General features: G+C 38.0%; 4 protein-coding genes across 4 annotated transcripts; 3 read left to right on the top strand and 1 right to left on the bottom strand.

The window, feature by feature from the left end:
* The first annotated feature begins 3,021 nt into the window (after positions 1–3,021).
* dmac2 (distal membrane arm assembly component 2) lies at positions 3,022–7,084 on the top strand. Its single transcript, XM_073818464.1, has 6 exons — positions 3,022–3,113; positions 3,932–4,125; positions 4,376–4,456; positions 5,468–5,607; positions 6,426–6,588; positions 6,714–7,084. The coding sequence occupies exons 1-6, from the start codon at positions 3,096–3,098 to the stop codon at positions 6,910–6,912; spliced, it is 795 nt and encodes a 264-aa protein (XP_073674565.1). The 5' UTR covers positions 3,022–3,095; the 3' UTR covers positions 6,913–7,084.
* Positions 7,085–8,000: 916 nt separating this feature from the next.
* On the top strand, positions 8,001–19,441 carry sirt2 (sirtuin 2 (silent mating type information regulation 2, homolog) 2 (S. cerevisiae)). The gene is made up of 16 exons (XM_073817533.1): positions 8,001–8,137; positions 8,292–8,338; positions 8,943–8,994; positions 9,080–9,190; positions 9,840–9,881; positions 11,644–11,750; positions 11,836–11,892; positions 12,271–12,339; positions 12,425–12,554; positions 12,659–12,718; positions 13,045–13,100; positions 13,185–13,261; positions 15,419–15,470; positions 16,391–16,458; positions 16,789–16,855; positions 16,965–19,441. Exons 1-16 carry the CDS (start codon positions 8,128–8,130, stop codon positions 17,097–17,099), a joined length of 1,140 nt encoding a protein of 379 aa, XP_073673634.1. The 5' UTR covers positions 8,001–8,127; the 3' UTR covers positions 17,100–19,441.
* Positions 19,442–21,170: 1,729 nt separating this feature from the next.
* rinl (Ras and Rab interactor-like) lies at positions 21,171–35,778 on the top strand. The gene is made up of 12 exons (XM_073817379.1): positions 21,171–21,297; positions 21,395–21,554; positions 26,577–26,685; positions 26,864–26,898; positions 27,220–27,335; positions 27,910–27,998; positions 28,110–28,210; positions 28,552–28,774; positions 29,859–30,470; positions 31,265–31,582; positions 31,807–31,938; positions 34,999–35,778. Exons 1-12 carry the CDS (start codon positions 21,251–21,253, stop codon positions 35,436–35,438), a joined length of 2,382 nt encoding a protein of 793 aa, XP_073673480.1. The 5' UTR covers positions 21,171–21,250; the 3' UTR covers positions 35,439–35,778.
* Positions 35,779–40,256: 4,478 nt separating this feature from the next.
* meis3 (myeloid ecotropic viral integration site 3) lies at positions 40,257–51,596 on the bottom strand. The gene is made up of 13 exons (XM_073817745.1): positions 51,322–51,596; positions 50,877–50,972; positions 48,862–49,001; positions 48,127–48,301; positions 46,928–46,978; positions 46,789–46,839; positions 46,290–46,439; positions 46,091–46,199; positions 45,741–45,886; positions 43,000–43,076; positions 42,721–42,779; positions 42,517–42,603; positions 40,257–42,422 (listed from the first exon to the last, which is right to left on the bottom strand). The coding sequence occupies exons 2-13, from the start codon at positions 50,886–50,888 to the stop codon at positions 42,232–42,234; spliced, it is 1,248 nt and encodes a 415-aa protein (XP_073673846.1). The 5' UTR covers positions 50,889–50,972; positions 51,322–51,596; the 3' UTR covers positions 40,257–42,231.
* Between the last annotated feature and the right edge of the window lie 12,165 nt (positions 51,597–63,761).

Raw genomic sequence — 63,761 nt, 5'->3', positions numbered from 1 at the left:
CTAGTTTACATCTATGTTTTCAGTTTGTACTGCAAGTATACTAAAAGTAAACTTATAGGCATACTGATAATTTACTGATTAAATACTCTTTTGTGCATTTTTAGTACACTTTGAAGTATAGTCTCAGTAAACTACTAGTTTAGTCGTTTTATACTGCAAGTATACTCGTAGGTTTTCTTTAAGTGAACTTTACATCATACTTTAAGTATACTACTATGTCCCTATTTAGGTATTCATTTGTATATATTTTGTTATATGAATATCTGAACATACAAAACATCAAAAGACAAAACAGGGTATCCGCTTGTAAACAAAAATTCTAGCTTCATGCATTCTTTTTTATAAACACTTGAATGTGGCGGGTAAGTTTATTAATTAATAAATAAATAAACAACATTTTGAACAAAAAGACTATTCGTGATCATCAAAACATAGATGGAGTTGATCAACACCGCAAAGCTTGACAGTCATTATTACCTCTTCATGGGTTGATATTTTAATTCCGTAACATTACATGGTTTCACATATCTATGGTGTTAATGCTGTTTTATGTCTGACGATTGTGTTAGATTTTACGGTGCCCGCCAGGGGACACCTTCGGTTCACTTATGTTTGTCGTGGCCACGACATATAAACTCGTGGGAACATGATATTATGTTGTGGCCACGAGATATTAATTCGTGGGAACGTCATATTAACTCGTGGGAACGTGATATTATGTCGTGGCCACAACATAATATCATGTTCCCACGAGTTTATATGTCCTGGCCACGACAAACATAAGTGAACCGAAGGTGTCCCCTGGCGGGCACCGTAAGATTTCATGTGGAAGCATCTGTTCTTTCAGTTTCTTCTTCACTTGTGTTTTGGAAATTCTGTACAGAAGATGTGCAATAGCGCCCCTAGCATATAACAATGAAAACAGGGATTCTCAGAGCACAAGTATAGCTCAAATATATTTAGACTTTTTCTAAGTATAAGTCAAGTATACTTAAATGTCATTTTGAGTATATTTCTGAGAAATATATAAAGCACATTTCTGAGAAGTACATTATGGCCCGGTTTCACAGACAGGGCTTAGACTAAGCCAGGATTAGGCCATAGTTCAATTAGGACATTTAAGTCATTTTTATAAACATGCTTAGAAAAAAAAAACATTACTGGTGTGCATCTTGAGACAAAACGAAGGCACTGATATATTTTAAGATGAATCAGTGCAATTTTGTTGAAACAGCTCAGACTTACATTTTAGTCTAGGACTAGGCTTAAGCCTTGTCTGTGAAACCGGGGGAAAAAGTATACTTTCCTATTTTAAAGTTTAAAAGACGCATACTAATAGCACACTTGAATAAACCTCTTTTTCGTAAGGTTTTTCTCTTTCTATTTTGTTGTAGATCATTAAACTATTATGCTGCCTCAGAAGACTGTCTAAAATCATGCCTAAGCTTTAAGATGCAGCCACTCAGTTCAGTTCATGGAGTTCTCTTCTAACAAGCTGATTATCTGAATCAGGTGTGTTAGATAAGAGAGACATATGAAATATGTAGAGCAGTGGGGTTCCAGGAGCAGAACTGAGAACCACTGATATAGGGCAAGTCATCATAATCTAAAACCGCTGTTTAAACCTGCTGCTCATCTTCCACAAAATATTTAAAAAAAAAATCAACCCACTAAAACGTTAATTTTAAAGTAAAACCACCTGCACTTCACATTTTGGCAACTTTGAAATTAATTAAAGTTCTCAACAATTTAAGCAATTCTAAACCAAAACTTTTAATAAACTAGAAAAATTAGGAGGTAATATGTAACTGTAACTTACAATTTTAGGGACTAATTCTCACTATTAACTAGCATATTGGCTGTTTATTAGTACTTCCAAAGCACATTTAGATCTCTTAAATGTAGCACAACAGATCAAGGAAGCACAGTATGGGGGTAACCACAAGGGCCAGGCAGACAGATAGGGCTGAACCAACATGCAGGGAAACCTCAGGACAAGGCAGAGGACTGAACGTAACAGAACAAAACACAACTACACAGGACAAGGACAAAGAACGATTAGAGAATCAAATCAAGTGGCTGATGCACAAAACATTTTGCAATGACAAAGTAACAAAACGTTCAAACAAAACTGGGATTCATAAGGGTCACCTGAAAACACTGGGGCTGGTGAGGGTCACAGGTAAGCATTGGGGCAGTTGAGAGTCTGGTGAGGGTCACTGGAAGTTATTGGGGCTGGTGAGAGTCATAGGAAAACGTTGAGGCTGGTGTTTCCTCAAAGAACATTGGAGCCGGTGAGGGTCATTGGAAAGCACTGGGGCTGCTGAGAGTCCTGTACCCCAAATCTATAAAAACTGTGATAACTTCTCCAGCCAGGTATTGGTGAGAGAAACAGAGTTTGTCGACTCTGAATAAGTTCAAGATATTGCTTAGCAAAGTGAAAGCGCTCTAAACACCAGACGTTGGCGACATCTGCTGGTCAAAATTATGCAAATACAAAGTGAGCTTGACCGGACCTTAGAAGGGCAACAACCCTCTTTTGTGCGAGGAGAGACAGGAGCACTGCCAGAGCCTTCAAAAATGCCCTCTACCAGGCTCCTGGTGTGCATGTACTTACACACCTTTTACAAAACAATTACTTTTTTTTTTTTTTTTTTAATCTATGTAACAGGTATTAGGGCTTAGCTAAACACGCCAATAATAGACCGTTAACTACTATTTTCCCTTCCATTAATTTGATCCGACATCATTTGTAAAGATCGCCCGCTAACGCGTTAAATAAACGCTTTGAACACGTATACAGTATCTTTATATATGACACCGATCTATCTAATATAGATCAATGGCTCCGGTTGGAAACAAACTATACACAAATGTTTCGAAAGCGCCAATTACCGGCTGTATCCAAAATCACCCTCTTCTACGCTTATATTGTACACTGTTTAAGAGGACAACCATTTATAGTGGTGTCAGAAATCATAGTTTTATCGAGGGCACTTATATGATTTCATAATGCGCCCCAAAAAAACGACTGTACAACCGCTTAGAGCTCTTAGGTTTGTCCTTTTCCAGCTCCCATAGAAGAAAAAACAAACATGGCAGCCTCCTTGTTGGTGAGTTCAACTGTCCTGCTTTCATAAATATAGCTTATTATGATTAAATTGCAGCTGTCGTTTTTCCTTCACAGTGAACGCAACAGTTTTACATCACAATTGGCACTTGTGTAAAAAGTAGCAACATGAACCATGTTTTTAGATATGTGTCAGGGTAATATCAAGGTGTTTTAGACCTGATACCGTGGTATATTCTGTGGAGTATCATGAAAATACGCCGGTGGTGCGCAATTCATTGAATTCATATTGTTAATCGAATTTGATCTGATATAGAAAATAGGATACGGAACTAAATGAATAAAAATTAAGTGGATTTCAAAGTAATAATTGTGGCAGGTCTCATATTTAGAACGATTAATTTGTTATTATTAAAAAGCCACATATTATCAAACAAAATGTTATTTTCAGAAATATGGTGTTATATGCATTGTTTGAAATGTCACCCATAGAAATGAATTCAATTTATATTCCAACTCATGAACTGAAAGGGAGCTAATTGTTCGAAAACTCTTGTCATGCCATGAAACATGAAAATGGCAGTCGTTCCTTCCTGGACAAATAATGTGAACACATGGGAAATTGGTAATATTTTTATGAAGGTGTTTAACCACTATTTGCTTTAATACAGCAGCCTTAAAATAGTTTCATACAACTTTCTGTAATAGTCTCCAGTTAAATCAAAGATGTTGGATGAGCGAATCGACCTCTCACTCTTTTCTACAGCCTATTCTACACTGTTATACAACCTAGAGAGAATAGACAATGAAAAGATGAATAAAAGATTATCACATAATTTTTTGTATTTTCTCTTTCAAAAGTCCCAAGCCATGAAAAGATGTTCAGCACACACCTGTGCTGCTGCTGCTGTCAGGAGGGCTTTGAGTTCAGGTGCTGCCACTCCATCTGTCTTCAGCAGGTTCCTATTAAAACTCAGTCATTACTTCTATGATGTGGAGAGCATTTTGAATTGGAACGACTTGGTGAGGTCACAAAGAGTCATTCAAAAAAACAAGTAAGTGTCAGTGCATGTGTTCTCAGATGTGTTGATTTGTTTTGTCATATTGCTGTATGGGTATTACACTGTAAAAAAAAAAAAAAAAAGACTATAAGTGGCTCTGCTTACTAACAACTAATATATTAAGATTGCCTGTGACAAGAAACTTTTTGTGTCTGGATGGTGTGGTGTCCTGTCCTGTTAATGTCATTTTTATTTGTTTATTTTTACTGAAATGTTGAGGTCTTTTGTTTTTTCATTTATATAGGTATTATGATTATGCACAGAAGAATTTTGGGAATAATATAGCAGGAGCCTATTATATTCTGACTCTCAGAGGGAGCTTCAGGTAAGGGTCAATGATCTGAGCCCATTTTTTATGTCTTATTCATTTGTTTGTTTATATTTGTTGATTTATTTAAAAAAATCTAAATGAAATGTATACATTCATTAAAATAAAACACCTTTTAAGGCTGAACCTGTTTTAAATGATGAATTAAAATGAATTGAGGTCAGAAATGTCAGTGATAAACTATATCTATATATATATATATATATATATATATATATATATATATATATATATATATATATATATATATATACAAATCCTAATGTTTAAGAATATAATGATATTCTGGATTGTGTTTTTCTAGTTCTAACGAAGAGGTGTCCCAATACTTTTGTCCATATAGTGTATGTACAAGTGACTGGTGTAGTTTTTGGCTCAAGGTCTGCATTTAAAGTCACACCAGAGGTGTTCAGCTAAGATAAGGACTTTGCTTTCCGCAGACCAGTCAAGTTCTTCCGCACTGACTGAATCAATCATTTCTTTTTTTAACCTTGCCCTTTACACAAATGCATTTTTATGTTAGAATTGAAGAGGGTTCTGTCAAACCAAAATCCCCTAGAATATCATTATATTAAGATTTGTACTCATGGAAATGACTAAATTAGTCAAACCTGTTCATTAGAAGGGGGTGTCCCAATACTTTTGGCAATATAGTGTATATAATGTCCTGACGTCATAATAAGGGAAAAAAATTGTACAAAAGAAAACCTAAAGTACTTTGGCTTAATGTTTTATTATTATATCTTGGGGGGGGGGGGGCTTAATTGATTATTAATATTTGAAAAATGTTTGTTTGCCAAATCATCTGGTGCAACCAACATTGATAAAAAACAAAGCAGAAAATAATATCATAGAGAGGACCCTTGCAAACTGTGTTTTTCAAGTCAACAAGTCCCTAAAATAGTGATGGTATTAAAACCATACAAAACTAACATGAATATATTGCCAAAAGGGTGCAAGTGGACATTGTTAAAATGTCTTCATTGTGTAATGCTTGTGTCTTTATAGATTTGCTGGCCAGTCTGAATGGTTTCGTCCAGACTCTAGTGGAAAATTCAGCTATGACTTCATGAGCACACCTGACTCACAAATTGAGGAAATGGATCTGAGTGGCACCCTTATAAACCATTATGGACTTGAAAATCTTGGTAATTAACTTGTTTTATATAAATATACACATGCTTCTCCAGGTGTCTAAGCCTTTGACCGGTCAAGTATGTCCTTATTTGTATTTTCCACCAAGACAAATTAGGTTCTCATTTCCATCTCGGCTGTCAACTCGTTTTGTAAATTCCAAACCAAACCCATACAAAGTTGTTTTTCTGTGGCCATTCTATGGATTCCTGTTCTAAAATTCTGAGATACACTGCAAAAAAATGCTTTTCTTACTTTCCAGCCAAAATATCTAAAAAAAAATTCTTAGACCAGGAAGGATTTTCTAGACAAGTAAAAATGATTGTCTTGTTTTTAGAAAAACAAGCCAAATAATCTGTCAATGGGGTAAGAAAAATAATCTTGTTTTCTGTTTAAAATAAGATTTTTTTTTCTTACCCCATTGGCAAATTATTTAACTTGTTCTAAGCAAAAACTCACTTAATTTTGACTTGTTTTTTCTGAAAACAAGACAATAATTTTTACTCATCTAGAAAATCCTTCTTGATTTAAGAATTTTTAGATATTTTTGGCTGGAAACAACACAAAAAATCTAAGTAAGAAAAGCATTTTTTGCAGTGTATGAGTGATGTATACACCTTATTCTACCACCCAATAAGCCATCCCTCCTGGCCTATTGCTTATGGGAGCGCAAGATGACAGTGGCTATTTCTGGTACATTTTGGCTTAATTTTTTTGGTCTATATGTAGAACATGTAAGGGCTGTTATTCCTGTTATTCAATTATAACAGGAAACAAAACATATAATTAATAAGTGATCTCATGTTGCTTACACAAAACTCTCTCTTATCAGTGAAACAGAGTAAACTTCAGACACTCTGTCTGCGAGGATGTCCTGAAGTAGATGACTGGTTCCTTGCATGTCTTCATAACTTTGGAGAAAGTCTGGTGGAGTTAGACCTGTCCCACTGCTCTCGTATCACTGTGGGAGGCCTTGCTGCATTACAGAACCTCAGGTAAGTTTAAACAGTCTACACTTGTGTCTTATGCTTATATGCATGTGTGCATTATCTAGGCTAGCTCAACATTTTTTGAAAAACTCATATTCTCTGTTACTTGTTTTTTCATCTTAAATCCTCAGAAAGCTACAGCGGCTAGACATTTCCGGACTGCCACGGCTGCAGAATCCAGGCCTGGTACGAATTCTATTGGAGGAAATGCTGCCGCACTGCCAGGTCATTGGAGTTGAATACGAGCAGGGCATGATCCAGCCAGACAGCCAAGAGCAAACAGAAGACCATCATGAAGCTTCCACAAACATTGGACATAGACATCTATAAACTATGGTGCTGCTGACAGTGGATATTCACTAGTATTGTTCATTACAATGCCCAGTCATGTTGTTTTAAGTGATGTACATGTATAGTCTGTTTTTCTTTTACTATGTAAAATACGTGTATTTGATCAAATGCATTGTATTTTGAGACAGACACAATAAATATTCAAGTTTAATATGCAAGTTGAGAACTTACATAAATATGATTTATTAAATAAAAACGAAACTATTTAAAAAAAAAAATGGGTGACAGGTGCCAAATCTGATTAGTCAGAGTAAATCCTGTAATCCTTTTTATGGAGGTGTGAGGATATTAGTTCTAAGTGTTAGAAAGACTGAGGCACATACGGGAAAGGTGGATGAAGAAATCTGACTTAGTACGGTAATGTTTTTATTTTGTTAAAGTAAACAATTTCATTTTAATCTGAAAAGAAAAATAACGGTTTCTGACACTGTTGCATGAACATTGTCTTGAAAGACATGTTTGGTACAAAAAGTGTTTCTACCCGGAAGATTTGATACACAAAGTGCAGAGAAATATTCCGTAGAAATAATAAGGAATTGTGTGTAATGGCAATTTTCAGGAAAATCCGAAATGGGTGGGCATTAGAGGCCCGGAAGATGTCTCTTGTTGGTCAGGTACGATACTCTTCCTGGGTTTTTTTTTTTTTACATATAGTTCAATTCTTATCAAAAGGCTGTGTCATTAACAGTGTTTAACTGTGTCATTCAAGTGTAAATAATGTAAGACCGCCACTTAAGCAGCACAGATGACATTATCTGCCATGCTTGTTACTTTTCTCATCGCTGCAAGGAAGGACCAATCACAGTTGTTTGTAATAGCTGGAAACATGTTTTTTAAAGAACAATTTTATAGACAATGCAACAGCGGATTTTTATTTGTATGTCAGGTAGTAGTCCTTTACATGGATACATTTAAATGAATATACGATTAAGAGTATACATTTCTCCTGTAAAATAAAAATCGTCCTGAGATTTGAATGCGACTCAACGGAGTATTCGACTCTCTGAGCCTATATTGCGCCCTCTTTAGGAACAAACTGTATGTCCAATATGAACGTTTACCACATATCAACATTAGCCTCCCAATGAAATTATAGCGACGCGAACAAACAATTGTCCCTTTAATAAACAACAGTTCTGTCATCTCTTAACTTTATGTGTTTTGGAACTTTTAGTACTGCTTTAAAGCGGATAGATGTCTGAAGGTAATATTATGATTTTGCCTTTGTTTATATGGGTGTTATCAGAAACATTTAGCCTTTAGCACAAGAGAAAGCTAATTCTGTATTGGAAGTTTTTCCACTGTTTATGTGACAGATATTAGCACACAGCATTGTGACGTGTTATTGTGTCCTGTAGAGGTTTCTAAAAGGGCAGAAGAGGAGGCTGACACACCAGATCTCGAGGTAAATAAAGATACATTTGTGAGTTAACTTTACGAGATGCACATACATATATAGATATAAACATTACACGTAAGATATGTGCATAACATCAGACACACATGACACGTCAAACAACACGTTCATTAGACTTATCATGGACAGGTACCGTAGTAATACCATGTATTTTGGCGCTTGTACAAAGCTAATACTGTACCATGTTGTTTTGGGTTTTTTTTTTTTTTTGGACTTGGACCTTGGACCATGGAAGTGGCATATGGTACTCTATGTATTTATCAAAATACCATGCCAATACCATTTGACTTAAAAAAAATGGTGATTAAATTTTAAAATAACAATAGAAAAGTGCATATTAATACAATTATTTAATAAAAGTGCTTTAACCTGTGCCAATAATTTTGAAAAGGCCAAATTTCAGCCAATATATTAGCTTTTTCTAAAGTTTTTCCCCCTCAACTGCATTTTTATTTTATTTCCACAAAACATACATATAGGAAACAAATATGTGAACATGAGATAAGACAATGTAAATGTAAATGTAGTAAACCTCCACCATGTTCAGCACAGTAAGCAATAAAAGTATTATTTTTGTTACGCTTTTCTACAGGGTCAGTCTGACGACAGCAGTGACGAGGGCAACGCTTCAGGAGACACTGAGAGTATGTGTCAAATAGTCGGTCTTAAGGTACATTTACAGAAATCATATGATCCTAGCTAAAGCTAGATATGTTTTTTTTTTCCCAGTGGATTTCCTACGCAGTCTCTTCTCACGAACTCTTGGCCTGAGTCCTGGAGAGAAAGTCTTGGATGAGCTGACCCTGGATGGGGTCGCCCGCTATATCTTGAGTGGCAAATGTGAGTGAACTTCTCAGATGTTCTGATCAGAACTTTTTCCAAGCACATTTTACCAATTCTAAACCACATTAGTCCTAATAACCACTATTACTTTTGTATTTAATCATTTATAATTGATAAATAATTTTCGATGAAGACTGGAAGTGAAAAACGCTTTATATTCAGGTATGCATAATTAAAACCAAAAAAGAGACTAACCTCAAACTAAATAGTCAAAAAATATTAAATGCCCATGAAAAGGATGCAATACTAGAATTAGTAAAGTTAAGGCATGATCATTGGGCACCGAAGTGCTCAATGGGTCAGCATGGTCAGACAAAAAAATACAAGACTCTTGAAGAACCAGCATCACACCCTCTTGTACCACTATTTGAAGAATTTATCTTCCAGAATCTGGCAGTAAGTTTTGGGAGTTCATTTTTAGTCATTTTTAATCTCCTATCCTGAAAGCCTGTCTTGCAGAGATGGACTAAAAATAAAGCATCAGAACTTACTGCCAGATTCTGGAACATAAATCCTTGATAAATAACTTTTTTTTTTAATCAGTAAAATGTGTTTGGAAAAAAATATATGATCATAATATAATAACTTGCACAATAATTAACAATAATTATGCATGCACTGTAGATGTATTTGTCTGTCTCTACAGGCAAGAGCATTATCTGTATGGTTGGAGCTGGAATATCTACATGTAAGTAAATCGCTTACAATAAAATGCAGTTTCCTTAAATTAAGCACGTTATTTTTTGAAAACATACATTCACAGAGCAGTATACAGTATCTCACAAAAGTGAGTACACCCCTCACATTTCAGCAACCATTTTAGTATATTTTCTAAAGGGACAATACTATAGAAATGAAACTTGGATATATTTCAGAGTAGTCAATGTGAAGCTTGTATAGCAGTATAGATTTTTTTCCCCTGAAAATTACTCAACATACAGCCATTATTGTCAAAATAGCTGGCAACAAAAGTGAGTACACCCTAAGTGAACTTTGTTATTTGGCACTGCCTTAATCACCCTGGGCATGGAATTGACCAGAGCTGCTTAGGTTGTTGCTGGGATCCTCTTCCACTCCTCACCGAGCTGCTGGACGTTAGACACATGGTGCTTCTCCACCTTCCGCTTGAGGATGCCCCACAGGTGCTTAATAGGGTTCAGTTCTGGAGACATACTTGGCCACCCCATCACCTTCACCTTCAGCTTCCTCAGCAAGGCAGTTGTCATCTTTGTGTTGTTTTTTGGGATCATTATCATATTGGAAAACTGCTTTTCGGCCTAGTTTCCGGAGGGAAGGCATCATGTTTTGCTTTAGAATGTACAGTACATAATGGAATCCATGTTTCCCTCAATGAACTGTAGCTCCCCAGTACCAGCAGCACTCATGCAGCCCCAGACCATGATGCTACCACCCCCATGCTTGACTGTAGGCAAGACACAATTTTTTTTGGTACTCCTCACCAGGGCATCGCTACACATGCTGGACACCATCTGAGCCAAACAAGTTTATCTTATAGTCTCATCAGACCACAGGACATGGTTCCAGTAATTCATGCTCTTGGACTGGTTGTCTTCAGCAAATTGTTTGCGGGCTTTCTTGTGAGCCAGCTTCAGTTGAGGCTTCCTTCTGGGATGCAAACTGACATGTTGCTGTGTGCGGAGTATGGTCTGAGCACTGACAAGCTTACCTTCTACTTCTGCAACCTTTAAAGCAATGCTGGCAGCACTCATGCATCTGTTTTTTGAAGCCAGGTTCTGCACCTAATGCACAAAATGCAACTTTGTTGATCGATTGCAAGGCCTGTTCTAAATGGAACCCATCTTGGAAAACCTCTGTATGACCCTGACCACTGTAGTGTAACTCGGTTTCAGGGTGTTACTGAACCTCTAATAGCCTTGGCCATCTTTGTGGAGAGCAACAATTCTAATTCTCTAATCCTCAGGGAGTTTGTTGCCATGAAATGCCATGTTGAACATCCAGTGGTCAGTATGAGAGAATTGTACTTAAGCACCTAATTTTAACTGTTCTAATACAAGATACACAACTTTGTATGGTCCTGTCAAGCAGACAAAAACGTAAACATGATGAATAGGATGTGTGGCTTTGCATGGTTAAACAACATACTGCTGTTATCACTTAGGATGTACTCTCTTTTGTTTCCAGCTATTTTGACAATAATGGCTGTATATAATGGCTGTATGTATATTTTCAGGAGACACTAAATCTATACTGCTATACAAGCTGCACATTGACTAATATATAAGTTTCATTTCTATAGTCCCTTGAAAAGATATACTAAAATGGTTGCTAAAATGTGAGTGGTGTACTCACTTTTGTGAGATACTGTATATATGTGGTCCTGACTATTATTATTTTTATTGTTATATGGCTTTAATTTGTAATTATTGTTTCATATGTTCAAATTAACCTGTAGTCTTTTCCTCATTTAGCTGCTGGAATCCCAGATTTCCGCTCTCCTGGCACTGGTCTATATGCCAATTTGCAGAAGTACAATCTGCCTTACCCAGAGGCTATCTTTCAGATTGACTATTTCAAGGTCTGTTCAATCTGTAGAAAAGCTACAGTCTCAATATTTGTCATCTAAGAGGACAAAAGCCAAATTTGTCTTTCTTTCTTTCCAGAAACATCCAGAGCCCTTTTTTGCTCTAGCTAGAGAACTCTACCCAGGACAGTTTAAGGTAATTTATGAATCTTTTCTGACATACATGGATTACCAATGAAATTTTGTTAGAAATTAAGTCAAACCTGAACCTTTTTCATATCTTCTTTTGTCATGAATTGTTTAATTCCTGCAAATGAAAAAATCTGTTGATCCTAGCCCAAAATTGCAACATCAGAAATCAACATCTAATGTGTAATTAATTTGCAAAGTATTACGAAAAATGCATATTTAATGAAATGCTGGCAAACCTTGTTATTTCACATTACATTGTTACTTATTTCACAGATATTACATGCTCTTCTTTGTTGTGTCATGATTTTGATAAGGCACCGCATACAAATAATGACACATGTAATACTGTGTTTGTCTGTTACACGCTCTTTGCTTTCTTCAGCCCACAGTGTGTCACTATTTCATGAAGATGCTGAAGGACAAAGGTCTACTGGCGCGTTGTTACTCTCAGGTAGTAGAGTGTTTTTTATGCTATTATTGAAAAAGTAATAATTGTATATGTATTATATAATACATAATTGTTGTTATTTTTTAAGAATATCGATACTTTAGAGAGAGTTGCAGGTCTGGAAGGAGAGGACCTGATTGAAGCTCATGGTACATTTCACACCTCTCACTGTGTGAGCTTCCTCTGTCGTAAGGAATACTCCATGGACTGGATGAAAAGTACAGTATTGAACGCTGAAATTTCTTTGTGGTTTCTGTTTTTAGTTTTAAACGAGATGTGGGAATATAGTTAACTTCTCACATTTCATGTTTTCTACTCACAGCTAAAATTTTCTCTGAAGATATTCCAAAGTGTGATTCCTGTGGGAGCCTGGTAAAACCTGGTAAGAGAAATTATTTCTATGAATAAGAATAATATATCATAATAATATATATTCAAATTTGAATTAGTAATTTGAATAATTTTTGGCTTCAAGATCTAGTTCACCCAAAAAATGATGTCATTTCAGAGCTGTATGATTTTCTTTCTTCCATGAAACACAAAGCAGAACCTCAGATTCTAAAATATACAATAAAAAAAAGTCAATACAGGCTATATGTGATCATTCCTAGTCTTCTAAAACCACATAAGCTGAGTCCAAAATGCATTGCTTTCATTGGTGACTAGCCTCTACTTCTATTATGGGATGTATTTCTTCTCCTTTTTTAGATATTGTGTTTTTTGGGGAGAATCTGCCTGCCCGATTCTTTGCTTCCATGAAAATGGTGAGGATTCAGCTTATCTGTTAAGGTCAAAGTTCCTTTCCATTCTGTCCACATTCTCACATATCATCCTACCCTTTACCACAGGACTTTCCTCGATGTGACCTTCTTATCATAATGGGCACATCCCTGCAGGTTCAACCATTTGCGTCACTAGTCAACAGGTAAGATTTTTACTCATACCTTTAGACATTCTTTGGGCCCCGCTAATTTTTTAGATTATTTCACATTTTCTGTGCTGATTCTAGAAGAAATGCTATAAAATCGATGTAAAAAAAAAATTACCTTTTACTTTTTTTACTCATTGAGCTATATATAACATACAGTCGTGAAAAAGTTAGGACACCCTATTGAATTCCATGCTTTTCCCTATCAGGACATTATAAAAAAAATCTGGTCCTTGGCTGGTCTTAAAACCTCAGATGAACAACAACACATGACAAATTGCACTGTTAACTTACTGTTAACATTGGATATAAGAGGGTAAATAACAGTCAAGCACTGCTAATCAAATACCTTTGATTAACTGATCATCAGCAAGTCTGAGTGCCTCTATAAAAGCATAAACATTTGGCAGTTTGCTGGTCTGGAGCCTTCAGGTGTGTGTTAACACAATGGCAAAGAGTTAAGACATCAGCAATCATCTTAGAGAAGCAATTGTTGCTTCTATCAATCTGAGAAGAGTAATACAGCCATTTCCAAACAATTTGAAGTTTATTCACGAGTGGAAGCCATTTAAAACAGACACCTCTCCTTCCAGGAGTGGACATCCCAGAATATTCACCCCAAGATCAGACCGTGTAATGCTCAGAGAAATGGCAGACAACCCAAGAACTACACCTCAGACTCTACAGGCCTCAGATAACATATTAAATGATAAAGTTCATGACCATTAGAAAAATATGGAAGAAAAATGGCATGTTTGGAAGGCTTGGCAGAAGAAAGCCTCTTCTATCTAAAAAAAACAAACAAAAAAACATGGCAGCACAGTTTAGGTCAGGAAAGTCACGTCTGAAAGAACCGTAAATCTTCTAGAACAATGTCCTTTGAACAGACGAGACGGAAGTGGCAATGTTTGGCCATAATGCACAGTGCCAAGTTTGGTAAAACCTAAAGAGCATATCAGCACAAACACTGCATACCAAAAGACAAGCATACTTTAGGAGGGCTGATATTTTTGGGCTTGTTTTGTAGCCACAGGACCTGGGCACTTCACATTGAGTCGACCATGAACTCCTCTGTATAAAGTATTCCAGAGTCAAATGTGAGGGCATCTGTCTGACAGCTAAAGTTGGGCCAAAATTGGGTCATACAACAGGACAATGATCTTAAGCACATCAGCAAATCTACAACAGAATGGCTGAAAAGAAAAGAATCAAGGTGCTGCAATAGCCCAGTCAAAGTCCAGAGCTCATCCTGACTCAAATGCTGTGGTGAGAGCTGTGCATAAGCAAACGCCCACACACCTCAATAAACTGGAGCAACGTTGAAAAGAAAAGTGGTCCAAAATTTCTCCAGAACAATGTAAGAGACTGATAAAGTAAAAGTGGATGTACAGGCAATTGACTCATAGGGTGTCCTAACTTTGTCACACATGGCCTTTTCCTCTTGGCTGTATTTTTCTTAAATAAATAATGAAACTGTGTGATGTGATATGTCATGTCATGTGATGATGTTTATCTGAGGATTTATTTTCCAAATTTTAAGACCTGCCAAGGACCAAATCATTTTTTATTATGTCCTGATACAGAAAACCATGGAATTCAATTGGGTTTCCTAACTTTTTCACATGACTGTATATCGCAATGAATATGCATTTGTTATAAATGGCCTAAAAATGTTTTTTAATTAGAGGAACCGTCATTTTGATCAAATGTACACCGATGCCAAGTAGATTCTATATGACTGCATCATGTGTATAACTCATGTAAAATAAAAATGCAGCTAAAATCATGTTCTACACACTTTTTTTTTACTAAAGAGACAATAATATTGTCTCTTTGAAACGTAAATGAATTGTTGACTCAGTGTTGTGAAATGATTTCCACAAATGAATCAAACTTCACAACCCCCTTATTGGCAGTCAAAATATATGCTATTAAAGCAGCATGATGGCACAAGGACTGGTCTACTGGCAATATATGTAGCAGCCCAGCTGAATTACTGTGCATTAAATAAAAATGAAAATGATGTTGGTTCATTTTATTTTTCCAGCAAATAGTATTGAATGAAGGACACAAAATATGTTTGCATGTGATTATGAGGCATCTGTAATGTCAAGTTATTTTATATCACTGACTCATCCATTTTCTCATCTGCAGAGTTTCAAATAGCTGTCCTAGACTGCTAATCAATATGGAGAAAACCGGACAGGTCTGTAATTGAATAAATGTACACTGCCATTCAAATGGAAATGGAAATTTGGGAAGTATTTTTTTTCTCATGCTTTCTTATGTTAAGTTTCTTATGCACATCAAGGCTGCATTTATTTAATCCACAAAGTCCACTAAAAACTGTCATATTGTGAAATATTGTTTAAATGTGAAATAACAGTTTTGTAATGTAACTTATTCCTGTGATGCAAAGCTGAATTTTCAGCATAATTACTTCAGTCTTCAGTGTCACATGATCTTTCAGAAACCATTTATTTTTTAATCATTTATTATCAGTGTTGAAAACAGTTGTGCTGCTTAATATTTTGTTGGAACCTGTGATACTTTTTTTAGGATTCTTTAATAAATAATAAGTTAAAATAAATATTTTGTAACACTATAATTAAAAAATGTGTGGTCAGTAAATTTTTATTCTTTCATTTTTTTTATAAAGAAAGTGTTAAATTTATAAAAAGTGATAGCAAAGACTTATATTGTTAGAAAAGAATTCTATTGAATAAATGCTGTTCTTTTAAAATGTTTAATTCATCAGAGAATCCTGAAAAAAGAATCACAGGTTCCAAAAAAAATATTAAGCAGCACAACTGTTTCCAATATTGGTTAAAAAGAAAGTAATAAATCGGCATATTAGAATGATTTCTAAAGGATCATGTGACGCTTTAAGACTGGAGGTAACAGCTGATGAAAATTCACCTTTGCATCACAGGAATAAATTACAGTAAAATACAGTTTTGGTTTTTTTTTTTTTTTGTCAGGTAAATGCAGCTTTGATGAGCATAAAAGAATTCTTTAAGAATTTTACTGATCCCAAACCTTTGAACAGCAGTGTATAATTATTATAAACAGTAATAAAACAAATACATTTTAGTTACAATTTTGCATTTTTTCTTTCTCAAACAGACAGAATTTGGCATGGGGCTATTAGGTTTTGGAGGAGGGATGGATTTTGATTCAGACAAAGCCTACAGGTGAGACCTCTTAGTATTGTCATGTTAAACAGTTTGGTTTTTTGAGGCCTATTCACAGGCATTGTAAATCTCTGAAAAAGAACACCTAAACTATTCAAACTGATCCTGACATGATACTGATTTTAAGTAGATGGCACAAATCACTCGAAATTGTGCCATTTGTGTCCCAATGACTTACTATTTACTGTATATAACAGTTAACACAGAATAAATTGTTCAATAATTTATGACAAATTTCTGTCAATAATTTTCAGTCTATATAATGTACCATAAGTGAATAACATGTTCAAAATTAAAAAGACAGTATTGATTTTTATTAATTGTTCACAGAGATGTGGCTCACCTGAGCACCTGTGATGACGGCTGCATGGCTCTCGCCGAGCTGCTGGGCTGGAAAGTAAATACAGGCATATTCACACACAGATCTGAGATTTCATTTAAATCTGTAATATTTTTCCTTTTTTGAACTATGTTTGTTGCGTGAATTGTCACCACTCTTGTTTCAGGCAGAGCTGGAAGAAATGGTGAAGCGTGAACATGCTTTAATTGACAACAAAGATGCCAAAAAGAAAGACAAGGAATCCAGTCAGAGCTCCAGAGACACTGGGGCAGAGGCTGGAAAGAGTGACAAGATAGAATGACCAGTCAGACCATGAAGAAGGTTTCCATGGCAGCCCTAATAGATCTATGTAATTCACTCCACTTCTCAAAGCCAAGTCTGGCCTTCTCGAGTCTATTGTCGATCATGTCTTTCTGTTTCTCTGAGCTGCTGTGTCTCTCATATGCCTGTAATAGCAGTATAGAAATAGAAATAGTACAGACACAGAGCTCAAACAGGAACAGTGAGACAGACAGACAGTAAACACTCTCGCAGAAACACGGTGTTATGCTTTGGCCATGAGACGGCTTTGATTAAAAATTGTTTGTAAAACAATTATGAAAAACGTTGCTATAAAATGTCATGTTTTAAAGCTGATAAGCTACGCTTTATCACATAAGATCTCATTTTATCCTGAATAAAACAAAAGAGAACTCAAATTTTCATTACTGTAATGCACCTCATTTTCATAATTGTGATTTTCTTTAAATTATTAATTTAAATTTCAGTTTGTACAAGTACTTTCTTAAGTGTAAGTCCTTTGTTCTTACACTACAGTAATGAAAATTGCACTTTTTGCATTATGATAATAAAAAATTACAAGATAGGTCTGCTTAATCCCAGGTTTCATGAGATTACCCATAATACTAATGATGGTATATACTCTTCTATATGAACTTGTCAGTAAGATTCTGTTCTTTGTGCAATCATTTGTAGATTTAAGTACAGTATCTCACAAAAGTAAGTACACCCCTCACATTTCAGCAACCTTTTTTTTTATATCTTCTCAAGGGATAATACTATTCCATTCAGAACAGGTCTGCAACGAAGGTCGATAAACAAAGTTGAGTACTTGTTCTGTGCATCAGGTGCAGACCCTGGCTTCAAAAAACAGATCCATGAGTGCTGTCAGCTTTGCTTTAAATGTTGAAGAAGTAGAAGGACAGCTTGTCAATGCTCAGACCATATGCTGCACACTGCAACTAGTCGGTTTGCATGGGTGTCGTCCCAGAAGGAAGCCTCATCTGAAGCTGGCTCACAAGAAAGCCCAAAAACAGTTTTCTGAAGACAACTTGTCCAAGAGCATGAATTACTGGAACCATGTCCTGTGGTCTGATGAGACTTGATAAGATAAACTTGTTTGGCTCAGATGGTGTCCAGCATGTGTGGCGATGCCCTGGTGAGGAGTACCAAGAAAATTGTGTCTTGCCTACAGTCAAGCATGGGGGTGGTAGCATCATGGTCTGGGGCTGCATGAGTGCTGCTGGTACTGGAGAGCTACAGTTCATTGAGGGAAACATGGATTTCATTATGTACTGTACATTCTGATGCAGAACATGATGCCTTCCCTCCAGAAACTAGGCCGAACGGCAGTTTTCCAATATGATAATGATCCCAAACACACCACAAAGATGAAGGTGAAGGTGATGGGGTGGCCAAGTATATCTCCAGACCTGAACCCTATTGAGCACTTGTGGGGCATCCTCAAGCATAAGTTGGAGAAGCACCATGTGTCTAATGTCCAGCAGCTCCGTGAAGAGTGGAAGAGGATCCCGGCAACAACCTGAGCAGCTCTGATCAACACCATGCCCAGGATGATTAAAGCAGTGCCAGATAACAATCATGCTAGCACAACATATTGACACTTTGGACAAATTCACTTAGGGTGTACTCACTTTTGTTGCCAGCTATTTTGACAATATTGGCTGTATGTTGAGTAATTTTCAGGGGACAATAAATCTATACTGCTATACAAGCTGCACATTGACTACTCTAAAATATATCCAAGTTACATTTCTATAGTATTATAGAGAGAAGATAAATGGTTGCTGAAATGTCAGGGGTGTGCTCACTTTTGTGAGATACTGTATAATGTTGTATTTTTAAAAGGGTTAATGAATGTTTCTGTTTAATAATTATTAATGATCTCTGCATTATATTAACTATTCTAATACATTTTTGATGTTTATTCATTCTATGTTGCTTATCTTTGGTTCGGAATGACATTTACGCCTATGGCTCAATTGTGTAAGAGGAAGTTGGCCTAACAGTGTTTTACAACATTACAAAATATGATATCTGATTGAGCCCAATGCAACCTTATGTGAGGAAACCAGAATGAAAGATGAAACCTTCAAGAGTTTTGTACTGTATGTATGCATGTGGTGTCATTTTGTCAAAAGGCATTAAAATAGTTAAAATTAACATTTTAACTATTAAAATAGGCAAACTATTAACCTTAGTGTATTGTTTTGTCATTAGGGTGACAAATGAGTGTATTAATTTGCTTACTTGATGCTTTGAAGATAAATTATGTCCTTAATATTTTTATTGTGTAGTCAGCAATAAGCAGATATATATTAATAAAGCATGACCTCTAATTTTTATTGCTTAATTATTAGTAATACTTTCTTATTAGTATTTCTCACAAACATTTCGTATTAGCATACCATACAGTATGATTAAACTATGTCCTGTTTAAGCAACCTTTATGATCATTAGTACCAGGTTATAGACAGCAACGAAATGTTACAGTTAGAGATGGCTGTGGGTTTGACCTTAATTAGATTCAGTGTGGGTTTTATTGTAAGAGGAAATTCAGTGAGGAACAGCGGGTAACTGTCTTCCCTTGAACGCAATTATTAGCAGAACTTATGCTCTCATAAAAAGAAAAGGGGTTTATTTTTTCACTGCTGTAACTGCTGGCTTGACTAAAATGGAACTGAACTGAGCTGCGTGGTGATACTGTTACATATGAAAGTAACACTCGTTTAGCTATAATCTTTCTGCTGCCTGTGACATCCTACTTCTATCACTGTGAGGTTTACCACAACCATGAACATGGGAGGAGCTTATGGTGTGAGTGTGAGAGACACACAAAAAGCATCATCAATAGTTCTGTCACTCTTGTCTAAGCTGAAACTTTAATGTGACTGAAATTGATGCCTTGAACATTTTTAATACATCACAGGAGCAAAAGTGAATTTCACTGCAGGTGACATGACAGACTACAGAACAGGTTCATAATGAGGAGTCTCAATTACCCCACACGTAAACCTGCAGTGTGTGGAGGTGTTTGGAGCAGCTTTCAGAGATGTTCAATCTTTCCTTCATGTAGGAGGACATTTTGAAGACAGCACATGTGAGTTCAGCTCTGACTTCTGTTTGCATCATTACAAGTGAGTTACTTTAAACATAATACTCAACTTATTCTTGAGACATGGACTATAGAAGTGAAAAATAAAAGTTCATTATGGTCAGAGGTATTCAGTGTAGGTTTCACATTGGGAACAATTCCATTTTCTACAGAAATGTCAAAACAATAGCATAAATAGATGGGCTGTTTTACACAGGCAAAGATGATGGCAAAATAATGGTATTTTGCATATGACACAAGTATTAAATAAAGTAGCAGTGTTGGACAAATTATAAAAAAAAAAAAATTCAAAACAGAAACCGATATCAGAGATGAAGTAAAGCTACCAGATAAAGGCCTACCTTTGAGAAAAAAAGCTTGTAAGTTACAGTTGTGACATAATTGTAGCTATGCTAAACTTCAGATTTTAAGACTTTAAGTATAAAGTCTTAAAAATAAAGATGCTTCACAGTACTATAGAAGAACCATATAGTCTGAATGGTTCCTTAAATAACCTTTAACATCTGAAGAACCTTTCTGTTTCACAAAAGGTTCTTTGTGGTGAAAGAAGGTTCTTCAGATTATAAAAAGGTAAGAAAGAGAATGAATGGTTCTTCTATGGCATTGCTTGAAGAACCTTTTGTAAGTGATAAGTGTAGTGTAAGTGATAAATAGCAATAATGAGTAACATTGTGTGTCCAAGTGTTTGACAGTTTGTTCAGTGTTCAACAGGTTGGAAATGACTCTTTTACTCACAGCACATGGCCATCTGTTTTTTTAAACTGCGTATCACAAATGAAACTCCTCCCTTATTTAAAAAAAGACTTTAGATTTCACCACTGATGAAACACATTAGCTGTTAACAAAGAACTGTGACAAAGACAGAGTGAACAAAAAATACAAATGAAAGGATGTGGGGTTGGAGAAAAAACATATTTCTTCATTTCCTCTGTTTCTCTGTTTCCAAATATCAACAGGGTTACGGCAACTTAGCTAAAATGGAGAACAGATAACAGAGCAGATTTCCTAAACAGGTCCCCTGCTATTCTGTTGGACCAATGATGATGAAAGAATCAACAGATGAATTCACAACCAGTGAGAACAGGTGAGAGAGAACATGGATCTTCAGTAAAATCACCATTGTATTCCTGTATTGTATTTTTCTTCAGTAAAATGATTTATGCAATTTTGTATTAATTAAGAGAAAATGCTGCTAGCACAGTACCCAACGGAGTCTCCAGAGGTGAGACAAAAACCCTGAGTCTGCTGCAAGGTTTACGGTTGTGTCAGGATGCGTGGGCTCCCAAGAGCCCCTGGGACAGTCATGGGGCACACGCCGCTTTGTGGGGCAGACCTGCTGGGGTGGGTGCCTTCCTTTTTATCAATGCTTGCTAATTAATTCATTCAGCTGTTTTAACAATATTCTCTGTAAACACTAATGTTGTCAATAATAAAACCAATTAAGTAGTTTTAGTTAAATATCACTTAAAATATAATTCACAATTCCATCATTTTTACCCTTTTTGTTTTCAAATTTACTGAGGCTGAGGGATAGACGTCATATTTGTAGAGCATAACCCATACTGTGGATACAAAAATAAGACTCTAAGAATTTCTACCTTTTAGTTTTGTGGATACTATTTTGTAAAAAGATATTGTGGGAAGTCACTGTTCCCTTTGGTGTTTCCCTGTTTAATATAAGCTATCTCTTTATCTCAGTGTATTGTGGAAGCATAGTTTTATGTGCACTACTAGGGAGAAGTTTATTGAGTGATTGACTTACGGTAGAGGTTGTCATAATTTCTTGTTTATACCTGTGCTGTAAAACAATTATCTTTTTTATCTTAAATTATATATAAAGCTAACACTTTGATAAACCTGTAATAATGTTATAGGCTATTTAAGAGCTTTTGGGTGGATTTAGAAGGAAATTGGACACATATTCGCCCTTGTGTTACTTAAAAGTAACACTGTGGAGTGGTCTGACAGCTCAAAGTTTGTTGTTACAATGAATATATATATATATATATATATATATATATATATATATATATATATATATATATATATATATAATATAAAAAATATATCACTTACCTTTTACTCATCATATTATTTTAATGTATTATAGTTTTTATTTGTACCACAAATAGTTGTACTATTTACAGCGCTTTCTAGCTAATTACCTATAGCGGCTACTGAATCGGAAGTCTTGCACATTACATCACAGAAAATAGCTAACTTTAGTGTTGCATATAAGAGGTCCTATATCCTTACACGGGTGCCTCAAACCACATATTCTTCCATGCAGAGGAGCATTGCCAAAGCCATATTTTTTTGAAAGATGCATACAATTTTATGTTTTTTTAACCACTAGAGGAACAGTGTGTAATCCATACACATACAGTCCATCAGTTGTGAAGTGAAATTCATTGAAGGTTACGTGTGTAACCATGATTACCTGAGAAAGGGAACGAGGTACTGGTTGGCCTGTCAATCATCTTGTCACATTGAACATCCTTCACATTTTATTTAACTTCCTACCTTATTGGACAGAAAAGAAAAGTAGCAGGTGGACCTGCCAGCCGTAGGTTTTTATACAGAGAGATCTGCATATTTGCAGGATGATGCATTTTAAAAGTAATGCCTAAATACCATTTAGGATGGTTTATGAGTTCACGCGTACATATAATTAACCAGAGTATATAATGCATATTTGGCGTGCTGTCCGGAGAAGGGCTCTGAGCTCGGGAGTGGCCCGAACCCAGAGTACCCCCCGAATGGGAATAGTGAGAACTCGGAGTGAGGTGATGGGGTGGTGGAGGGATACTGATAAACCGTCAAGTGGATAGAGGTGAGTCAGGTGTATGTAAACCGATGGCGTTGATTGACTTGAGTGGGCTTCTCTTGTGATGGTTAAGCTAAGTATCTGACACACTCCTCCCAAACCTTGTTAATGAAACATCATTTCACAAGTTCACCCTTACATATAATTAGCCGGAGTATAGTAATGCATATTTGGCGTGCTGTTCGGAGAAGGGCTCCGAGCTCGGGAGGGGCCCTAACCCAGAGTACCCCCCAAAAAGCAATAAAGTGATGGACAGCCGCCGGACTATAGACACCCCCCAAAATAGGCACTAGGATCTGGCGGGAGCTGACAATTGGGAAGTCGCCTGGTTGGCAGGCCAGAGGAGCCTACATGCTCTCGTTTGAGGCTACGGATGGATAGGCCCTGCCAGCTGCTGATGGAGTGAGTGGTTTGGGGCACCCGGTCAGGAGGACTCTCGTGACATCCGACGGGAGATCAAGACTCGCTGCATCGGATGGATGAGCCTCGCTTGCTGGTGGCAAGTATGGAGGTCTGACCGGAAGGACTGAACCCACCTGGAAGGGCTCTCGTGGCAACCGACTGGAGATCAAGACTCCTGTCATTGCACGCGGCTGGGGAAAGAAATGTGGAGTTTGGCCTGGGGGGGCTATGGGGAACTGTAGTGGGAAGGTTACTTTAAATGACTTGTTGACTGGTGAGGTTTTGGTGGGCTTCTTTGATGTGGGACTGGTTAGTTCTGATGTAGCTTTAAAAGGGTTCTGATGACCATCTTCCTAGGGTTTGGATCTGTTGTTTGGAGAGGCCTTTCTGGGCTGCTGATGTCGCTTTCCAGATGCAAAAAGAGTGGCTGGAGAAATTTTCTGCTGGAATTCCGAACGATTGCAGGACGGATTTGAGGTGTTTTTGGAACCAGAAGAGAGTGGCGGGTTTTTGTCTTTGTCTAAGAATAGGGGTTCACCGTGGAGATTTAGCCTGAGGAATTTCTGAGGTGGAGGAACCCGAGAACGGACTGATAGGGTTGGACTGGAGAAGAGAGGTTGAAGATGTAGATGAGATGGCCTTTTTTGGCTTGGTCTGTCTTGCTTTGTTTGATTAGGAAGAAAATTATATTGTTATTGAGTATTTGGATCGAATTTAGAAGAGATGGTGAGTTCCGAGCATCTGAGAAACCCAAAGAAAGCTGGGTTGAACACAGCGTGTGCGGGCAGTACTGAGAGGCTGGTAACCGGTGCGGAGAGTGTGGATACATTTTGTGAGGATGTCTAACGGTATGGAAAGTCTAGGGGTCAGGCCAGGTGGGCCGGGATCGTTGGATTCCCCTGATTAGGTGGGAGGTTTGCGAGTTACTTATTTCGGGCAAGGGAGCACCGAACATCAGCTTGTGGAAGAATTGGACGCCGCTCAGGTAGACTTTGATGGATCTGGCTTGGAGGACCTTGATGCTGTTGAGCCTAACCACTTGTGATGGTTAGGCTAAGTATGTGACACGCTCCTCCTGAACCTTGTAAATGACACATCTTATAGTATGAACATTGGAACACAGGGAAGTTCATTATCATGTTCAGACACCGGTAATACTAGAGGCATTCCCCATAGTGCCCTCTAGGGGATGCAGCATATTGTTCCCATTCAAAAGAGAACTGCATGTTCATAAGAAACCAAGCCATCATCAAGATGTTTTAACGCTAAACCATTGCTACTAGCCAAAATACGACTCTATAATCCATAATATGCTTTCTCCAGTATATCCCATGTTGTCTTCTCCCATCAAAATTTACCAACATGCTTGCAAACAGTGGTTGATCTGTATATAATTCTCTCTTGATTCAGGCAAAATTACTTTTTCACTGTAGAAAGCACTATTACAAATGGAGAACCTGTTGTGCCCATTTTCGACCCCTGCCAAATTATTACCCCCTCTCCTTGAAATCGCTACCTGATTGCCTAATCCTAACACCACCCCTAATCCTAACCCCTCCCCCACACCTAACCCTACCAATACTAGGGGGGTAGTAATCTGGCGGGGGTCAGAATTTGGCATAACACCGGAAGCAATGGTCTGAAGTTAAAAATATCTTGATGGATTTGTTTATTACAAACATGCAGCTTTTCATGTCACACAAAGTGAATTGATGGACTAGAGTCATGTCGATTACTTGGATTATTACTTGATATCAATTCTGATGGCACCCATTTATTGCAAAGGATCAGTTGTTGAGCAAATTATGTAATGCTAAATTTCTCCAAATCTGTTCTGGTGAAGATGGTCTGGCTAAATTTTCTGCAAATGTTTGTTTTTGGGTCAACTTTTTTTTTCTTGTTCAAAGTATAGATGTTTTTCCTGAACGCGGATTTAAGTCCGACTCTTAACTGAAAGAATGCTTTGCATTTCCAGTCTGCATTGTTTCTATTCAAATTAGGGTATATTCCGAGCTAATAATCTAATGTTAAACCTAATAAAATGTTTTTTTTTTTTTTGTTTTTTTGTTTTTCTATTAAAATGTTTTTAAATAGCACATGGCTCCAAAGCGCCATCACTTGGCAATGACCGTCAGTTGTCAGTGCCTCACTTTAATGAGTGTGTAGATGACACGAAGCTGCGGATGTTAGCTACATTAAAAACAGATGGACGCTATTTGAATGGGTTCCTATGGAGACCGGAACAGAAAAGCATTCAATCTGAGGTTAGAATTCGTAATGGCGGCGCTCATCGTTTACACAGGAAAAAGGTCTATAGTGTAGTACAGGCCATTAAAAAAGTTCTTGCCTATTGCTTTCTACAGAATAAAAACTACCATTGTGTTGCAGTTATTTGCAGAAGTAGAGTTAGATAAGCTTGCTTAAAAATGACTGCAAGAGCACCTAAAGAGAAACAAAGAGGTAGTGTAAGATAAGACAAAAACCTTTTTTTTTTTTTTTTTTTATAATGTTGACTTAATTTTGAACAAAGTATGCAAGGATCCAATGTTTAGCATTTTACAGAAGTGTTGATATGTTGCCAGGCAGCGCCAGGGGGGTGTAACTATTTAAAAAAAAAAAAAATCACATTTCAAAACTGTGAAATATGCTTTCATAGTTCAACTCTATAACTAGTGAGTGATGTCAATTATCAAAGGTCTAATTTTACTTCCTATGTGGTCATTGTACACCCTTAACAATCTTTGTAAAGGAACAAAATCCTCAAAGTTCTTCTTATTTTTTATTTTAAATTTAAATGAAAGGTAGCCGCTGTGTACATGATAGAAGCATATCCATGATAGATTTTAAATAAACTACATCAATACTAATAACTAAAGTGGTTTTTACTGTCATCTATTTTTGGATTCTTTTTGGCACCCAGCATATGTGTGCACTGACTTCCTCTTGTAAGAGTGCTTACCCACAAAGCATTTCCTTGAATTGAGTGGTGGTTGTCTCACTTATTCAAATAAATACTCATGGAACTAGTTTATTAAAAAAATGACAATACATTATTCTCTATGATATTTTGATCATCATTGCTCTCAGTATAACTTTGCATAACAGCGAAATGATCAAATTGTTCCTTTACACAGAGTTTCTTGGTGGTCCAAGACTCTTCGTCTCAAGACCAGCTTCTGTGTGTGTCTGTAGGGGACAGAGGGGAGCCGGTCAAAGAATTCCCCATCTTAACCACGGGAACAGGTACTAAAAAACCTTTTCACCCTTGATTGCTGCTGAGCAAGTTTGCAATCACAAGTAAGAATTGAACACAAACTCAAGCATTTGTCATGATCAACATGTTCTCAGGATGTTGTCAACTCAAATTATCTGTGCTATGCTGTCCACATTTTTTAACTGAATGCTGTTACTCTATTTCAAGCTATGAAAGAACAATCTCAGAGCAGTTTTCTTTTTGTATGAAAGGAAATGAACAAGCTGACAGGCACAGTCAGGCATAATCTATTTCTAAAGCATGAAAGTTTTTACATTTCCTGTTACAAACTGATACGGGAAGCACAGTATGGGAATCCATGTGCAAATAGTTTGTGCAATGCACATGAGACGTTTGTGCAAAGTTCAGTAAACTCTTCTGCACAGTAGTTTGTTCTCTATTTGTGCATGCTGATAAAATTCACATCATGAACCCTGCAGTCTTCCTATTTCCTCATTACGTTTGTGTACTTTTGAAGTTCATGACTAGTTTGTCCAGTTTCTCTCTGTTACTCATAGTGCTAGTCTGACTTGACTTCCCTCGTCTGTTTTTTTTTTTCTTTCATAGCTCTTCGCCTGACGGCATCACACCTGGCTTTCCCTGATCTCTTTCAACTGCTGCACTTCTACACACTGAGCAGGTGGGGATGATTTTTTTTATCTAGCAGCTATTGATAAGGTAGCACATCTGTTTTGCTTGATAACAGGAAGTTATCACAGGAAACCCTGTGCACCCCTGTGTTAGATAGTAAATTATATTAAATCTTCTATGCGCTGTAAAAACTGGTAACCTGCGAGAGCTATTTCTACCTGATTCTACTCATAACATTTGTTTAGTGGGTATAAGTTGATGTATATAGCTTGATTTAGTGATATTAAATAGCATTTTTAACTAATTGTATTTTAGTTTACATTTTTAGTGTCAGACAAACAGTCTCAGATAAAGACAATTAATAATCATTTTGTTTCCATTACACTAAAGTAGCAATTTGGCATACGATTACAATTTAATAAGGGGCAACCTGTAATTGTTACATTATAGAACTATTTTAATCTTATTTAACTTGATTAAATGGTTGTTTGCTGGTATAAATTAATGTATTAAGGTTGTTTCAGGTTTTTAAATAATTAAAATTAGTTACTGTTAAAGCTTCAGGTTTTTTTATAATGTGTTTTTGTATTATCTGACATCTGCTCCGCTTATCTTTCTCTCAGGGATGTTTTGCCTGTCTCTTTATTGGTTCCCTCATGGGTTTACACCCTTAAGAATCTACCAGATCATCTTGTTCCTCTACTTGGTCCAAGTTAGTACTTGCCCTGTCATTCACCATTTTCTCCAGGCTGCTACACTGTTTTTCTGCTGTTATGCACACCAGACTCTCTGAATTTCAGTAATTTGTGTGTTTGACTTTCAGAGACATGGCTGTGTTCCTCTTCAGATCCGCTGGTTAGCAGTATGATCCCAGAAACACAAGACGTAACAGAATCACGAGAAACAGTCATGTGTACTATACAGGTGACAGACCCTCTGAGTCAGTGATCTCTGCTTTACTTTTTTAATGTTTTCAAATTTATAACAAAATTATCAAAAGCATTTCAATCCATCAAATTAACTAGCAGGCATAATACTTTGTTTGGATGTGGTATATAATGATTTAATGAGCTGTAGATTTTGAGTGCAGAGTCCAAACATTAATTTATGGTGCTTTAATGTAAGATGATCCCCAAACCTGTGCAACTGTGCACAAGGACATTGAAATGTACCACCATAACAAATTAGGAAACTATTCTTTTTAATCTTCACAACTATGTTCTATATATGGGAGAAAAGAGCTTAAAATGATTATTTGTTGATAGGTTACAGCTGCCAGTGGTGCCATGTGCTTTATCAATCCCTTGTACCTTCAAGAGCACGGCGATGATTGGCTTGCTTATTCTTCAGCCAGCCAAATCAATCTTCCTATCAACTTAAGGCGAGACAGGCGGTTAAGCACCACAAGAGCATGGGCAGGGAGAGGACTGAAACAGAGGTCATCTACACTAGCCGATGACAGCTCTAGCAGTTTCGACAGTGACAGAGGTAGATGTTGACAGTTTTGCAATATAAGCATTATTTTTTGTATTATTTATATAATATTATAGTTTGTATTTTTAATTTCAGTTTGTGTAATCTTATGTGCATTTGTCATTTTCATTATTTTATTATTATTATTTATTGTTTCTTTAAATATTTCTGTCTGGTTTTGTCTGTTTTGGTAATTTTAGTGCTTCAACTTAAACATATATTTTTAGGTTAGTTCCACATTTCTAATTTTTGTTGAAATGTTTTAAGTTTAAGTTGAAACACTACAGACAAAACCCTTAAAGGGTTAGTTTACCCAAAACTTCTGTCATTAATTACTCACCCTCATGTTTTTTTCAAACCCGTAAGACCTTCGTTTGTTTTCAGAACACAAATTAGGATATTTTTGATCAAATCCGAGAGCTCTCTGACCCTCTGTAGACAGCAAGGGTACTACCACATTCAAGGCCCAGAAAGGTACCAAGAACATTGACAACATAGTCCATGTGACATCAGTGGTCCAATCGTAATTTCATGAAGCTACGAGAATACTTTTTGTGCACAAAGTTCTACGTCACCATTATGTGGTGAATAGTTAAATAAAGTCATTATTTTTGTTTTGTTTGCGTACAAAAAGTATTCTCGTAGCTTCATAAACTTACGAGTGAACTACTGATGTCACATGGACTATTTTGTCGATGTCACTATTTTCTCACGATGACTATTTTGTCCTTTCTGGGACTTAAACGTGGTAGTGCCCTTGCTGTATATGGAGGGTGTCAGAGAGCTCTTGGAATTCATCAAAAATGTCTTAATTTGTGTTCAAAGACTAACAAAGGTCTTACGGGTTTGGAACAACATGAGGGTGAGTAATTAATGACAGTTTTCATTTTTGGGTGAACTAACCCTTTAAGTTTTTTCTCAAATATTTATGTTTTAAATACTTATAGTTTTAATTAACAATAACATCATTTATTTCAAGGATCAACACATAATGTTTATATACTGCAACAGGGTCTGCTGACAAAAGACAGATAAAAAAGCAGATCTCAGTTACAGTATATAGTGTTACATAAGGTAATGTATTTTTTTCTTCTCAAAGGATCATTTGAGAAGAAACCAGACTCACCAGCTACCCCAGGTGGAGTTGTCCTTCGAAGAGCGAGTGGTGCCAGCAAAGAAGACCCCCTAAAAAGAGCAAGCGTTGACTCGGTTCATAGCCCTCTCCCTCAGTCACCACATCGTGTGTCATGGATAGAGGACAAGATATGGCTGAACTCATCACTTCCTTCGTCTCTGCTTCAACCACCCGGCTTAGAGCTGGACTCGCTGTCAGTCAGCAGTATAGAGGAGGAGTCTGAACCAGCTTTAAGCCCGTCTCCATCACTACCTTCACCCCGCTTCCACTTGGCAGATAAGATGAAAAACCGTCTCTCTGCTGTGGGTCAGGCTCTAGGTGGACTTGTGTCTCCACAGCGAAGACTGAGTAAACGTGTTCAGGAGATGGCTGAACGGAAGGGTGGGGTTTTTGCAGATGCTGTCAGGGGATTTGTAGAGCAAACTCTTGCAAATGGACTGAGTCCTGGAGTGAGCTGCACCGAGATGCTGCAGGAAGTGCGTTCGTCTCTCACTGCTTTGAGGGAAACTCTATTTGATTGTCCGGAGATCCAAAGCATCACAGACAGCTTCGGAGACACTCAGGATTTTGAGCTGGGTATGACCTGGAGATTTGTTGGGGATATTGTTATAGACGTGTTATAAAATAAGAACTTATCAGTTCATCTGTATTATTTTTTATCAACAAATACAATTGATTTACAATTGAATTTCCCTAGTTTTCATAATAGGTAGGCCTGCATGGTGATAGTGGGCTTTCTCTGGTCACACTTAGCAAAAGTTTTACTAGTATATTAGTTTTTTTTAAAGAAAGTGCAGGGAAATAAAATAAAAAAATAATAGAGTCATACAGTAACCCCAGACCACAAATCCAGTCTTAAGTATCATGAGTATATTTGTAGCAATAGCCAAAAATACATTGTATGAGTCAAAATGATCCTTTTTTAAAAATCATTAGGATATTAAGTAAAGATCATGTACCATGAAGATATTTTGTACATTTCTTACCATAAATATATCAAAACTTAATTTTTGATAAGTAATATGCATGGCTAAGAACTTAATTTGGAAAACTTTAAAGGCGATTTTCTCAATATTTAGATTTTTTTACACCCTCAGATTCCAGATTTTCAAATTGTATTTCAGCCAAATATTGTCCTATCCTAAAAAACCATACATCAATGGAAAGTTTATTTATTTAGCTTTCAGATGATGTATAAATCTCAATTGACCCTTATGACTGGTTTTGTGGTCATTAATAATAACAATAAAACAATTGGTCATGATGATGTACAAAACTTTCTAGCAAGAATTCCATATAGTAACAAATCTTTTATTTGCCTCTACTAAAACCAAATTTATTCACAAATCTGTTTTTCTTTCTGCCCATAGATGCTATGCTGGAGCTTGCCTTACATAAAGTAGCTTTGAAGCCAGTTTACACTCACCTTTACGTGTGTCTAAAGACAGCACGCAGGGATGACGACACTCTGCAGCGTTTAGAGGCCAACAAGAGCACCCTGGAGAACCGCAGCCTGGAGGAGCTGGAGGGTGCAACAGGGGCCGGGGTACCTGATTCCAGCATGATGGAAAAGATCCAGCAACGCTGGACTACAATGCATGAGGCCTATTCACCCAGTAAAAAAGTTGACACCCTGCTTAAAGTCTGCAAGAATATCTACCATAGTATGAATGCTAACGCCAAGCCTGGTGAGTGCAATAGTACTGTAGAGTAATACTGATTCTCATGGTTTTGAACTTTGAACTTGTATGTTCTCTGTTTATAAACTGTACAGAACAACCAACAATTCCAAACAAACCTATGAAGCCATGACTACTGCAAAACATCTAAGCATGCAATGCACTTCAAATATCTAAAAACCTCTGTCATTAAGGTGTAGAAGAACTGAAGATGTTGTGTTGTTTTTTGTTAGGTACGGTTTTTGGGGCAGATGACTTCCTGCCATGCCTGACGTGGGTGTTGCTGCGTAGTGATGTAGCTACACTTCAGGTTGACACTGACTACATGATGGAGCTGCTAGACCCCTTGCAACTACAAGGAGAGGGTAGGGCGTACACACACCTTCATCCCAATCCCAAATTTTTCCCAGACTTGAAAATATCCAAATCATGTGTCATTAGTTGCCCTTTGAAATAATCAATAATTATTTTTTTCATTTTTTTGGAAAAGTGTGAAAAATTGTGTTCTATAGTCGGTCACAATTGTGACCGGTGGGATAATGTGTGTAATGAATTAACCTATTTCTGCAGTCCTAAAAATGATTATATCTTAGTCCAGCTATTTGAAACTGTTTGATCACATAGGGTTACTATTATGCATAAAAAAACCTTATACAACATTGATAGGAATACTGAGATAAAAGACAAAAAAAACATAATCATCAACATATTTCAAAATTGTTACTTCATTGTAACATATGTGACCCTGGACCACAAAACCAGTCTTAAGTCGCTGGGGTATGTTTGTAGCAATAGCCAAAAATACATTGCATGGGTCAAAATTATTGATTTTTCTTTTATGCCAAAAATCATTAGGAAATTAAGTAAAGATCATGTTCCATGAAGATTTTTTGTAAAATTCCTACTGTAAATGTATCAAAATGTAATTTTTGATTAGTAATATGCATTGTTAAGAACCTAATTTGGACAACTTTAAAGGTGATTTTCTCAGGATTTTGATATTTTTGCACCCTCAGATTCCAGATTTTCAAATAGATGTATCTCGGCCAAATATTGTCCTATCCTAACAAACCATACATCAATAGAAAGCTTATTTACTGAGCTTTCATATTCTATATACATCTCAGTTTTGTAAAATTTAACCTTATGACTGGTTTTGTGGTCCAGGGTCACATATATCATCAAATTGTTATATTAGTGCAACCTGTATTGCAACATCAATATTATAACTAATTTGTAACATTAGAACTTTTGATTTATTGCAATATTTTGTCATTGCAACATGTTAAAAACAACTGTGACCGTCAACATGTTTACTCATCCTATGACCACTCTCAACAAAACTGAATATATGTGAATTTCTATATTAATACTAGACATGTTAGAGATAATGTGTACCAAAAATCTTTGTCATATCTTTAAGTTAACATACTTTACTAGCCTTGTTTTGGAGCTTTGATGCAGCCATCATGATCTCATGGTGCAAATAGGAAATAACCTGTTCTGGTCATGTTTGCACTAACCATGTGAATTTGCAAATATTTAATTGAGACCTTTTATTTTTGTATATTTGCACTAAAACATCACTCAGTAAAGTGTTTAGAGCTTTTAAAATGCGAACATTTTTTACGGTCACAATTGTGACCAGTGGAATTAAATGGGTTTGTGCAATGACATCTATAAGTAATTCATTGGTAAGGCAAACACTTTGTTAACGGTGCTGGTTGTGAGGAGCCAGAGTGAAGGAGGAGTCCAGAATGAATTCACAAACGTATTTAATAATTATAAGCAGGGGATCCAAGGGAAACACAATCAACATAACTTCAAGATGACACAATGCAAACTCAGAAACAAACGACTTATAAAGGGAGATACTAATTACAAGAACAGGTGAACACAATAAAGAGGGAGAAACCAAAGTCAACGGAACAGCAGGGGGAGACAATGGGAGAAACCAAATCAGGACAGACCAATACAAAGACCAGAAAAACAAGGATACATGTAACACACTTGAATAAATCAATGACTGCCTGAAAGCCTCTTTAAATTTTGTTGTTAATTTTTCGGTTTGAACTAGCGAATTACACTTATTCTAAACTAAACCATAACGTTGTTCCTTTAATATGTTGGACTTCTTGTTTGAGCATATTACTTTCCATACCTTTAAATGTTGTCAGTTTGGTCCTCACAAGACATTTTTGCATTTTAGATAAGATAATATTATTATAACTAAAATCTAAATAATTTAAGTGAATAATTTGTTTGTCTGCCTGGAAATATACTAAGGCCTCCTAGAGGGCCCAATTTGCCCTAAACAATTTTTAGTTAGTACCTGCCAAACAAAAAAGAAGCAACTTTTTCAACTTGTTTACTGTCATTTATTGTCATGGCCGGTCTTTCAGTCTTCTGGCTTTGGACCTTTTTCTGCTTCTTTGGCTGTGAAGATATTGATTCTCTTGTGGTATCCACTGGTAAACATTGATAATAAATCACTGATTCTGGAGAAGTGGGACAAAACAGGGTGCAACATAAAAAAAAAATTGTATTTAGCCAGATTAAATAAAATTTATGTATCTTACATGTAATAAGCTACTGAGCTATGCTTTGATTCAACCTCCCAACCTTCTCTTTTTTTTTTATCAAAATGTGCTTTTTACCGTGGACTGTGTAATATAATATAGTGTAATATAAGCTCTTTTTCATCATTAAATAACAATTGATTTCTTTTTATTGCATATGAATGATTGGACCCTTCTCAGTGGACACACTTTAAGATAAGATAATAAGTGTCATAGTTTTGATATAATAATGATAAAAATTTAATTGAATAATTGTGTTTAATACATAATATTATTAATCGCTCATAACATTTACAATTGAAAATATTTTTAAACCTAATAGCAGTTGCGCTGGACATTTTTGTCCCTTGTCTCGAAAATCAGTGAAGTGTGATCTATTGTCTAATTTTTGCTCTGCACATCAACAACCAATGAGCGTGAGAATTCTCTCTGACGTTTAGAATAAAAAGGCATTGAGAAGGGTGATCACCACATGTTTAACTAAAATAAATTTGATAAAAAAAAAACTATTATAAGTCTTCCTCTCATGTGAGCATATATCATTTAGATGACTGTGTTACAAAATCACAGTTTCTTAATATGCAAAGCATTTTAAATTTGCACCAAAATACTGAGTGTGCTTTTAAAAGAAAGTTGGGGATATAAAAAAGCATGAGGCTAAACGCTTAAATATTTTTCATTTTGGGTAAAGCATATTAAAACACTTAGAAAAATATGCAATGAAAATTTGTTGCTTGAAAAAATAATGTGTTGCATTAGAATATTAAAATGAACTGAAGTGTCATTTAGTAGTTTCTTTAAAGCATTATACTGTCATGTATAACGTGCATACTGTCTTTCTCTCAGGTGGGTACTACCTTACGTCTCTCTACGCTGCCCTTTTTTACATTAGCAGCTTCCGGCCTCGACTAGCGAAGCGGCAACTTAGTGCAGAAGCCCACAGATCTCTCACCCAATGGCACCGCCGACGCACACTGCACTGCAACCAATCACGCCGCAGCAGAAATCGCAGGACCATCCGGAGACACGGACCAACAGATGGAAGCCGTAAAACATCGGATGAACAGAACTTGAACGCGAGCACAGAGTCCAGCAGTGTGGCTGACATCATGCCAGCCACCTCCAGCGTGCAAGAAACACTCCAGGATTTGGATGAAGAATTAGAGGCGGTAAAGGAAGAAGAGGAGGGACAACAAATAGAGTCACCAGAGATATTGCACCTCACCAGTTCTAAAATTGAGAATAAAGTGAGAGGTGATGGAGTAAGCTGGGGAGAAGATAACTAAAAATCACATTATTCTAAAGGAATGAGCAAATGTTTAGCAATCAAAGAACTTAACTTTGAAATTAATAGAGATGCTTGTGAAGGCAAATCATGCAATTTAATGAAAAGAATTCATGGCATTATTGTGGCTGTTGCATGGGTAGGCAGCACTTCTTCAGATTTATTTTTTTATGCAAACAGTAGGCTACTTTGCTCGACTTGGGCCAGTGCAACACTCTTTCAGGGTTATATGCCATTCAGAATTGAATTGAGAATGCCTTTTAAATTCAATTTAATTACTCTTATCACACAACACATTTTATATATATTTCTTGTATTTAATAAATTAACTTTCATTTTAATGATTGTGTTGGAATTGTTGTAAGTTTTTGATTTATTTTGACTAATTTCTCTGATTTTCATCCAATCTACTTTCAGTGCCCTCCACAAATATTGGCACCTGGTTAAATATAAGCAAAGGCAGGTGTGGAAATAAATCTGCATTGTTTATCCTTTTGATCTTTCATACAAAAAATTCACAAAATTCTAACCTTTCATTGAAGCAAAACATTGGAAAGTGGGGGTTAAATCTAATTATGAAATAAATATTTTTCTCTTGTTCACGTTGGCCACAATTATTGGCACCCAATTATTGCCATGTCCTTTTCCCAAGATAATAGCTCCGTGTCTGTCCTATGTCTGATGGGTTTAGAAAACGGAGATCAGAAACCATTATTTCATACAGAATAACTCCAGATCCTTCAGATTCCCAGCTCCATATTGGTGCTTCCCCTCCAGTTCACCCTACTCATTTTTATAGGGTTTAGATCAGGGAACTGGGGCACTCATTTTGTCTTCAGTGACATATTTTTGTGTTTGTTTTGGATCATTGTCCTGATGGAATATCCCACCACGACCCATTATAAGATTTCTAATAGAGGCAGTCATGTTTAGATTTTTTTATCTGTTGGTATATGATAGAAACCATGTATCTAAACAAGATGTCCAGGATCTCTGGCAGACAAATTAATTAAAGAGGTTCACTTCCAGAACAAAAATTTACCGATAATGTACTCACCCCCTTGTCATCCAAGATGTTCATGTCTTTCTTTCGTCAGGCGTAAAGAAATTATGTTTTAACATTTCAGGATTTTTCTCCATATAGTGGACTTCCATGGTGTCCCCCGAGTTTGAACTTCCAAAATGTAGTTTAAATGTGGCTTCAAACAATCCCAAATGTGGTTGTTAACAATCCCAACTGAGGAAAAAGGGTCTTATCTAGCGAAACCATCGGTTATTTATTTATTTATTTTAATTTATGTACTTTTTAACCTCAAACACTCATCTTGTCCTGCTCTGCCTGAACTCTGTTTTTTCTGCTTCAAGACAGTTTAGGGTACACCCTTAACAAAAAAAGTTAAAACAGCGATGTAGGGCGATTTTGAGGTTGAGGGAGAAAATGAGATGGAAGTTTTTCGACGTATTCTAAATGGCTTGAATCCAGAAAGAAACAAACAAACAAGCATTTCAGGTTGAAAAGTATATAAATTGTATTTTTTTTTAAAAATGATTGTTTCGCTAGATAATATTCTTCTTCGGCTGGGATAGTTTACAACTGCATTTGGGATAGTTTGAAGCCGCAATTAAACTGCATTTGGGAAGTTCAAACTCGGGGTACCATAGAAGTCCACTATATGGAGAAAACTCCTGAAATATTTTCCTTAAAAAACATCATTTCTTTACGACTGAAGAAAGAAATACATGAACATGTTGGATGACAAGGGGGTGAGTACATTATCTGTAAATTTTTGTTCTGGAAGTGAACTTCTACTTTAAAGAGAAGTTTATATTTAACTGTGGGCATGGGGTACTTTTTTTTTTTTTTTATCTCTGTTTGCACCAAACCCATCTGGACTTTTTTTGTTTGTTTTGTTTTTGTTTGCTTCATATGACCACTGAAGCCAGTCCTGATTGAAGTTCCTGTCGTACCTGACAACTGAATATGCTGGAGTTTGTTTTTGGATGAGCAAGCAGGATTTTTCTTGAAACCCTCCTAAACAACATGAGGTGATATAGTATATTTTTAGGCTTTCTGGCCCCAAGACTCAACTAATCTCTGCAATTCTCCAGCTGTGATCCTTGAAGAGTCTCAGACTCTCCTCCTCACCGTGCATTCGGACGATATAGGCACACATCCTTTTCCAGGAAGATTTGTAAAATATTCTGTTGATTGGAACTTCTTAATTATTGCCCTGATGTTAGAAATAGCTCTTTTCTTACAGCCACTTTCTATTTTGTGAAGCTCAACAATCTTGTTCTGCACATCAGAACTATATTCTTTGGTTTTACTCCTTGTGATGGATGATTAAGGGAGTTCCTCATAGTTATAATCTTGCATGACAGGAAGTCATGGCTGGACAATTTCATGCTCATAGTCATCCTGGTGTGCTAAAACATGTAAATATGAATATACTTCAGAGATATTTTACTCATAAGAATTTCTAGGGGTGCCCAATTGTGGCCAATGTGAACTAGAGAAAAACATTTATATCATAATGAGATCCCCCTCCCCCCCAAAAAAAATTTTTTTTGTGAATTTTTGAATGAAAGATCAAAAGGATAAATGATGCAGATCTATTTCCACAGCTGTCTTTGCTCATATTTACCAAGAGTGCCAATATTTGTGGAGGGCACTGTATGTAGGCCTACTATGAAAATGCTGCCACAAGGTGGAAGTATTGTACATGTTATTTTTTACTAAGAAAGATATTGAGTTCTCATTGTGTGTTCTAATATTGATTTGTAAACGATAGGTATTTGTTATTTGTCATTTAAGTTTTTTGTTTTATATTAGACAGCAATATATTTTCCTTTTTTTAACCACATCTTATCTATTTCGTGAACAGACAACACATAATAATCACCCTTAGACATGTTCATCATACATACATTATACAATTACATTTGAAAGAGCAAAAACAGGAGACTGTGTGTAATAATTCACATTCTTTCTTTACACTTTGATATATACACTGCAAAAATGCTTTTCTTACTTAGATTTTTGTCTTGTTTCCAGCCAAAATATCTAAAAATTCTCAAATCAGGAAGGTGTAAAAATTATTGTCTTGTTTTCAGAAAAAAACAAGTCAAAATGAAGTGCTTAAAACAAGCAAAATAACCTGCCAGTGGGGTAAGAAAAATAATCTTGTTTTTTGTTTAAAATAAGATTTTTTTTCTTACCCCATTGGCAGATTATTTTGCTTGTTCTAAAGGAAAAACGTACTTAATTTTGACTTGTTTTTTTCTGAAAACTTGTCTAGAAAATCAAGTAATTTTAATTTAAGACTTTTTAGATATTTTGGCTGGAAACAAGACAAAACATCTAAGTGAGTTTTGCAGTGTAATATCACTTGGCAGTACATTGTGAACGGTGCAAATAAACGCACATGCACATAATTGTTAATACATTGTTTATATAGAAAAATCCTTATTCAAACAGCTAACAAAAGCCTAGAGGAACCAGGTTACAAGCCCTATTATGTATTCAGACATCTGGCACTCAGTCGAAATTTAAATATTACAGTCTATTAAGCCATTTCATTTCCAACAACATCTGAAACTTAAGTCATAATTTTGTAATAAACAATCATGCATTTTTCACTCATGCAATGGATCATGTGTAGATACATTCAAATAATCTAGCAAAGGGCATAAATTAGATATATGACCTTCTTTTGTGTGTCGCTGAATACACAGACGGTTAAAGCCTGAGCTATTTAAAGACTAAACATAGCAACAAAGAGGAGCTGGCTTTCAAATACACACATTCTGAATTTGTGATGCTTTGATTGACAGCTTTGTAAGGAGTGTGAGCTAAAACGAAGTTGCAGTTAATGGAGATAAATAGAGAAGTGCCGGTGGCAAAATGCACCCCAACACTTTCAAACCAATTATTCTCTACATTAAACCAACGGATGGATCATTAACAACCTGCCTGGATTTTTCCTTTCTGTCTCACACACACTTTCACACTTCTCTTCAGTCACAAGCCCACAATGCATGTATTATTTGCAGCAGCTTGTTCACGACAATTTTGCTGATATTGTGCTGTGAACGGTGACGTATAATTATAAAGTGGAGCTGCTTGATTGTGCACCATCTAAATATGGTGGTAATATATGACAAAAGTGATCATTCATTACAAATGTAATAAATTAAAGTTTTGATTTGAGCATGGTTGTGTTGATTTCCCATATCATTTTTTAACTTAAAACATTAAATAAACCTGCCATGTAAACATTAAGCTTTATTCATTTGTCAAATATATCTTATCACATTAAAGAAGAAAATATATTCATTGCAACATTTATTATATAGAATGCTTATATGACATTACACTCAACAATATTGTAGTGTTTTCAGAATTACACTGTAACTGAAAAATGACAAGCTGATATAGATTCTGATACAGATTTTTCTTATCAAACTTAAATTAAGCAAAATCAGTGTCTTTTCTACTTGCTGGACAAAACATTAAATAATCCAAATAAAAAATTGTAATACAAAGGAAAAGGAGTAGAAAAGCTAATTTATGGCCAAAAAAAAATAGGAAAAGAAATTAAAGTGGAGGGACTTGGGTGACCTTAAGGGGTCAGAGAGATAGGCCTCTTCCTGTTAACCCTTCAATGAACTCTGACCCCTGCTGCAGGCTGAATCTATCACACAAGGCTGGATGGCATGTATGGGGGTGTACATGGAGCCAGAAAAGTACTGATGCATGAAAAACACTTTGGCAGAGATTTGTGATGACAAGGAAAGTAAAAGCCAACCCACATGTAGAAACTTTAATTTATTTTTTATTTTTTTGTCTGCAGTTTCACTTTTTGATACCTTTTAAACAGAGATACAATATATAAAAATTGCCCCCAAAATGCTAAAAACAACAATTGTGATTTTATTGAATCAGTTGAAATTTTGCTTCTCAAATTCTTAGTCTTCAATTGTTTCATTGAACAATTATTTGATCACTTTTTCATTTATAGAGTGGGTTTGTTGTGCTTTATCAATATGTCTGGGTTTAGAAATGCATCTAATTAAATATGCATTACTCATTAGTTACATTGACTTTAAATTCCTCTTTAAATTTTTAAATGGCCAAAGGAAACATTGTGTCAATGCTTGAACTCAATATTTTGTTGATAAAGTGATACCTTAAATCATATCATCATAAACACATCAACAGTCATATAATGTTTTAATGCAGACAGGGGAATGACAAAAAAGAGCTTAGGTTTCCAAGATTGATGTCCATTGCTTTCCAACAAATCTCCAAAAGTACTGTCAGAGATTCTTGTATTCATTAATACACTGGTACTGTGATAAAATTAGACAAATTATTGATGATAATGTGAGTCAGGTCCTTTAAAGCAAACCAAAAAATGTGCCTGTCGGGACCTCAGCAGGTAAACTTTCACATAAACTTCAAATAACTGAAGAACATATTCACTTCTTTATCAAATCGAGATATTCAAAAAACGTGGCACTCGGATTATTGTCACTTTAAAGTTTTGGAGTAGCCGTAGTTCTGACACAGATAAATACAAACACAATTTTAACAACAAAACAAAATTAAATTAAATAATGTGTAAAACTAAAAGTGAGACTGACTTAGCAGAACTGAAAGAAATGTATATGGCCCTCAGCTAGGAAGATAAAGACTCTGACTTTTTACGGGTGAATCTCACAAAATCTCTCAAAATAGCCGTTTCACCCCAAAATCAAAACAAGAATGATATTTTTCTTCCAAGAATTAGGAATTCAAAAAAAAAAAAAAAAAACATCCAGACACATTACAGCAGGAATTTTCTGGAAAATGCAATTCATTGTCATGAAAATAATATCATAATGCAAAATGTTTGCTAATTCCTCTCTATAAATACACTCTTAAAAATAAAGGTGCTTCAAAAGCGATTCCATAGAAGAACCATTTTGGGTTCCACAAAGAACCATTCAGTCAAAGGCTGTTGAAAGAACCATTTCTTGCTTACCTTTTTATAATCTAAAGAACCTTATTTGCAACAAAAGAAAAACTTTTTTATGAACCCATTTAGACAAAAAGGTTCTTATATGGCATCGTGAAGCACTTTTATTTTTAAAAGTGTAGGTTTCTTTTGCAAAATGTCTTTTGATTTTGGGGTGAAATGTGACCTGGTTTCGTGAGCTTCACCCTTACATTTTATTAACCACGTTCAGCAGTTCGGTTCTAAGGATTTGGTGCAATTGTTCATCTCAGAAGACTATTTCAGGACTGAGGAGGTATATGCATATGTGTTTTTCCGTTTGTGATCCTCAAGAGGGTTTTCGAAGGCAAGGCAAGAAAGGCAATGAAGGCCTTAATGTTAAGATTAAGGAAGATTTCAGCTCACCCCTAAGGCCATAGGAAGACATGGGTATATCAATCAAACCCAGCAATGTGCATAAAAACTAGTAGATAGATGTATTAAGTAGAGTGCATTCAGAGCATTGTCATGAGGAGATCAGATAGTAATGAATGTTGATAAATGGTTAAGGAATGTAACAAGTCTGTCAGGCATTTGCGACGGGCATTGCATGGGAGCTGAGTGCATAAAATGGACATTTTGATACATTTGTGATGCCAGGTCAGTGCATTTAAGACATTCTCAGAGTCATTATGTGTCGACCGCGGTGATGCCCTGAAGGTTTGGTGAGAATGATGGGCTGTGGTACTGCAAAGTCAATTTACAATGTACCCTTCCATCCCATTTTCAGCGCACCCTCCCCTGCTCCGCTCTCAGTTAGTGGGCATGTATGTCAAGGCCTTGTCCTATGAGGGGTTCAGCGGGGTGGCTGTGGGGCGGTGGATGGAGCAGCATGGCAGTGTGGGGGCCGGGGTAGGGGTGCAAAGATGGGCCGGCGTGCGAGTATCCCGGCTGGGGTAAAAGGGCCCCGGGGTAATCTGTGGGCAGGGATGGCATTCCCTGAAGTCCTGACAATGGAGAAAGAGAGAGAGAGAGAGTCAAACTCAGATAACAGGTATATCATGGTAAATAGGTTTCCTTATAAAAAAAAGCTGTTCTCACCTGCTGTCCTAAGACCTAAATGAGACTGTGCATCTAACCCATATCCTCCTAGAGCTGCCCCCTCTGGACTGTACGGAGCACTCTGGCCTGAGGAAAAACACACACAGATTTGTGTTATTCATGAATGTTCATTTACCATACAGTAGGAATGTAAAACAAGCCATTGCTAAACAAATACACAAATCCAGTATAACTTTAGTTCACCTGAGCGATTTGATTGGTCAATCATTGGCTGGACTATTCTGCGTCTGGCATTTATAAACCTAAGGGGAGACAGCAAGAGCATTTTTAGGTTAGAGATTAGAACAAAAGAAACACGTTATTATAAATGAGAGTATTTGAATCAGTTTAAAATGCAGAACCAAAATGTAAATGGAAAACACACACACATTAAACAGCTCATTATTTTAAGTAGGTGAATATGATGGCATGTAATAAGAGAGGTTGATTATTGGTAAAAAAAAAAAAAGAATGATTACTAACCAGTTATTGACCTGCAGTATAGTGAGACCCGTGTCTTGGGAGAGCTGTTTCTTCTGTTCCTCAGACGGATATGGATGCTGAGAGAGGGGAAAAAGGTAACACACAATCATAAGTCTAAGTTAGTGGTGTGACTTTTGTGAGAGCACAAAAATACATAACTGTATTGTTATAGGCAGTGCTGGGGGTTACCTATTCACATAATCATTCGTTTTTGGAAGAGTAGCAAGTGGAATTTGCACCATTTTTAGAATGACTTTTTCAAGCAAGTAGGTTTTTTCTGCAATAAATAACTATGTAAAATGTATTTGTAAAGGAACAAAGTCCTTAAAGGAAAAGTTCACTTCTAGAACAAAAATTTACAGATAATGTACTCACCCCCTTGTCATCTAAGATGTTCATGTCTTTCTTTTTTCAGTCGTGGCGAAAACATTTTTGACGAAAACATTTTAGGATTTCCCTCCATATAGTGAACTTCTATGGTGCTGGCTTCCAAAATGCAGTTTCAATGCAGCTTCAAAGGGCTCTAAATGATCCCAGCCGAGGAAGAAGAGTCTTATCTAGCAAAACAATCAGTTATTTTCTAAAAAAATTTACAATTTATATACTTTTTAACCTCAAATTCTCCTCTTGCCCAGCTCTGTGTGTACTCTGTGTGGTCCGGTTCAAGACAGTTAGGGTATGTTGAAAAACTCCCATCTCATTTTCTCCTCCAACTTCAAAATCATCCTACATTGCTGTTTTACCTTTTTTTGTTACATTTACATTTACATTTATTCATTTAGCAGACGCTTTTATCCAAAGCAAGTGATTCATCCTAAGGAGGCAGATCAACATAGGAAGTGCTCAAAAATACCATATATTAGGCGTTGTTAGATGAGTAGAGGCTAGAAAGGGAAGATCAAGAAAGAGAGGAGAACAAAGTTTTTTTTTTTTTATATTAATATTATTGAGTCAAATAGTGTCAAATAGTGTCAATTTTGTCAAGGGTGTTTGATCAGTACTTTTGCAATTTTGAAGTTAGAGGAGAAAATAGATGGGAGTTTTTCGACATACCCTAACTGTCTTGAACCGGAATACACAGAGTGCACGCAGAGCTAGACAAGATGAGAATTTGAGATTAAAAAGTATATAAATTGACTTTTTTTTTTTTTAGAAAATAACCGATTGTTTTGCTAGATAAGACTCTTCTTCCTCGGCAGGGATCATTTAGAGCCCTTTAGAGCTGCATTTAAACTGCATTTTGGAAGTTCAAACTAGCAGGGAAATCCTGGAGGGAAATCCTGAAATGTTTTCCTCAAAAAACATAATTACTTTACAACTGAAGATAGAAAGACATGAACATCTTGGATGACAAGGGGGTGAGTAAATTATCTGTCAAATTTTTCTTCTGGAAGTGAACTTCTATTTTAACACTAGTTATTGCTGTGCATCCCTCAGGTCATCTGAGAATGCTCTTTAATAATATCTTTATTCACTCAAGTCTGTTTGTTACCCGCATTATTACCCACTTTGTTTTTATTGTTTATTATTAGTAACTTCTGGATCTTCTATCATTTGTGACCCTGGACCACAAAACCAGTCTTAAGTCGCTGGGGTATATTTGTAGCAGTAGCCAAAAATACATTGCATGGGTCAAAATTATTGATTTTTCTTTTATGCCAAAAATCGTTTGGAAATTAAGTAAAGATCATGTTCCATGAAGATTTTTTGTAACATTCCTACTATAAATATATCAAAATGTAACTTTTGATTAGTAATATGCATTGTTAAGAACTTAATTTGGAGAACTTTAAAGATGATTTTCTCAGTATTTTGATTTTTTTGCACCCTCAGATTCCAGATTTTCAAATAGATGTATCTCGGCCAAATATTGTCCTATCCTAACAAACCATATATCAATAGAAAGCTTATTTATTGAGCTTTATAAATTTATAGATTTATAAAAGCTTTATTTATTTATGTATACATCTCAGTTTTGTAAAAATTTAACCTTATGACTGGTTTTGTGGTCCAGGGTCACATTTGTAATTAAAGGAGCATCATTAGTTGGCAATTACCATATGCTCACTGTTACATCTGCATGCTTTGCTCAATTCAGCTGCGCTCATCTACGCAATATTAATTTGCCTAATATTACCATATTAATATTAAGCCATGGCCCTAATGGTTAGAGAGTCGAACTTGTAACCCAAAGGTTGCAGGTTCGAGTCTCAGGTCCGGCAGGGATTGTAGGTTGGGGGAGTGAATGTACAGCACTCCCTCCACCCTCAATACCACAGGTGACTCCCTTGAGCAAGGCACCGTACCCCCAACTGCTCCCCGGGCGCCGCAGCAATGGCTGTTCACGGTGTGTGTTCACTACTGTGTGTGTGCACTTGGATGGGTTAAATGCAGAGCACAAATTCCTAGTATGGGTCACCATACTTGGCCTCACTTCACCTCCTTTCCTTTCCTTAATCATCAAAGAGTTCAGAAATTCATAATTCATGGATATTAACTTGAGATGGTCAATAAAGACCATTTTCATTCAATTATATATAGCTTTTCCAAACCTTTTCCTCTGTTGTCTTTGTTAACTTTCTTCAAGCTCAGTTTCCTGTTATTTGTTTTTCCTGCCACCAATTCTAGCACCTAATGCTACTGTTTCCCTCAACCCTTATAAAAATATATCAAAATAACCATACTTGTTAAATGTTCAAGTATGCTTTTAACTGTAAATGAGTTGTTTTTTTTCCCCTTACCGACAGGTGCTGGAAGAGCCAAGCTCTCATAATGTTTGTTGCAACTTTGGGAAAGATTCCTCTTTTCTTGTTGTTTCGCCTGTCTCTATCCGTTTCATCTTCCTCTCCCGTGCTGGGAGATGCCACACTTCCATCCAACCCGTCACCTGACAAGCATAACAAAATATCTTGTTGGATTGGATTGCAAATGCAAAATTAACTGTTTTTATTTCCTAGATGATAACAAGATGCCATTGTTGAATTAAACATGCAACATTATAGCATTCATCACTGCATATAGTTTACACAATCCCTACTTCACTATAGCACTTAATTTAGATTACAGCTATTGTGTGTAAAATGACAAGTACCAGCATCGCTGCAGTTTTCTGCGCTGTGTGAGGTGAGGCCACAGGAGGCACTGGGGGTGCCTGAGGGGGTCGACATACAGTCATCTGGGTCTCGTAACCAAGACTGATTCTAGATCAGGAGAGACAGACAGAGTCAGACACACACACCCAACAAGTAAGAAGGAACAACTAGCTACCTGATATGTGTCTACTGACTTACTTGTTCTGACAGATTGGTGCAAGAGCCAGTGAAATCTTCCATGTCAGATTTGGATCCACCCTCACGGTCCTCCAGCACCAAATCAGTGGGCATCTTGCCTTTTAGACAGGTGATGTACCGATGGCAGAAATTATCACAGAGGTCATGAACCTATAAAAGACAAGTAAAGATGTCAGGCTCATTGACGTATATGAAGATAAAAATTCATGGCATGTTCATGCTGCTCTTTCATGTACAAAAAAAGCTGAAAGTAGTGTGAGAAGAACATGGTGTCAGTTTTTGACATGCCACTATTGAATAAATGAGATCTTATGAAGGAAAAAAATGAATAAAAATATAAAAAATATAAATATAAAATAAAATAAAACAAATAATAAATAAGGTGAGTGAATTATTACAGGAATAAAAAATGTGTTATGATTTTTTAGGATATGTTTCATGATAATATGAGGGTAAGCTTTAAAAACACTTATCATTTTATAAAAGGGAAGAGACATACCTTTTCTAGCTCTAATAGATGAAACCGTAGAACTTGAATGGCCTGGATCATCTGTGCAAAGAGATCATATTGTTAAAAATTGTTACACTCTTTGCAAAATTACATGGAACCACTTATTTAAAACCTATGTATATCTTACCAGATTATCCAGTTCTGGATTCGATGAAAAGATAGGTTTCTCTGATCGAATCTAAAATAAATAACAGAAAAATCATTATTTAATGATTTTAATGTTTGATGCTTATGCAGTCTGCAGCACTGCAATTTTTCTAGGAAAGCAAAAAAGACACTACAAGACAAAAGAATGTTGTCTTTGACATTTTAACCCCCCCCCCCCCCATTTTTGAACACAGACGTGAAAATGCACTACAACTTAAATTGTTATAATTCATGAAATTTTTTTAACTACAGACCTAAGGTTGCTCTTTTTTTAAAGGATACAAACATACCTCTGCAGAAGTGAAATCATTAAAAAAAAAGTTACAGAAGATAACATTTATTGTAAAGAAAGTTATTTTTAAAATTATTTTTATATAAAATAAATATTTGTACAAAAAAGCCTCCTGCTCTTTTGTTGTAAATTAATCTATTACTGTTCCTACATAATTTGTGACAAAAAAACTGTGGTAAAATATCTATTTTACCTTTCCAACGATATATGGTTTGTCATAATTAGATTAGGATTTAATTGTAATATAGTAAAACCGTCCTGCTAGCAGGATGGTGACAGTTAATGGGTTAAACTAGTGTTTAAACAGTGTTTTACTTTCTTTGTTTCTTTGTCATGCCACACTGAAAATAAGGCTTATCTTAGTTAATATTTTTGTGTTGTTTTTAGTCAAAATATCTAAAAATTCTTATATTAAGATGCATTTACTAGATAAGCATATTTTAAGAATATTTTACTTACCCCACTGGCAGATAATTTTACTTGTTTTAAAAACAATGCACTAAATTTAGTTTATTTTCCCCTGGAAACAAGACTAAATGTCTTACATCATTTTGCTTATTTAGTAAATGCATCTTCTTCTTAGATATTTTCACTAGTATCAAGACAAAAATACTAAGTAAGACAAGCCTTTTTTTGCAGCGCAGACATAAATCCTCTAATTAAAATTGATAGTTATAATAATGTCTTTGAATTTCCATTCATTTATTCTACTTTTTTATAAGTCTGCGTCCTGTTTTCTATCTCAATTCGGCTTCAATTTATATGTAGAAATTGTATTGGAATTTAAAAGGCATAAAGGTCAAAAAAGGTCATAAAGGCACGCAGCACAACGATCTTCGGTCTTGTAATGTGCTTTTGGCTTTAATGTGATTGGCTTGGTTACTCACTTGTTTGGCAAAGGCTGCGATATCATCATTGAATGATTCAGAGGAGCAGACGTCACTGTGACTGGTCATGCCAGGGAGGTGGGCGGAGTTTGACATGGAGGTGGAGTCTCGTGGTGAGCAGGTGGCAAGTTCACACTTTTCAAACACCAGAGCCAGAAGTGGAAACAGAGGATGACTGCAAATAAACACACATATGCTCAATGTAAAAAAAAAAAACACTGCAGGGTAAGAAAATGCTACATGGCTAATGCTGCCTAGTAATGATTGTTTGTATGCAATAAAATAATGAATGCCATCACAAATGTCAGAACTACTCTGGATGTTCTTAAAAGGTATATTGTGTAATTGTTTTGATGTTATATCCTTTCTCAGCTTAATGTGGATAAACGACTATAAGTAACTGCTTGTAGGTTGACGTTCCCTCAAATTGCAAATGCTATTTATATTTGAGTAGCCCAACACAGTAACACTGGCTCGACCAATGCAGTAAGTTTGGGGCCGGAATAATAGTTCATCTGACCAATGGGATTTTTTTTTTTTTTTTGTGAAACAACCGTTTTATTTAATTAAAATAAATATTTAAATATTTAAAATAAATTTTATTTTATAATCATTCATATTCATAATTCTCCCAGCAAAAGTAACCAAGTTCTGAAGGCAATACATATTAACACATGCAGTGCTCATTCATGTTTCGTGGGAGGTAACAGATGGTTAAAGTAACCAGACTCTCACCCATAGATCTGGTCCCGATGGTGTTTCAGGGAGTCAGGCACAGTATGGCCGTAGTGAGGTGGAGGAAGTGACCTCATGGCGTCCCTGTAGTCTCCCACAGGCATGACGTCAGAGCCTGGGTACTGCATCAGCTCCTCATACTAGATACAGAGATGTGATAAGACACATTTAAAAGATAAGATTCAGCCTTATGTTAGTGTGGGGGTATGTGAGCTAGCGAGAGGCTGTTTGAAGTCGCTGCTAATTGTATCTCCTCCTTAATAAACACTGGTTGCGGGGAGGCTTTGATGTGCGATTTTTCAGAGCGCCAAGCAACATTCACCCAGGGACATAAACTCCAAAGAAAAAAACTTTCCAGCTGATTTATAATTAACAGGCTTACATACAAATACATAAAGTCATCCAGCTCTCATTTAGACTAATTAGGTGCTTTTACAGTCAGCTTTCTGATTAATGCTGCAGTCAGAAAAACAACACAGAAGAAAAAGACTCAAAAAAATGTGAAATCTGACTGCACAATAACAAATTTCATTTAAGCCATTTCCATTGACTGCTCACCTCTCATTGAGAAGGAAGTTGTATTAATCATTACTAATAGCATTACTTAATGTAAGCCATCTCTGCGATGTGCATTTTAACTAAAAAAAAACATCTTTAGGTCCTGTAAACAATGAGGGATTTTCTGTAGCATATAAACTCCATATTTACATGCATGACATTCTTATATCTCCATATGTGTTCTCATTATGAAACATTGCATTTGGCTCTGAAGTTGCAATATTCTGATACTGACGATTTTTAAAACATGTCCAATAAACATATTGACGTAAAACTAATAAATTCATACAAAAAAAAGACATTTTGAGCTAAAATTATAAGTAGGCCTATTGTAAAGATAGACAATGTACAAATTTAAAAATATGCAGCACATATATAACGCATAAACATGCAGAACATCCATGTGACAAATTGTTAGTACTTTAGCACTTTATAATAACTTCATTTAAGTAAGAAAAACTTGCTTACAAGGTAAATAGCTTAAATACATATATGAACATTTGTGAACAAAAGTTGATGATTTTGCTTTCTACTGATGGAAATGTAATCCAACAATATCTTTTTAATCACATAATGATTATTATAGATAAACTACAACCAATTCAAGTTTTAATCAAACTAAATATAATTAAATATAAACAGAATGTATGTACGTATGTATGTTGCAGCGTTGCTTTTTCTAAATAAATGAGTGATGAATGTTTACTTCACAACCTTTTGCAAACATCATCTCAGAAAATATACATAAACCGACTTATTTTATAGGACCCGCCAATATATTTTTTTATTGACTGCAAAGTTTTATTTTGAATATAACAGGCTTTTACTAACAACAAAAACACCAATCAGTGTCAATTTCACACATTAGATAAAATAGCTTATATTTCAGAATGAACAGACGGATGCCAAATTAACAGGATCATATCTACCATTTCTAAGTAGACAGAAAGCAACAAGAATTTTTCATTTGGCCGCTCACTGTAGCACAAAAGTTGACCTACTTACCGACTTCATCTGCCTTTCTAGGGCCTGTATGCTATTTTCCTACACTACTCCATCTGATGTTTGCCTTTTATTGCTTTTCTGAATACATGTAATTGTTTTGAATAAGGATCAATCTGAGCTAAGTGTATAACCACTACTATAAAGCCTACTTTTTACTATTTGAACGCACATGAACTAATTAAGATTAATTAATACATAATGGAATCATGTTTATTACTAACTAAGAAGTTGGAATGTAAGTTATTATAAAGTGTCAGCCAAAAATCTAACAATTACAAAATAAGATTTTTTTTTTTGATTGTAGACTACATGCTGCTTGTAGGCTACATCTTAATGGTCATCTTAGCTTACGTGCTAAACAATGTGTGTTTAATATCCAGATTATAGCATCCTTTGCATCAAAGTAGCAGAAAAAAATGGATCTGGAAAATAAAGGGGAAAACAGGACCTACCCTCTTCTCCATGCGATACGGAAGCCGAGCTCACACACTCACTGACGGATGACAACACACACCAGAGCGGCAGATAAGACACACTCTCTACAAGAACTAAAACATAAAAAAACATTGAAAAAACTAAGCATGCATTGTAACACAAACATGTACTGATAGCATATTCATATTCCGGTCCAAAAGCATTTGAGGTTTTGGGGCATCATAAAATAAATGCAAGCACATATGAGAGTAGTGGATGAGATTGCTTTTCACTTTAAAAGTATCCACCAAAATAACAGCCCAAGTGTAGAGTGAATGAGAAATCCTTTTAATATTACTCCGAATACACGCATACTATATGAATAACAAATTATTTTATCCGTGTGTAAATGTTGTGTTTATGGAAATTGGTTTATATTATGGATATACTAGGATATGATGAGCAGACGTAAAGATACCCCACCTTAATAAGAATGTAGCAGCAGAAGCGTGGACCGGGCCGAGTATCCAGCATTAGCGGCGCGTTTGAGATGATGTCGCGTCCTTTCCGCTCTATCGATGTCCATGAAGCGACGCGTTGGGCTCAAATGCGTCTCTCCACAATGAGCGATGAAGCTTTAAACCAGAGAGAGAGAGATGGAGACTGGGAGTTGTTTAGGGGGTCAAAACACAACGGGGTCTCTCACCCCCACCTCCTTATCACACACGCTCGCGCATTACAAACACACATACACACACTCGCGCATTACAAACGCAGAGCCTTTCGTTTTATCTGAAGGACGCTCTCCTCCTCGCTCTCTCTCGCTCTCTCGCACACACACACAGACCGTGCTTACCGAGTTTCATCGTCGCTATTCCGGTGTAAAATCATTTTGTCTGATTATAGGTAGTCTATAATGTGCAATCTGGAGGAGATCTGTTTTGTGGCATGCACCGGGTTGCACTGATAAATTTACCCACATGCGTTATTCTCCACTGCATACGCGTCACGTCATATGCTTATTGTAGATTTATACCACATTTTAAAATGCATTGGATTAAAAAAAATATATTAAAACAAATGGCATCTTTAAACACCTTTTCTCAGAACTAACTTGACTTCTCAGCCATGTTTGCATATTAAACAGCTGGCGTCAAGATGATTTTATAGTGTATGAAAACAGTTACTATTAAGTTTTCATGGGTAACAAAAGAATTGTTCCATATACAAACCAAAATGTGTCAAAATCTAATCTCTCCTAAATGTATTTGTCCTCATTGTAAATAGGGGGAAATTAGTATTACACATGATCACCACCCTCCTGAGGGGACAGTAAATGTTGTCTGTGTAAATATATATAAAAGTGTTGCATAAAAATGAATGAATGAATATATAAGATTAAAAAACATAAATAATTTGATTTGCATTTAGCCCTAGCTCACAAGAAATTATAAAACTGGTTGCATCAGAATTGCCCGATTTTCCTGTTTAAATTGATACAAGTGTTAATTTGTTTGCTGTTTCAAAGTAAAATATTTCATATCTCACTTTTTTGTATTATAAAACACTTAAAATGAGACAAGGTGAATTGGGGGAAGGGGATAATGGGGGTTGATATATGAGGAAAATCATTAAAAAAACAAACAAATTAAGGTAAAAACATGATGTCCATGTTTTCCATTAGTGTTAAAACCAATCACACCCAACTGTTACAACTCACAGTAGTGGGGTAGGATGTAACGTCTACACTCTTTGCATTTGAGAGCAGTTAAAAGTTTAGGAATAATTGAAGACATATTTAACTTGTATTCATTTAATAAAGTTAAAGATATATAATGTATATGGTGCAAAAAAAAAGTTAAGTTACGGACTACAGCAAAAAGTATTACAACATTTCCAGGTATCCTCTGTATTTAAGACCTATAAAACTTCTTATATGAAATATTTACTTGATAGGTAAACTTGATAGGTTCTTCCTTTAAAATAAATGCTAATGTGTCATATAACGCAATGGCATTCTTTTGTGTTTCTTAAGTGTCAAAACAAGTGTAAACTTGTAACTTCATGCTGAAGAAAGTAAAAAAGAAATAATAATTCAAAAAAATGCAATGAAGTTGCAGTCAGCTGATAACACTAACTGCCATGTGCCAATTAAAGCCTACTATAATAAATAACAACCACATTAGCATGTAATTGGTTTAATTGCAGGGCAAATTACAGCAATATGTTTACGTTATTTATGACTGTCTTATCTTTGAAACAGCAATAGAAAATGGAGAAAATGGACTATACTTTCAGTTTCCACACTATAAAACCATATTAAGACAAATGCTAAGTTACATAATGAAGGTAGGTTGTAACTGAAATATTGAACTGTTTTTCAAGACCTGGTATTTTTAGATTAGACTGGGGCAATTTGTCACCATGTATGTTTGTATACAATAATAAATGACCACAACACTTTTTACAATTATTGTTTTGCTTTTTAAAGTTGAAAAGCCACAAAATAGCCTATAAAACATTTTAAATACAGTGTGTGTGTGTGTGTGTGTGTGTGTGTGTGTGTGTGTGTGTGTGTGTGTGTGATTTGCGAATGAAAACAATGGGCTTTAAATATGTACCAAGCAGCATAACAATCAGTTAGAGCAACCTGTAACAGGAAAACAGTTCCACGGCGGACCAAACGTGGCCTTGTGTTGTAAATCACCCTTAAATAACATAATAATTATTCCACACGTCCCCTGAGCTCTTCTCCCGCTGAGCGAGCCCTCAACAGGCGGTCAAGACTTCAATCACCGCGGTCCTCTCCAGCGCGCTGCGGCCGTACAGACGCGCTCGGTGGGCGGTGGGCGGCGTGACATAAGCGAAGCAGAGGATCAGGCGATCTTCGGCCTTTCAACACCATGGGAGGGCACTGGCCAACAGAGATGATCATAGCTAAATAAAGGCATTAACAGCGGAACAACAGTGATTGTAAAGACGCTCAATGGAGCAACGCCCTTTGAATGCGGCCTTTAATCGGGTATTTCCACTTGTAATGCGTTGTCATTATTTCATACGCAGACAAAATGCACTGTAGGCTAACTAATCTGCTATACTACAACGTGTCTAATTACATTTATTTGTTAAATACTGTGTAAAATCATTTGAGGTATAAATGTTTTATAGCCTACTGTATACAGTGTACATAGATAATATGGTCGAATGACCGTTCCCATGCTTTGTGAATAGGGTATTTCACATTAATTGTGTGTTTTGTGGGAGCGAAATTGAGGGCACGTTATGTTTAGAGAATAAGCTCATTAGTGTTCTGGTGTGAGGTAGGTTAGTGTGATTTTTTTTTGTTTAATGTGGCTGTTTGTCACTTCCTCTCAAATTGTGAATGTTTGTTCAGAGGCATTTGTCACAGTAAGCGTGTCTGTGTGTGCATGCCATGTGAGAGACATTTTGGCATCAGGAGAAGCGAGAATACTATTTCAGATGCAACATAACTCTCTCTGTCATTTTTGCACTGTGTAATAATGTTTAATATTATTCCAAAGCTTTTTGATCTCATGGTCTGTCCTGCATTTACAGTTTCTGATGCTGAAGAACTGACCTCACAAATTAACATCCCAACAACCTCACAGTCTCTTAGGCCTGACCTTTGACATCTGGATCCATATCTGCTGCTGTGAGCGTTGTGTATCCCTGAGGGAGTCGTTTTCTGGCGTCCGTTCACCTCAAATCCTCAGGTCAGGATCTCTGTCAACATTTTGGTGCATTTTCGTGCTTCTTATTATTTGTTTATAGCCCTTACGACACTGCTCATGTTACACAGTGCATTTGAAAGTTTGATTTCAGTAAGGCAATAATTTGTTTTTTTAAATGGCCTATAAACTTTATTTGCAAACATACTGACTGCATCCCTAGGATGAATTGCTTATGTTGTAGCATTCTCTTTTTTTTTTTAAGGAACTGCCTTTAATAGGATGACACAAGAAGTGTTAGTAGATGATAAAACAATTTACATTTAAAAACAATTGTATTATCATGGGTGTTTATGATGTGGCATTATCCAGTGACAAGACTTTTGGTTTATTTTGTATCTGACACATACCAACATAAACACAATATTTGAATGTCGAAATGTTGTTTGTTATGTAGAAAAGTTATGCAGAAAAGTGTGCTTGTTTTGGCAGCTCGAGGATGACATAGTGGACATCACTGCAAACTCTAATGGCCAGTGCAACCCTGACATGTAGCAGGCTAGTGTAATGCAGCATGGAACATCAAAGACAAGTAAGCCTACCAACATATACCATTGGGGCAACAACCAAAGAGGGAGGTAAAATAAGAGATGGAGAGAGTGCTTTTTTATGAGCATGCTCCTCTCCAGTTACTTTGTCGTCTGGCCCAGCACCCATAAATATTCTTTTACTTTTTCGATCCTTCACATCAGGCCTCTTATCCATGCCATATACGAGTTCACCCTCTGTCTGAACTTTGAAATGTTTACCTCATATAGATGTTTCCAAAGTACAGTAAAGCTGAATATTTTTCTAAATTATTTTTAAACAGAATGAGTCACTATAAACGACTGTTAGTATTATTTAGTGTTTACTAAGGCAAGCATCACTATTACTGCTGCTTATACTCAGAACTTGGGCTTGCAGGCAAAAATAAATAAATAAATAAAATAAAAAATCACAAACATTTGAGGAGAAACCGGAATGTTATGTACTGAAAAAGATTCCAAAGATACTGAAGACTGTAAAACCCAGGGATGGGATCTTTTGACTTGGGCCAGTGTACAGAAAAAGGTAACCTAAAAATTATAAATAAACCTAAGATCACTGTTAACATTACAAAACCAACCTATTATGGGACAAATTGGTTCAAAGTTAGAGTTGGAAATGTCTTGAAAATTATTTTTTTTTCTACAAATTTTGTATGTATGCAAATTGTATAATAAGCAAGGTATACATTTCTAGTAATCGTGCAGTTAATTCTCATATTGTATTTTCAGACATTTTGGAATATTTGTCCTTTCTACAAATTTGTCATTACCGTTATATCATACTGTTATATTGACCTATTAAGATTTTGCTTAAGATTTTGTAAATATATTCTTTTCTATTTTATTAAAAAAGTTTTCAAAGGTAAATCTATAACATTACAATTTTATCAATAGTTCAAGTGTGATTTATGAGATTTGTTGTATTTTGAATGCAGTTTTTCTCTGTAAAAGGCATAAAGTTGATCATAATGATTTCAAAGTTAAGGATTCATTAGTCTGAATATACATTAAACCAAACACTATCATTACCGTTATATCATACTGTTATATTGACCTATTAAGATTTTGCTTACATCTCCCTTGTAAATATATTCTTTTCTATTTTATTAAAAAAGTTTTCAAAGGTAAATCTATAACATTACAATTTTATCAATATTTCAAGTGTGATTTATGAGATTTGTTGTATTTTGAATGCAGTTTTTCTCTGTAAAAGGCATAAAGTTGATCATACTGATTTCAAAGTTAAGGATTCATTAGTCTGAATATACATTAAACCAGGGGTTTTCAAACCTGTCCTGGAGCCTCCCCTGCCCTGCACATTTTGTATGTCTCCCTTATTAGGCACACCCAATTCAGGTCTTGCAGTCTCTACTAATGAGCTGATGATTTGAATCAGGTGTATTAGATGAGAGAGACAAGCAAAATGTGCTGGGCAGGGGAGGCTCCAGGACAGGTTTGAAAACCCCTGCATTAAACCAAACACTATCATTACATCTTAGTTGATAATTCAATGTACTTTATTTTTTTAAAAACATCTCATGTTTTGGTCAAGACAGCACATTTTCGGTAGTGATAGTTATGTTTTGGTAGCGGTTAAAATTACAGAATTTTAACACATACTAAAACATACTAAAGTACTAAAGTACTGAAACAATGATGACATGTTTCGGTTGTGACTGTTACGGTAGTGACAATTTAATGGGATAACACACAAAAAAAGTCTAGGTTACGAAGGTAACCCTCGTTCCCTGAAGGAGGGAACGGAGACGTTACATGGGAATCGCTTGAGAGTCCAATCATCTCTGAGCCTTATTCAAAAGGCCAATGAAAATTGGCGAGTGGCATTTGCATGCCAAGCCACGCCCCGTACATACGGGTATATAAGATGGCGGCATGCAGCCAGTCATTCAGATTTTTGCTGAAGAGCCGGATCGAGCCGGCGTCAGCGCGACGCCAGGGTCGTGGCAGGGGATGTAACGTCTCCGTTCCCTCCTTCAGGGAACGAGGGTTACCTTCGTAACCTAGACGTTCCCCTTCAGTCGTTTCACTACGACGTTACATAAGAACAGACCCTATGGAACAGGCCACGACCCTGACGCCGCGTTATGCACAACCCCACGTGCTGACAGTCGGACGTGTCAGCAGATGGAAACTGTAACGTAACGCCCTGGGGGCCAGTAGAGGGGGCCCCGCAAGGATGCCAGATGTACTGAAGCATGGGTTGGGGGGGTGGCACATGAGATCTTCACATGTGGAAATAAGAATAATTCAATATATCCATAAAGCTTTTAGGGATACACGAGGGAAACAGCGGTCTTCTCCGCTGGAATATTGAAAAATATAGCCACAACCTGCGGGGCGAAGGAGACCCAGGCAGGATCACAGTCAGGGACTACTCCACATCTAGGCCTGACTGCGGGGCATGGAGGACCCAGGGTTCACCGGAGGGAACATTCTGGGAAATGGCACACGGATCCACGTAGGAATGGCGCAGCAAGCCGACACCAGCCATCCTCCCGCTCACCTGAAGTCTTATGTTAAGACACGGGAGGATATGGCCTCTACGCGGAGGTTGTAGTACCTAGTGAAGGTATTAGGTGTCGCCCAGCCCGCAGCTCTACAGATATCTGCTAGTGAGGCGCCATGAGCCAACGCATAGGATAAGGCAACACTCCTGGTGGAGTGGGCATGAACACCTAAGGGGCATGGCTCTCCCTGGTATAGATAAGACAGGGAGATGGCTTCTACCACCCAATGGGCCAACCTCTGTTTGGAGACAGCATTCCCTTTCTGCTGTCCTCCGAAGCAAACAAAGAGCTGCTCGGTGCGTCTGAAGTGCCTAGTACGGTCTACGTATATACGCAGAGCATGAACAGGGCACAGCAGCGCAGAAGCTGGGTCTGCCTCCTCCGGGGAGTTCTGTCCTCCGAAGCAAACAAAGAGCTGCTTGGTGCGTCTGAAGTGCCTAGTACGGTCTACGTATATACGCAGAGCATGAACAGGGCACAGCAGCGCAGAAGCTGGGTCTGCCTCCTCCGGGGGCAGAGCTTGCAGGTTCACCACCTGATTGCGGAAGGGCGTGGTGGGAACCTTGGGCACATAACCGGGCCGGGGTCTCAGGATGACGTGAGAATCTCCGGGCCCGAACTCAAGGCACGTTTCGCTGACAGAGAAGGCTTGTAGGTCCCCTACCCTCTTGATGGAGGCCAGGGCAGTCAGGAGCACTGTCTTAAGTGACAGGAATTTCAGCTCAACTGACGCAAGTGGCTCAAATGGGGCCTCCCGTAGGCCGCGGAGGGCGACGGAGAGATCCCAAGAGGGTACGAGGTGCGGTCTGGGAGGGTTAATCCTCCTTGCACCTCGCAGGAACCTCACGATGAGTTGGTGCTTACCCAGGGATGTTCCATCTACTGCATCATGATACGCTGCAATGGCAGCAACGTACACTTTGAGAGTCGAAGGGGACAGCCTGCGCTCCAACTTCTCTTGCAGGAAGGAAAGCACTACTGCAATCGTGCATCTCTGTGGGTCCTCTCGAGAGGAACACCAGTCAACGAACATACCCCACCTCAGTGCGTAAGCCTGCCTCGTAGAGGGAGCTCGGGACTGAGTAATGGTATTTACCACGGCCTGGGGGAGGCCGGCGAGGTCTGACGCGTCCCGTCCAGGAGCCAGACATGCAGGTTCCACAGGTCGGGACGCGGGTGCCAGATTGAGCCCATCCCCTGAGAAAGAAGGTCTTTCCTCAAGGGGATCTTCCAGGGAGGGGCTGCCGCGAGGGAAATGAGTTCTGGAAACCAGGTCCGGGTGGGCCAGAGTGGCGCAACCAACAAGACCTTCTCCTCGTCCTCCCTGATCTTGCACAGGGTCTGTGCAAGGAGGCTCACTGGGGGAAAGGCGTACTTGAGCCCCGGAGGCCAGCTGTGTGCCAGTGCGTCTCTGCCGAGGGAAGCCTGGGTCAGAGAGTAAAAGAGCTGGCAGTGGGAGGTTTCGGGGGAGGCGAACAGATCTATCTGAGCCTGGCCGAAATCAGCTGGGCTGTCTCGGGGTGGAGTCACCATTCTCCAGGGTGGGTGGACTGCCGTGAGAGCTGATCCGCTGCATGGTTGAGTTCCCCTGGTATGTGAATGGCACGTAGCGATTTCAGCCACGTTTGACTCCAAAGGAGCAGACGGCGGGCGAGTTGTGACATGCGAGGAGAGCGGAGACCGCCCTGGCAATTGATATACGCCACGGTCGCAGTGCTGTCGGTGCGAACAAGCACGTGTTTCTGACGCAACGTCGATCGGAAGCGGCGAAGGGCCAGAAGCACAGCCCGATACTGCTTGCCCGTTGCATACAGCACCCCAACCCGTGGTGGAGGCATCTGTGTAAACTACAACATGCCTGGACACCTGTCCCAAGGGCACACCGGCCCGAAGGAAGACAGGGTCTGACCACGGGCTGAATAGGCGGCGACACTGTGGGGAAACGCCAATCCGGAGTGTGCCACGGTGCCATGCCCGTCTTGGGACTCGGTCGTGTAACCAGCACTGAAGCGGTCTCATATGAAGCAAGCCCAGCGGCGTCACTGCGGCTGCAGCTGCCATATGCCCCAGGAGCCTCTGAAATGTTTTGAGAGGAACCACTGTCTTGTGTCTGAATAAGTCCAGACATCTCAGCATTGACTGAGCGCGCTCGTTTGTGAGGCGGGCTGTCATGTTGACCGAGTCCAGCTCCACACCGAGAAAAGAGATCCTCTGCACTGGGGAGAGTTTGCTCTTTTCTCGGTTGACCTGAAGGCCCAGATGGCCGAGGTGCTGAAGCACAAGGTCCCTCTGTTCACACAACAGGTCTCGCGAGTGACCTATGAGAAGCCAGTCGTCGAGATAGTTGAGAATGCGAAGGCCCGACTGCCAAAGAGGGGTCAGGGCTGCTTCCGCGGCCTTGGTGAAGCCGCGGGGAGAGAGAGACAGGCCAAATGGAAGTACTTTGTACTGATACGCTCGACCTTCGAAGGCAAACCGTAGAAAGGGTCTGTGATGAGGAAGGATCGAGACGTGAAAGTACGCGTCCTTCAGGTCGATGGCTGCAAACCAATCCTGGGGACGAATGCAGGTTAGCATGCGTTTCGTCGTGAGCATCTTGAACGGCAGCCTGAGGAGGGACCGATTCAGAGCTCTGAGATCCAGGATGGGTCTTAACCCACCGCTCTTTTTGGGCACGATGAAGTAGGGACTGTAGAACCCTGACTTCATCTCGGCTGGAGGGACTGGCTCGATTGCATCCTTCGCCAGTAGGACTGCAACCTCCGCACGCAGGACAGCGGCATGCGTGTCCGAACGGACAGTAGTGAAAAGGACGCCTCTGTACCTGGGCGGATGCCTGGTGAATTGAATCGCATAGCCGAGACGTACCATCCGTATCAACCACCACGAGGGGCTGGGAAGCTGAAGCCAAGCCTCCAGCCGGCTCGCTAGCGGTATCAAGGGAACATTGACCGACGTGACCGTGGTGGGGCAGCCTGGAGGGGGAAGGGGAAGGGGACTGTCCCCAGAGAACGAAGGGCTCTGGGGGAGAGTCTGGCTGCGAGAAGCAGTGCTTACCTTCTTCCCTGTTTCCCGCGCTGGCGATATCAGGCTCCGAGTCCGGTTCCGAGGAGTGTAAGTGCTGCTCGAAAGTGGAACTCGGGGCCGAGGCCCCAGAGGTGAGGAAATTAGCCCTTTCTGTGAAAAGGTGGGTACCGCCGACCCGTGGGGGATATTAGAGTACACAGAAGCTCCCGGCCCTCCACCGGGAGTGGGGACGTAGATGTCACTGTCTCCCGAAGAGCAATCTCCATCACCTCTGGGTTGCCCGCGTCAGGGACGTTTCGCAGCTTTCTTGCGAGAACTTTTGGCTGGTCCCTGAGAGGCGGGCGGCGCCGCTCTCCTGTGGCCAGCTCTGCGCCAGGCTGCCAGCCTGGCTTCATGGACCTCGGCGGGAGTAGGAGCTGGGGTTGTTTTTGGAGCCGCAGGGGGGCACCCTCGGCGACGGGCAGGTGGAGGCGGGGCCACCGGCGGCGGGATGGTAGCTTCGCGGCGGGGCAAGATGTGTTTGATGGCCTCCGTCTGCTTCTGGACTGCCAAGAACTGTAGGGCGAAGTCCTCGACAGCGTCGCCGAATAGGCCGCTCTGGGAGAAGGGAGAGTCGAGAAAGCGAGCTTTGTCGGCGTCTGCCATCTGAGCCAGATTAAGCCATAAGTGTCGCTCCTGAACCACAGCCGTGGACATCACCTGACCTAGAGACCGTGCTGTGACCTTCGTCGCCCGGAGGGCGAAGTCGGTGGCGGCATGAAGTTCCTGCCTCATCTCTTGATCGGGACCACCCTCGTGCAGCTGTTTTAGTGCCTGCGCCTGGTAGACCTGTAAGGTGGCCATGGCATGCAGGGCGGAAGCAGCCTGTCCAGCAGCGCGATACACGCGGCCTGCAAGAGTGGACGAGCACTCACACGCTCTGGAGGGTAGATGCGGCCGGTCCCGCCAGGTGGCAGCGCCACGCGGGCATAAATGCACCGCGATAGCACGCTCAACCTGGGGAACCGACTCGTATCCCCGGGCTGCCCCGCCATCGAGGGTGGCGAGGGAGGAGGAGCTGGGGCGAAGGCGAGATGAAAATGGCGCACGCCATGTTTTAATCAGCTCCTCATGCACCTCCGGAAAGAGTGGAAGGGGGGAGGGCGCGGCGGAACCGCAGGCGCCCCCCTCAAGAACCAATCACCAAGCCTGGAGGGATCGGCTGGGGGCGTATGAGACACCTCCAGCCCGATCCCCCTGGTGGCTCGGAGGAGCATAGCCGACAGTTCAGCGTCCATGTCAGACCGGGCAGCAACCACAGAGGGGAGCTGGCCCGCCGAGATGTCTGCTTCACCGCCAGACTCTCCCTCTGATGCTGAGACAGACATCTCTTCCTCCGGTGGAGTGCCAAAGGAGATGCTCGGCCCGGATTCCGGGGAAGCATACTGCTCTGGCCACTCGACGGGACCACGCTGAGGTGCAGACGGCCGCAGGGCTTTGGGGGCCGGTGGCATGTTCTGCACGGTAACTTGTAAGTCCCCCTGGTGCCTCGCCACGGCGGCCAAAAAACATTGACGGCTTAACGACGAGCCGTGAGGCACCGAGGGGAGCCGTCTTGCAAAAGAACGGCGGTTCTTCAGCGTGATCATGGTCATGCGTTCACAGTGAACGCACGAACCATCCGTGAACGCTGCCTCAGCATGCTCTAAGCCCAGGCATGTGAGGCAGTGTTCATGTCCGTCCTCAGAGGTGAGGAAACTGCCGCATCCAGCAGCGCACGGCCGGAAAACCATTCTGAAAAGAACGTTTTACACAGCCGTGAGAAATTGCTCTTTCAGTCCCGGTCTGCCCAGGGAGGCCCAGGGATGGCTGCCAAACACTCTTTTAGTTTTTAACTCTTTCAGATGGCAGCACGTCAGCGGAGAAGAGCTCTTTTTTTCCAGCAGGAACATAGTCTTAGTTTTCTTTGTTTTAGAGGCTCGAGCAGAATGGCAAAAATCTGAATGACTGGCTGCATGCCGTCATCTTATATACCCGTATGTACGGGGCGTGGCTTGGCATGCAAATGCCACTCGCCAATTTTCATTGGCCTTTTGAATAAGGCTCAGAGATGATTGGACTCTCAAGCGATTCCCATGTAATGTCGTAGTGAAATGACTGAAGGGGAACAAAGATGTTACTACTGAAACTTCACCAAATGTTTCAGATGTACACAGATTTTTCATACTTTTGAACACCTTAAGATGATGGGGCTTATCTACTCACCATGTAGCTATGAAAGAGAGTGACACATAAATATTTCCTGATCATAAATGTAGGGGTGTAGTTAAAATCAGTATCAGCCAGTGGACTAAAACATACACTTTCGGTAGTGACATGAAAATGCGAGACACACCTTTTTTTTACAGAAAGTTTAATAATTTACAAAGAAAATATACAATTTGAACTTCACTATTTAAAACAACAATGGAATATAATGATAAAAGGATCTTACTAAACATCTAAGATTTGAATACTTAAATGCTTTTTAAATGTGTTTTAGTTTCAGTTTGCAGTTCTGTAGGATGGCCTATATACATTAATTTATACAAAAAAAAAAGCTCTTTAAATGGAGATACTGCAGGCATGTTTTTTCATGCACCTGTCAAGTTTGAGATTTTGGGCTTTTTGTTTTTTCATAAAGTGTTTTTTTAGACTAGTGGAAAGAAAACATCCAAAAGACACTGTTAAGTGTTTCTTTTATAGCTTCTTAATCTATTTGTGTCAATAGATTTCAATTACAATATATATTTTTAAAGGCCGTTTTCTTAAAAGTTTTTTCTCCTACACTGAGCCATAAATCTCCACTTCAGTAGCACTTACACACACAGCAAACTTTCCTGAAGGTTTTTACAGAGGGATTTGTTCATATATAATTTGCTTGACTATATACAACATTTTATTACCCCTAAAATGCTAAAATATATCGTTTTCTGTCTGTTCTAAGTATTTTCTGAATTATGGAGTGACAAAATGGCACACCCAAAATTCCCTCTGTAAAAACATTTGACTCTAATGTCTCATTTGCATATTTAAACCTAACATTTTGGAAAATTGTAATACAATTTTTT

The sequence above is a fragment of the Garra rufa genome, chromosome 14 (genome assembly GCF_049309525.1).
Source record: "Garra rufa chromosome 14, GarRuf1.0, whole genome shotgun sequence".
NCBI classification, from domain to species: Eukaryota; Metazoa; Chordata; class Actinopteri; order Cypriniformes; family Cyprinidae; genus Garra; species Garra rufa.
Note: the sequence above shows the minus strand (reverse complement) of the source record. Positions and strands in the feature narration are given on the sequence as shown.

What these genes read in the sequence shown, in the direction of transcription:
- dmac2 (XM_073818464.1), top strand. An exon ending in ACTCTCAGAGGGAGCTTCAG is followed by an intron (nt 4,457 to 5,467) that starts GTAAGGGTCAAT and finishes GTGTCTTTATAG; the next exon opens with ATTTGCTGGCCAGTCTGAAT. An exon ending in TTATGGACTTGAAAATCTTG is followed by an intron (nt 5,608 to 6,425) that starts GTAATTAACTTG and finishes CTCTCTTATCAG; the next exon opens with TGAAACAGAGTAAACTTCAG.
- sirt2 (XM_073817533.1), top strand. An exon ending in CTATATCTTGAGTGGCAAAT is followed by an intron (nt 9,191 to 9,839) that starts GTGAGTGAACTT and finishes CTGTCTCTACAG; the next exon opens with GCAAGAGCATTATCTGTATG. An exon ending in TCTACCCAGGACAGTTTAAG is followed by an intron (nt 11,893 to 12,270) that starts GTAATTTATGAA and finishes TGCTTTCTTCAG; the next exon opens with CCCACAGTGTGTCACTATTT.
- rinl (XM_073817379.1), top strand. Translation starts at nt 21,251, where the DNA reads ATGATGATGAAAGAATCAACAGATGAATTCACAACCAGTGAGAACAG. An exon ending in CATCTTAACCACGGGAACAG is followed by an intron (nt 26,686 to 26,863) that starts GTACTAAAAAAC and finishes CTCTATTTCAAG; the next exon opens with CTATGAAAGAACAATCTCAG. An exon ending in CACTTCTACACACTGAGCAG is followed by an intron (nt 27,336 to 27,909) that starts GTGGGGATGATT and finishes TCTTTCTCTCAG; the next exon opens with GGATGTTTTGCCTGTCTCTT.
- meis3 (XM_073817745.1), bottom strand. An exon ending in AGAAAACTGCAGCGATGCTG is followed by an intron (nt 45,887 to 46,090) that starts GTACTTGTCATT and finishes TATGCTTGTCAG; the next exon opens with GTGACGGGTTGGATGGAAGT. An exon ending in TGACCAATCAAATCGCTCAG is followed by an intron (nt 42,604 to 42,720) that starts GTGAACTAAAGT and finishes GTTTTTCCTCAG; the next exon opens with GCCAGAGTGCTCCGTACAGT.